This window comes from Dendropsophus ebraccatus, chromosome 12 (genome assembly GCF_027789765.1).
Source record: "Dendropsophus ebraccatus isolate aDenEbr1 chromosome 12, aDenEbr1.pat, whole genome shotgun sequence".
NCBI classification, from domain to species: domain Eukaryota; kingdom Metazoa; phylum Chordata; class Amphibia; order Anura; family Hylidae; genus Dendropsophus; species Dendropsophus ebraccatus.
In genome coordinates this window covers 53,251,463-53,323,551 of record NC_091465.1, presented here as the reverse complement: position 1 = coordinate 53,323,551, position 72,089 = coordinate 53,251,463, and the positions used below count along the sequence as shown (strand labels likewise).

At 42.7% G+C, this 72,089-nt stretch overlaps 1 protein-coding gene across 6 annotated transcripts; it reads right to left on the bottom strand.

Annotated features, from left to right (window-relative positions):
• Positions 1–13,972: 13,972 nt before the first annotated feature.
• HYOU1 (hypoxia up-regulated 1) lies at positions 13,973–70,664 on the bottom strand. 6 transcript variants are annotated; one of them, XM_069947935.1, is made up of 25 exons: positions 70,428–70,664; positions 69,188–69,292; positions 59,560–59,653; positions 59,194–59,272; positions 58,932–59,086; positions 58,736–58,812; positions 47,615–47,796; positions 45,921–46,036; positions 40,930–41,116; positions 40,695–40,829; positions 40,471–40,553; positions 40,194–40,326; positions 39,912–40,096; positions 39,665–39,803; positions 33,432–33,492; positions 29,666–29,748; positions 29,395–29,532; positions 27,212–27,390; positions 24,909–24,996; positions 24,699–24,821; positions 22,970–23,103; positions 17,268–17,352; positions 15,972–16,218; positions 15,477–15,609; positions 13,973–14,208 (listed from the first exon to the last, which is right to left on the bottom strand). In XM_069947935.1, the coding sequence occupies exons 2-24, from the start codon at positions 69,258–69,260 to the stop codon at positions 15,500–15,502; spliced, it is 2,886 nt and encodes a 961-aa protein (XP_069804036.1). In that variant the 5' UTR covers positions 69,261–69,292; positions 70,428–70,664; the 3' UTR covers positions 13,973–14,208; positions 15,477–15,499. The 6 variants fall into 6 exon arrangements, with proteins under 6 accessions (XP_069804036.1, XP_069804031.1, XP_069804037.1 ...); XM_069947930.1 differs by having other exon boundaries at positions 15,529–15,609; positions 70,428–70,662; XM_069947936.1 differs by having other exon boundaries at positions 15,477–15,606; positions 70,428–70,661.
• Between the last annotated feature and the right edge of the window lie 1,425 nt (positions 70,665–72,089).

Here is a 72,089-nt window from a genome sequence, read left to right as displayed (position 1 = left end):
TATCCAGTAATTCTGGCTGTGGAGGAAGACTCCCTTCCTCTGCTTCCTCCCTGGCAGAGGGCCCACCAGTGGCCAGAAAACTGGCACTAGGAGAGCCATCTGCCAGGGTAAGGGACAACCTATCCTTGGACCCTCCCTTTTGAGTCCGGGGTAGTTTTAAAAAATTTCTTCATCCTATTGCCCTCGCTTTTATCCTTTGCTAGTTTAGCTGGCATCTTTTATATCTAAGCAGAACAATTGCTGACAATGGTGAGTAACAGTATGTACATATACAGGCAAAAATAACGGGCACTCCAGAACGGCTCAGAGGGAGTGGTATGGGGAAATCATAAGCAGTAAATCAAATGAGAATAAAACACCGGTTGTCATACAGACCACACTTGTATCAGGAGGCCAGGGGCGGATTAACTTTACCATAGGCCCCGGGCTGTTTACCAAGCCTGGGCCCCCCACCCCACTGAAACTATGGAAGCACTAGCCTGGCGTTCATAGTACAGGATAGATAATGTCATGATTTGTGCAAAATTGCCATAAAAAAAAACTGTGATTTTTTGCAAATCATGGCAGAAGTGTAGCCAGGAGACAGTACACCATTAAAAACGCCCCTATTATAATCCACTACTGCAGGAGGCCCTTAATCAGTTATTTGAATGCGATAAAAGTTCGTATATGTACTTGCAGATTGCTTCCCACTCCGAACCGCCCACTTGAGTCCGTACTCCTCAGGATCGGCCACCTGGTGTCCCAGAATAGTAACCTCTTTGCTAAGAGGAAGTCTGTGTGGCCCGCAGCTGGAAAACAACAGGATATATACTTCTTAGATCAGCTGTGGGACAATGTATTAGAAGGCAGAGAGACTTAAAATCCCTTTAAGTTAAATTAACAGAGTAACACTTCCAACATTCTGAATAGGGTAGAGGATTTATACCCTCGTGAGGCTTCATCCTGCAGCAGAAGAGGTAACATACCCCTCCCTCTGAGCAGGGACCTCCTCCACTGCGTTTGTATTTGGCTTGCTTATTACGGATGATAAAATTTTTCCCACATTCTGAACAAGGTTGGCGCAGTTCTTCCCTTTAGGCTCACCAATCATGTTTTAGTTCCTTATAACAGAGGGTCAAAGAAAAGGGGTTTTCTACTCACAGCTCACGTTAGTGCTTGTGGATTGGAGCCTCCTCTAGACTTCACATCTGAATCGGGGGCTGATACTGGATCTCCCAAGTTGAGCGCCTCCTTGATAAAAATTGGCCTGAACAGCCCCCAGCTGAAAATCAATAAGATATTTCTATCTCAGTGCAGCTACGAACAGTATATTAAAGGGGGAGACAGACTTGCCTTTGTCTCAAAAGTCTATGGCAGAGGTGACATGAGTAACCTTCTGAATTACCCTTGGACCGGAAACCATGTGGCTCATCAGATGCAAATATAACTCCAACAAGAGGTTACCGGGTCCTCCGCTTGGGGTATAGCTGTTATCCAACAATTAATACCCAGCCAATGACCCTCTTAATGTAGCCCATTACCTTATCATACGGCCGCACGTTGACCACAGTCACATGGATTCCATGCCACAGGGAAGTGCGGGCACCTGAGTGAGCAGCTGTCTTATATATGGTGCACAGCCAGCCGCGCAGGCCGAAGAAATCAAACCATGATCGCGGCCCTCCAAGTCCCACAGACGATCCCGGCCTCCATCCACAAAGGTGGGGAGCACTGCGCTCCCCGCAGGGCCGCGTCACCCCCAGCATCCCCTGGGTAGCCTACCTGCTGTGCTGGCCAGGGATCGCTTTTCCTCAAGCGGCCGGAGCTCTGATGTCCACTTGTCAGGTCTTCTCCTCCCATCTGCATTGCAGCCCATCCACGTGACCGTACCACAACCATGGCGACAAGGGGGGGGGGCGGCTCACTCCGCCGCGGACTTCACACTGCACCAAGCTGGCAGCCGCCGACCACCTCGTTGACTCCGCAGCTCCGCCAAGCATTGGGCCCTCGGCTTGGGCTCAGGACAGGCCAGACTACCTAAATCCCTATTGCCACCGTAAGACGGGGGGGAGGGAGGGAGGAGGGACAGCAGCGGCGCTACGTCATGCCGCACATGCTCCCCACCCTCTCCGCCATGTTTCTACCACCTTTGTGTTAACTATTACAGATATCGGCATTGACAGGGATCGCTAACCCCAGTAATATCGATCCCTGTAATACTGCTTCCCTGCTTTCCCAGATGCATTCCAGAGGTGTTTGCATCACTTTCTAAAGATGTCTTGGATTTGGTGACCTCCCATTCGTCGAATCTTGATTTTTCTCCCATAGACTATAATGATATTCGATCGAATCGAATATCGGGAGCTATTCAAATCGAATCTTTCACTATTCGCTTATCTCTAGTAGTCATATAAACCAGGAGTATTAATAAAGTGTATTAAAAGGGTACTCTTACAACACCACATACTCCCCCAGTGTCCTCCTGTAGCATCTATGCGTCCCACAGAATGATATCGTTGCCACATCTGAGACAAGACTTATCTCATCAGCGACAGCATTGCCAGCGAATCACTAGCCATGGTGTTGTCCCATCTGTCAGTGATTGGCTAAGCAGCCTGTCACTGCAGAGATGCCACAACTGTAACGACTCGTGTTATTAAATTATACCATTATTTAAATAAAACAGTTACACTGTAAAAGAACATTTTTAAAGACAGTGACAAAATTGCTGTACTTGTCAAATTGCTGAAAAAAGACAAAAAAATGCTATTAGACTTACCGGTAAGACGGTTTCTCCGAACCTTCATGACGGCACCACAGGAGTTAACTCAGCCCTGAGGGACAGGAAAAGCACAAACACGAGAGGTTAAAAGCCCTTCCCCTTCCCACTTACACCAGTGATTTTATAACAATACTAGCACCACGTGAGTACTTTAATATTTAGGGAGGGATAGTGGTGCCGTCATGAAGGTTTGGAGAAACAGTCTTACCGGTAAGACTAAGACAATTTTCTCTCCTCACCTTCATGACGGCACCACAGGAGAATACCAACAATTTTACCTTAGGGTGGGACCACAGCTTGCAGAACTTTTCTGCCGAAGGCAAGATCTTCGTTTCGCTGTAGCTGAAGTCTGTAGTGTCTGGTGAACGTGTGAGGCGTTGACCAAGTAGCAGCCCTGCAGATCTGTTCAATTGACGCGCAGGCTCTCTCCGCCCAAGAAGTGGACACTGCTCTGGTGGAATGGGCTTTGATTGGTAAAGGAGAAGGCAAGTTCATTATTTTGTAGACCTCTAGAATAGCGTTTTTTATCCAGCGAGATATTACGCTTTTGGAAGCCTTTTTGCCCTTATTTTTCCCCTGGAATAGAAGAAAAAGAGCTTGATCTTGTCTCCAAGAACTGCAGGATTCTAGATATTGGAGGACTGCTCTCTTAACATCCAATAGATGAAATTTTTCTTCCTGGATATTCCTAGGTGTTTCACAAAAGGATGGTAGGTATATATCTTGGGAAGGCTGAAAATTAGAGACCACTTTGGGAAGGAAATTTGGATCAGTTTTGAGAACTATGCAGTCTGATTGAAGAATAAAATAAGGTTCCCTGATAGTGAAGGCTTGAATTTCTAAAACCCTACGGGCCGAGACAATAGCCACCAGAAAGGCTGTTTTTCAGGACAAAATTTTTATACTGGCCTCTGATAATGGTTCAAATGGAGGACGAGTTAGACCTTCTAGGATGGTGTTGAGGTCCCAAGGTGGAACAAGATTTTTTAAAGTAGGATTAGATCTGGAAGCACTCCTCATAAATTTTTTCACCCACCTATGGTCAGCTATATTAGTATCATATATAGCCGACAAGGCTGATACCTGTACTTTTAAGGTGGCGGGTTTTAGCCCCTTCTTCAATCCAGCCTGTAGGAATTCCAGAATTAATGGTATGTCAGGATCAGCTGGAAACGGTGGAGGAGATGGACACCAGGATGAGAAGACCTTCCATACTTTTAGATATATTTTTTGCTGTTACCGGTTTCCTGCTTTTTTGTAGGGTGGTAATTACATCATCTGAAAGTCCCCTACTTTTTAACATGGACCTTTCAGGATCCATGCAGTCAACCGTAGATCTTCCAGGTTGGGGTGATGTAATGGACCTTGATGGAGAAGATCTGGGAGGAGAGGAAGCTGTATCGGTGGTTCCAGACTCATGGTTTGTAGTAGGGCGAACCATGCCCTCTTTGGCCAGAATGGGGTCAGAAGAATCACTGTTATTTGTTCTGTCCTGATTTTCTGGAGTGTCTTGGGGATCAGAGGGATAGGCGGAAAGGCATAAGCCATTTTGAAAGTCCATGGTTGTGCTAGCGCATCCACTCCCAGAGGTCTGTCCTTGGGATTCAGAGAAAAAAACTTCTCCAGCTTCCTGTTTTGTGGAGTGGCAAAGAGATCCACTTCTGGTGTACCCCATTTCTTTATTAGCATCTGAAAGATGTCTTGGTTCAGACACCATTCCCCTGGGTGAATGATATGGCGGCTCAGGAAGTCCGCTTGAACATTGTCTATTCCCTTGAGGTGGGTTGCTGAAAGGGAAAGAAGGTGTTTTTCTGCCCAGGAGAATATCTGATCTGAGATAGATTGAAGAGAATTCTGTTTTGGACTCCCTTGATGCCGTAGATGAGCCACAGTTGTCACATTGTCTGATAGAATGTGAACATGCGAGTCTTTTAGTATAGGACTTGCCTGCTTCAAGGACATCAGAACGGCCATGAGTTCTCGAAAATTTGAAGATTTTTGAGATATTTCTGGAGGCCAAGTACCTTGTAGAGGTAGAGAATTCACCTGGGCTCCCCATCCTGACAGACTTGCGTCGGTGGAGATGACTATCCTGGGTGTTAGGTTCCAATGAACTCCTTTTTTCAGATGGGAGGGGATGATCCACCACCGGAGGGATTCTTTGACCTGTTTGGAGAGAGACATGACTTTGTCCAAACCCGAATCTTTCTTGTTCCAAGATCTGAGCATTGCGGCTTGAAGTGTTCTTGAGTGGGCTTGGCTCCATGGTACAGCTGGTATGCAGGCAGTCATCGACCCCAGGATTGACATGATCTCTCTGATCCTGCAACAGTTCTTTACTCTGAATTGGTTGATACGCTGAATAAGAGAAGATCTTTTTCCTCGAGGTAGGAAAGACATTTGTTTGTTTGAGTCTAGGACAATCCCCAGAAAGGTCTTTCGGGTATCTGGGTTTAAGTCTGATTTTTCCTGGTTTATAATCCAACCTAAGGAAGTCAGAATGTCTGAAGTTACCTGAAGGTCCTGACGAAGTTTCTGTTCTGATTCCGCTATCAGTAGGAGGTCGTCCAGGTAGGATACCATGTTGATCTTTTGCAGGTGGAGGTAGGAAATCACTTCCCCCATGACACTGGAGAAAATCCTTGGTGCGGACGAAATTCCAAAGGGTAGAGCTCGGAATTGAAAGTGGCGGACCTGATCCTCCATCTTGATGGCAAATCTGAGGAACTTCTGAGATGCTGCCTGAATGGGTATATGGTAATAGGCATCCTTCAGATCGATGGATGCCAATACCGCACTGTTTGTTATCAGTGGCGTAGTGGACTTGATTGATTCCATCTTGAACCTCAAGTATTTGATGTACTTGTTCAAAGGCTTGAGATTTATAATCAATCTGTGGGATCCATTTGGTTTAGGAAGATATGAGCTTGTTTACATTTTTCACGAGCTCTTTTTGTAGATGCCTCTCTACTTGATGGGAGATCAGAAAATTCCTTGGGGGGGGGGGGCTCCAGGAATTCTATTTTGTATCCTAAGGAGATGATCTTGAGGATCCACTGGTTTTTTGAGATGTTGTACCAAGCCTCCCGAAACTTGGTCAGCCTCCCCCCTACTGGAATGTCGTCATTGCTTGTCTTTTGAGGCCTTGGGGTTGAAAAAAATATTCTTCCCCTTTCCTCCATTATTATAGCTCCAACGGCCAGTTTTCCCTTTGCCCTTATAGTCTTCTTGGAATCTGGGCCGTTTGTATTGTTCCTTCTTTTTGGGGGTCTTCCCTTCGGGTAGAGCCTTCTTTTTGTCCGCCGTTTTCTCTACAATTTTATCTAGAGCTGAACCAAAAACATAGTTCCCTTCAAAGGGAATGCCACAGAGTTTTGACTTGGAGATATCTCCAGTCCAACTTTTAAGCCATAGGGCTCGTCGAGCCGCAGTGGTCAGTGCCCCATCTTTGACCGATATTCTGATTGCTTCGGCTGTTGAGTCTGCCAGATAAGCTGCCGCATCCTTCAAAAGAGGGAGTGATCCAATTATTTGTTCCCTCGATTTCTTATTCCTTAGGTGATCTTCTAATTGTCCTATCCAGACATGTAAGGCACGAGCTACACATGTAGCCGCAATGTTATTCTTCAGGGATATTGATACTGTATCCCAGGATTTTTTCAGAAGACTTTCTGCCTTCCTATCCAATAGGTCTTTCATCTGAGAGGAGTCTTCAAATGAGAGTGTAGTTTTCTTAGTAGTTTTAGCTACTTGGGCGTCAATCCTAGGAGCTTCACCCCATTTTTCAATATCCTCCTCACTAAAGGGGAGACGTCTTTTTATCTGGGACGGAACCATGAGTCGTTTCTCTGGGTCTTCCCATTCATCCTGTATTAGTTGATGTAAAGACTCATGAATAGGAAACACTGTTTTCTTTTTTGTTTTTAACCCTGCGAAGAGATTATCTTTGACTGATAATTCTTCTTGTACATCTTCCATTCCAAGAGCACTCCTAACGGCTTTAAGGAGAGCTCCAGTATGGTCTGTAGGAAAGATATATCTTCTGGCACCCTCCTGAGTATCCGAGTCCTCAGAGTATATTACAGGGGAGTCAGATAATTGACCAGATTCTGATTCAGAGTCAGATGATATAGACACAGTCTTACGCTTTTTTGGTCTCACTACTAGTTCTCCAAAAGAGCTAGGACCCGCAACAGCCACTGGCTTACAGTCAGGGGGGAGTAATGGAGTAACTGTAGCTGGAGTGTCAGACGGACCTGGTGTTATAGGTAGCACATTAGTAGGGGATATATTTACAGGTTCTACAGGATCCATTTGCACTGGTAATGGTGCTGGAGATACAGTAGGAGGAGGTGGTTTGACTGTTGCTATTTCAGCCTTCATGTCTTTTTTCTCAGACAGAAAAGAGGCTCTATCCTCTTTTACAATATCGCCTATACAGGCTGCACAAATGTTTTTCCTATAAGACGAAGAGAGCCTGGCGCCACAAAGGTTACATTTCCTTGCAGGGCCTTTCTCCTTCTCCTAGGGAAACATGCATATGGATTTTTGTAGTATAATATAACCAGCAATCCACCCAGTGCTATAGAATACATAGTCAGTGACCCAGGTGAGACATATTTTAATAATAAATAACTCACCCCCGGCTGCTGTTGTGGGGCTTTGTCTGTGGGCATAGCTTTTTCCGCCGTAGCGGACCTCTTTGATCCGGCACCCTCCATGAGAAATGCAGACCTCAGATCAGCTAACCCTCTCCTGCACTCACCTTTTAAAACAACCGCGCCGGTCCCGGAAGCACGCTCCCGGCGTGTGACGTCATGGCGCGACGTACGCGTCACTTCCGGATCCGCCGCGTGACCCGCAGTACCCGGAAGTAGGCCACAATCCGCGCGCGGCCCGAGTAGAGACGCGAGGGGGGGGGGGGGGGGGCGGCGCAGAGGCCATCGGCGTGCAGGATCCCCGCCTCCTCATAGTATGGAGCAGACGCGCCACGCGGGCCTGCTCCCCTCCGGACCGAAGTCCCCAGATGCCCCTGGGAAGGAAGGAGACCTAGGCCCCGATCGATCCCCTGGAAGGAGGTATTTTTCTTACTTCTGTTTTCAGGAATCCTCATCTTCATGACGGACCCCCGTACTCTCGTGCCTGCCCTTACAGGGACAGGAAAAACACTGGTGTAAGTGGGAAGGGGAGGGGCTTTTAACCTCTCGTGTTTGTGCTTTTCCTGTCCCTCAGGGCTGAGTTAACTCCTGTGGTGCCGTCATGAAGGTGAGGAGAGAAAACAAAATTAATAAATCAAAAAAGTCGTATACTGTACAAGTAAAAATGTATAATTAGAAACTCCATTTGCAAAATGAAAGGCAAGAATGCTTTCTATCTTGGAAAAAAGTCATTTATTTTTCTCTTTTTACCAGCTTCCATTATCTCCCTAAATGGAGGGTTTAAAGTTGTTCAATAAGTTAAATGAATCCCTCTTGGGGAAGTGTGTGTGTGGGGGGGGGGGGGGTTAAGAAATTTGCTTGGTCACTGAGGTCCAAAATAAGCCAGTCATTAAGGGGTTAATTAAATGATCAGAAAGATTCTTAAACACACACACTTTTCCAGAAATATAAAGAACTTTATTTTTTTTCTCTTTTTTCTAGATTTTCAAAATGGTAAAACAGTAGTTATGAAAAACCAAACTGGACGCAATTTATGAGGATGATCTGACCTATTCAATATGTCAGAGAGCTTTCTCCATTACATGTCACTTTCTCACAGCCATACACTGAATTCATTGTTGAACAGCCAGGAGTTATTTATACAGTATCTTGCCTCACAATGCATTCAAAACAAGGGAAACAAAATCATGATCTTAAATATATTTCAGATCATGATCAAGTCCGGAAAGCAGACTTTTATTGCAAGGAGTCACTTCCAACCACAATGCAGCTTTGTTTTGGCAATTAAATGTACATTCATAAATACCCAATGTTGAGCTGCAAAGAAACCATCCACTTTTGAATTGCAAAACCACCGCAAATACTGCATATACATACATGCTCTTTTTTGGTATGCATTTGTCCCCCACCAGTAGCTGCAATTTCATAGAAAAAAAAAAATACAAATTACAGTGAGACTTCAGTTTTCAGAAGAGATAAGCGAACTTACAGTAAGTTCATGTTAGCGCAAACCAGATTGCTTGCCATTTGAATCCCTCAGTCTGAAGAAGATTGATGCACCCATAGGGCTGCCTGGAAAACATGGATACAGACTGCATCCATCTTCTCCAGGCTGTGGGATTTTAATGGAGAGTGATCAGATTCATGCAAACCCAAACTTACCATAAAGTTAGCTCTTTCTACTGAACCCACCATGTGTGAAGTTGTTAATATGGTAGTTTATGAAGGCCCGTATTATTATTATTGAGTATTTGAGATCACAGTGTGCACAACTTTACCTTGTACCCTACAAATTTAGCAAATAAAATGTAATGTCTTAAGTTATCTCAAGGTATTTCTGAAAATATTTTTAACGTAATTTATTGTAAGAGTAAAACTTAACTAAAATAGTTGAAGCATCAAATAAAATACATGCATATGGATGTATTAAAGATCTTATATCAACTATAATTATGGAATACCAACACAGACAAAATTTTCCGACAATGCAGCCTACATCAAGCAGGAAGCAGACGGGAGCACACTGCACAGTCCAGGACACAGGACCGGGGACCGGATCAGTTCCATGGCTCAACATTTGGAAGGCACAGTATCTCTCTATACTTCAAATACCAAAATAAATAAGCCACTGAATGAATACATAAACTACAGCACTATTACCATTCCCAAGTGAATAACTGTTATAAATACCATTACTCCAACTTGCAAACCACAAAAGGCATTATTGAGTTCATTTTGGATATATTAGCTCTTATGGAAATACAAATATACCAACTCTTATCAAGCTTTTGAAGTAATCGTAATTTTACTGTTATATTATTACTGAGGATATCCAATCATTGACTACATACAATATATTTGCATGATTGTTTAAGTGGGCACATTATTTTACACCATTAAAAATGCACTTTTTTTAGCAATGGCCCTGCAGTTTCTGTGTACGTACCTATTCGCCACCTGACAAACTTTAGACATAGTTACGCAAATTTTGACTTTACGGTGGTATTCCATAATTATAGTTTATATGAGATAGATATTTTTTTATACCTAGGTGGTAATGTATAAGCACGTTTTCTTATATGCAGGTTTAAATTTTTTCTCTTCATAAATTCATATTTACATTATTGTATTTTTTAAACTATTTTAATCTAGTTATAATATTACAATAAATTTTAAAAAAAATCGTTTCAGAAATACTTTGAGAGTCAACTTATACATCTGTGAGATTGTGATACTGTGGTCCAAAACTGGTCCATGTCAATAGTTTTTACAGTTTTTTTGGCAGTTTTTATGGTCTTTTTTTTAAAAATTTTATGCACATTAGTACAGACATTTGATTTATTCAATTCCATTGAAGTGAATGAATCAGAATTGCAATGCCACACACGACCTACGTACCTGTTCTGCTCTCCAGCACTGTACTTGCACCTGCCCCCTCTCCTGTCAGAAGTTATTACCAAAGACGGCCAGAGTGAGCATGTTGCGGTCAATAGTTGACCAATGTGTCTTTAAAAAAAATAAATTGGCAAATCATAACTTCATCAGAGATGGCCAGAGCAGCACCGAGAACAACAACAAGTTGGGCTTTGGATCTCCAGATAACCCCTTTAAGTCATAAAACTACTGTACTATATATATAGCCAGCAGGCAGATACATCTCATGCATTTTTGCCTCTCTGTATGACTTAGAGACATCTGCTATAGAAGTTAGTCATAAAAAAAAAAAAAAACTATGTCAAAGCAACATGTCAAAAGTTTTTATTGATGATTATCTGGGTGCTAAAACTGTCAAAGAAAACATGGAGAAGTGCTCAGCTGATCACTTTCTCCCTGCAGCCTCATTGTTGCATGAGAACGGCTCAGACTTTCTACAGAATGGGCCTCATTTATTAACAATTTAAATTTATTATGCTGTCGTTTGTGCCTTTTCTTCATGCCAAATTCATCAGTGTGGGACATGCCGTATGTAAATCTGGAAGGTTTAACACAGGGCAAGACTAAAACCCAACCATCCTGCCACACTAGAATTGGCTGGAATACAGCAGCTGATAAGTATTGGAAGAATTTTTTTTATAGAAGTAATTTACAAATCAATGATAGATAGTAAAAAAAAAAAAAAAAGTACAATAGTTGAAAATAGACAAGACACAGATTCCACATATAAGGCTGAAGAAAATAGGTTGACAGGTGAAGTACATTAGGACATGTTATGAGGGCCAAGAATAAACTGGAATTTGTCACCACAAAAAAAAAAAAAAAAAATCTAACAAATTTACACAAAAGTGAAGTGCTGATATCCATGTGCCAAGTATTTAAATTTCCCTATTCAATTGCACATAAGATCAGAAATAGAATAGCAGGTATTAATATAATATTAGATCGTAGCTATTATGTGGGAATAAAAAGGCGCTTGCTGTATGAGAAGCATTTTGCACCTGCACCAGGATCATCTAGTATACTAGTACACCACCTTCTTAATGAATATATAAAGTATACATGGACTATGGAATATTACCAATATATAGTCTTCGTACGCGTTTCTTTCCCTGAAAGTGGTAGTGATGCAGTAGCATGCCAAACTAAAATATTAAATTCAGTAGCTTACCCCATAAAATGAAAGCTACCAAATATTGCTCTACATCTTTCAGACTGATGCCTGCTTCTGTAAATGTCTGCTTTCAGTGTATGTGTTACATCCACATTACCCAGATATCTTATGGTCCTGCTGAGCCAAACATAAATCACTATAGACCCCTTTTTAATGATAAAGGTTTGGCACAATAGAACTGATAAAATAGAGACCTGTCTATACTTGTGTGAGTTAGTCCCTACCACTTTTAACTGGATTTGTGATACATTTTGCAAGAACTGTGGTGCTGGGCATCATTTTTTTTTACAACTGATAAAATGTAGTCACATTGCCATTTGAACAAAGCCCAAGCCTGACACATCAGCCTGTAGTCTGCTCATGAGCAGCAGAGATGTTTATAAGATCACCTCTTGAGCTACAGGAAAATGTTAAAATGTTGCTGCCCATAGTGTGACTAACAATTCATTCCATACTTATTATCCAGTCATTCTCCCGCTTCCAGTTCTCAGCTGCTGCTTTTTGCTGAAGACACAAAAACCTATGTGTGAGCTTTTCTCTCCATCTCCCCATCCCCCCCTCTTAGAAATCTGATGTAAACAAGTCTGTCTATATCTGCACTATCCTCCCAGCATTACAAAGAAGCTATAATGTTGCAGATAAAGCCAGTCAGGGACTTGTTTACATCAGAGGTAGAGAAAAGTTTACACACAGATTTGTGTGTCTTCAACAGCAGCTGAGAAACTAGAAGAAGAATAAATAGATAATAGAAAGTATGGACTGAATTGTTAGTCTCCCCATGGGTAGCAACATGCCAAAAGTTATGCTTAAGTGCAATCCCCCTTTAGGTTACAAACCCACTTGGCGGGTCTGCAGCGAGTCTCCATGCTGCGTTTTTGCAGCGAGACTCGCTGCAGATCCCGGCCCTATGTTTTTAATGGCAGACAAACACGCAGCAGGGATGTACATCCCTGCTGCGAGTTTGTCTGCAGCCCACCCCATTAACCCCCCGGCCGCCGGAGCTGATACTTCACCTGATCCCGGCTCCGGCAGGTTCCGATGTCTTCAGCAAGCCGGAGCGGGGACCAGGTGAAGTATATGCTCCAGCCAGCCGCCCGCAGCCCTGGCCGCCCGATGGCTGGAGCATATACTTCACCTGATCCCCGCTCCGGCTTGCTGAAGACATCGGGAACCGCCGAAGCCGGGATCAGGTGAAGCATCAGCTCCGGCGGGCGGGGGGTTAATGGGGTGGGCTGCAGACAAACTCGCAGCAGGGATGTACATCCCTGCTGCGTGTTTGTCTGCCATTAAAAGCATAGGGCCGGGATCTGCAGCGAGTCTCGCTGCAAAAACGCAGCATGGAGACTCACTGCAGACCCGCCAAGTGGGTTTGTAACCTTAAAGTATAAAGGTTATAATGAGAAACTGCTGTTTGAAGATGAAACAAGTTGTCAGTATGGAAATACCTAGAATTGACTAATGCCAATAGGCTCAGCAGTTAATATGCATAATCTAGTTAACACATTTCAACTGTGCCATTTTACCACAATTTAATTTCCTGTATAAAAACAGTTTAAGGCCTTACTAAGCACATTTAGCTGTGTTTGCCTAATCATTCACCAGAAACAACCTTCGCTTCAACAGAGGACATAGACATTGGGAAATTAGACAATGCCCAAGCTTATACACCCCTTTATATGGATTATTATAACCACAATGGTTGTGAAACAAAAGAAAAAGAAACCGGTTTCATAGCAATTGTTGCTATATATTGATCCTCCGTGGCATGTACACCTGAATCAAACTTTGATTGCCTGTGTAAAAAGTCAGAGTAGTAGCCAGGGCACTGAATTGCTCCAACTGCAATGCCTCTCACGGTTTGTTATAGCCAACCTCTCCTAGGATTACCAGGCAGGGCTCTCAAAACCCACACAAAAGCCGTAAATCTTGTTGCGGCACAAACTCTGAGCTCTCCCTTGCTGCAGACCTCTTTACCCCACACCAGCATGTGCAGTCACTGACCTTGAAGAGTGGGAAACAACCAAACTTTAGCACTCTGTCAGTGATGGCACAAGCATGGTGGGTCTCTGAAACCTCTGCCCTGTGGGCCAATGGCTACGATTACAAGTGATGAGAGGCTCTGCCTCCACTTTGACTTTCTACATGGGCGATCAATGTTTCTCAAGTGTACAAGCCAAAAAGGACCAATATACGGGTACTATTACAGACTGTGCAACAACTGCATTAGCAGTTTAATAACGATTTTTCTGCTGACAGATTACCTTCCAGGGTAAGACAGGAGGTTGTTGCGTCCGCCAAGCCAGAACAATTTAAATAACCATTTCCTTAAAAGGTACAATGTTAGTTAAATGAGTGAGGCACAAAACATTGTTATATCTTCCAGCAAAAATTCGGTATCTTTTGTACACTCAGAGTTAAATAAAACACGACAAACACACAAGGTAAGAAAAATTCTAACATTGCTCTCATAAGACAGAAATATACAATTGAAAAACAGCTTTCCTTTAGAGAAAAAAAAAAAAAATCAACCAAAAATAAAGTTCAGTTTGTCTGAAACCATTAGGGTCCATTACAAAAAAGTAATGTCAATAAATATGAGTGCCAACATAGATGAAGGATGTCACAGGGTTATAACTCTGTCTTCTGTTTCTCTTCTGGGGTTTTTGGTGTCGCCGTGTCTAATACAGGGAAGAACCAAAAAAATGGAGAGAGAAAGAACAATTAGAATTAAATGAGCACAGATTATTGTAAGATTTGGCATTTATTAATATTTTTTCTGCATGAGCTTCTAAAGTCTCAGAGAAAAACTACACTGAATGTATTTTTTATATACCCATTTAGTAGTGCCTTATTCTTAATTTGGTCTGCAGAACATCCTCATGGCATAGATTCCACTTGGTGCTGCAGGGTTATTGGCCCATGCCTACAGGATCGTTTGCTGCAGTTGGTGCAAAAGAGCTGAAGGGGCTGACATGCTTTGAACAGCCTGTCCTACACTGTCCCAGTAATGCTCTATAGGAAAATTGGCAGTCATGTTCCTGGAATCAATTAATGACCATATGACCCCGATGGATTGCGGCACTTCACACATACTGTATTGCAGCAGATTTGATGGTACGGATCTGCAACAGATTTTATCTAAATAACTGAACACAGCATCAAATCTGCTGCGGATCCTGTACATGTCAACACACCCTAAAAGAGGATTTTGTATTTACTGTGAAATCCTTTTCTTGCCAAGCCTATTACAGACAACCATGGGTATAGGCCAGTGATGCAAAACTACAACTCCCATCATGCCTGGGCAACCAAAGCCATATCTTTGGTTGTTCAGGCATGATGGGAAATGTAGTTTCGCAACAGCTGGACTGTCCAGGTTAGCCATCACTGGTATAGGCTGCTGCCAATAGAAGGCAACACTAATCCTGACTTACACCCTGAAGCTGCAGAAAATCCTCACTTCCTGGTCCACTATGTCTCCACTCCTCTGTCCTCCCCCTCCCTTATGAGACCAAAGTCACATGATTTCTGTCTCTTCTGTTGCCAGACAAGATGAAACGCCTCATATGTAAATCCTGCCCAGCACTGACATCACACCAATCAGTGAGCATTTGGCCAAGGAGTGGGGAAACAAACTAGTGACAGCCTCCTGTGCAGTAAACGGGAAAGCAAACACAGTTGTTTCATTGTTCTTAGTGCTGTTTTCTGCTTGTGCACCGGCCCAGCTAAGAGCTCTGGGGGCATGCCTTGTGCCACCAGTGTGACAATATCCTCCCCTCTTAGTGGTGCGGCTCCATTACAATCTAGCAGGGCCGCATCACCAAAAACCACCACTAAGCAGGGGAACCGGGTGGCGTTTTGACATACATAAAAGAGCCATATGAAGTCAAGATAAATTAGCGTTGATCAACATTAACATGTGGCTGTCGCCTGTCTACATACTCACAATCTTACAATGTGACCAGAGCATTAAAATTCCTCTGCATGCCCCGGATTACCTGCTTCAGAACCTTCTAGCTCTAAAATCTTCTCTTCTGCTGGAGGCTCCTTTGCAGGTTCAGGTTCACTGGGTGGTTCTGCTTAAAATAAAAAATATAAATGTATATATCTGTTAAAAGTCAGAAGTTCACTTTATTTCTTCTGTTGCTCGATCCAGTTTGAAAAACAAAAAACTTTTCACTACTACAGAAACCTGACAGACTCATGGAACTAAAATAAATAGAAGCTCAAAGCAATACTGTCATTTATATTGACAGGTCATAATTTAGGATCGTACCAAATCTCAATCATAAGGCCCGACTCCTAATATCAGTTTGATCAATTGGCCAGCCAGTGAACAACACGTCAACAGTTTATATGTGCAACATTTAACGTAAACAGGGAAAGGAAAACAAAGTCCCAAAGTAAGAATGTAAAAAGCAAAACTATAAGTTCAGTTTACCCTGTGTACTCTCTTCTGTTGTTTTCACAGTAGACTCTGTTGCATTCTTCTCACCGCTGTCCGATTTAGTGGTGTTACTTTTAGGCTTGGGCCTAGGTTTGGGTTTAGAAAACTTGGCCTTGTTTAGCAGGTACTGAATTTCCCTGTCCAAAGCTGCTAGTTTTTGCTCAATGTCTTTAGACAACAAAACTGGTCTTTCGGTAGCCGAGAGCTTGGCTTGCTCTGCCAGAGTTTCATTTTTCCATACCTAATTACAAATTGTAGAAAAGTTAAGTACATTATTATTTTAGTTAAATTATGTCAACTACGTCATGTCTTCTCAACAACTCAAGTCAGATTGTGGGCGCAAGTCAGATTGTGGTAATACCAAACTTATACAGTTTATGTCAGGTTTTGCTACTTAAAGAAGTCAGGCAAAATTTTTTATTAAAAAGTATTGTATTGCCCCCAAGGTTATGCAAATCACCTGACTCCCAGAGCTGTGCGGGCTGCGGCTGCTGGAGAGGAGACACTGAGGAACAGTGCAGGGGGACACTGAGGAACACTGGAGGGACACTGAGCATCCCCCTGCCATCATCCTCTCCAGCAGCCACAGCCCGCACAGCTCCGGGAGTTGTGCGGGCTCATTTTGACACCCAGAACAATTTTTCTGTCAAGCTGTAGTTTTTATTGCTACCTCTATGGAGTACATTCAATTATTTGATTTTACTTATTTAGTGAGGCAAAGTGGCCAAAAACAGCAATTCTGGTGGGTTAAATAACATGCTTCTTTATGATAAGATTATACTAATTGAGTTTTTATATTATAAACAGAAAACATTTCCCCCAATTATTATTATTAATCTTTCGTAACCATTTTTAACCAAAAAAGTTACATTATCTGGTACAATACTTCAGTAGGCTCCAATCTGCCATATTAACTTCCTGGAATCCTAGCAATCATGCTGCAGGGGTGGAGAATGAGGCTAACTGAAGACTGAGGGACAGACCCTCTGTCCAAACATTATAATCAACATCAACTGTAGTAGCATCTAGGGCGAATATGAGTGGGAAGAGGAGTTCTCTTTTTAGCTGAAGATGGTGGTTGTCAGCTGTAGTTAACAGCTGACACCTGCTATAGAATGAGGTTTGGGTGCCCGTTCCATACTCCACTTTCTAACATCTTGGCCCGTGTCAAAATGATGGGATGGGGTTAAAGTAAACAGCACAGCATACCAAACCAGCACAAAGCAAGGATCATTAAAATGTGCCACAATGGAATGTAAGTTAAAAAGTAACACTAGTTCTCACACTTACCCAGGTATCATTAATAAGCTTTTCCAGTGTATTTAACTCAACGTCTGTGAATATGGGATCATCATCAGGGATCATTCTAGCACTTCTAAAGACAAAGCAATTTGTAAAATTCGATAACTAAAGTACAGAGCATTAACAAATATTATGGGTTATTAAATTTTTGCAACACACTGCGATTCTGGCAATCCACTCAAAATTTCACTAATAGTTGTCTGTGTTATGTGCTGCACATAAATGTTATAATATATATGAATATATGAATTCGTACATTACAATTTTAACCTCTTCATGCACAGATGTCCAGGTCACATTACCGCCGTGTTTCTCCTTACCTTCTAAAAGCCATAACGCTTTTATTTTTCCACCTACAAGGCTGGTTGGGGGCTCGTTTTTTGTGCCATTAGCTATAGTTTGTATTGGTATCATATTGGTTTAAAAAAAAATTTAAATTACTTTTAATTTTACCGACATGTAATAAACAGGAAAAAAAAAAAAAACACAGCAATCTTGGTGCATTAATTCCATTCCTCTTTAGGTTTACACCGTTCATTGTGAGAGAATATTGTAATATTTTATTTTAATACATCAGACAATTCTGAAAAACTATGATACCAAATAGGTTTTGCTTTTTTACATATTTGTATAAATATGGCACACTCTAGGAGAAGATCAGTGACCTGACAGGACGGAGGCAAGTATTACAACCTTCATCTGTCATTGTAAGTAATCTGGACCCCCAAGGTCGCTGCAGGGGTCCCAATCATCAGTAAAAGATAAATAGGCTAAAACATAAAAAGTGCCATACGGTGCTACCTTAATAGGATATTGTAATTAAGAGGGTGAAACATGCTCACCTTTAGGTGTTGCACTGACCGCACAACACCTATGTACGCCATCACTGGAGATAACTGATAACTGCCACAGCAGACGGACCGTCTGTGTCCGGGATCCCAAGGCAAGGGAGAGCAGAGATTAACATTGAGAAGTGTCAGATTTTCAGAGGGCGCTGAACGGCACAGATCAAGCAGGATTTATTGGTCTCATAGAAACATAGCGTTTCGGGGGTTTATACCCTTTTGTCAAGTTATAAAAGACACATTAAGGGTGCCTTCACACGTACCATATCGCTGCGTTTTTAACGCTGCATTTTTTACATGCGTGTTTTGATTTTCACATGATTTTCATGTGAAAATCAAAACTCGCATGTAAAAAAAAAATCGCACCAAAAACGCAGCGATACGGTACATGTGAAGCTACCCTAAGGGAAGTGCTGATGCATAATAATAAAAGGATTGTTTGGTGGGAGGACAGAGAACCGCAACGGCCCTATCATGTCTTCCAATAAAATTGCAAAAAAACAACTAAATAAAACATGAAATAGTAAATGTATATAGACAATAAGTAACCGCTTAAAGCTAAAGTACCGCTTGCCGCAGTTTGGGTGACCGTGACAGTGCAGTATGTATTATTATTATCAGCGCTGGGCCTCCCCGCTCTTCAAATTTACTTCTGCCTAAGACAGTGATGTCTTTCACACAAAATAAGCAGATCTAAAAAGCTACAGAGATTGCAGTTTCTTCAAACAAGTTAGTTTCTATACATTCATTTAATTGTATACATCCTTTTATAATTTATTATATATTTTTACTATAGTTTAATTCATTTCAACTAACGCTCTTTGTACACTTATTAAAGGTATCTCGCATATACAGAAAGAAAAAAACAAAAGCTCTGTGAGGTCACTGAAATCAAAGATCTTTTCTATGTAAAGTTTAACTTAAACTGTTACACTTACAGTTTATATACATTTACCATTGCATGTTTTTTTAAATTAGCAGTTTTCTTTACAATTTTATTGTAAGACATGATACGGGCGTGCAATGCTCCATCCTCCCACCAAAAATTTCTTGGTGCCTTTATAACCATCCATCAGTATGACTCCTAACATGTCATTTTTAACTTTACAAAAGGGGTGTAAACCCCAAAATGCTTTGCTTCTGAGACCAAAAAATCCAGCGTCATCTTACCTTGGAACTACTGCTTGATCTGTGCCATTCAGCACCCTCGGAAGGATCCTCCTCTCATCTTCCGGTAATTCAGACGATCTGACACTTTCTAATCAATCAATGATCAGTGACAGGTACTTCTCTTGTCACCGTCTACCTTAAACCCTGCAATCTCTATAGATTATGGCATTTAAGGGGTAAATACAGGCAGATGTGTGATCACGTCTGCCTGTCATTATCCCCAGCCCTGGGACACTAATGTGTGGGGGGCAAATCACACTGAGGCCACCCCTCATACATTAAAACCCCTTTCCTACTGCACGAAGCATCAGCAGTAGAAACATATATAGATGCATGGCTGACAAGGGGTTAAAACTAGCACCGTGATTCTAAAGTGAGTGGAAGTCTTAAATTAAAATGAACATTCATCAGCAAATAACCGCCTCTAACCACCTTAACAGTTTGAAGGGAATGTACCACTGGGTATATTGCTTTGGGTTTTTTACATGACCAGTGTGGTCGTTTTTTTGAACCGCCGCCTGGTTCCTGCACACGTCACTGGTCTATTTCTGAGCACTGGCCCGCCCCAGAGCACAGGGGGCAGGTCCCCCGACACCCAGTGTCACGATCTCCCCACCATGACGTGGCTACATTGAGTCTAATGATCTCTTATGGTATACGGCATACACATAAAAAATACCAAATACCAGAATCATGCTTTTTTAAGTCACATCATATCTCAGAAAAATAAATGCATTAAACAAACGACATGTCATAGGACAAAAATGACCACCATACAGCTACCTAGATAAAAAAAATTAAGTCAGGTCAATTTTAAGAAAAAGATATACACTAGTTTAAAAAGATATATATTTACCTGTAATTTTGACCACACAGACGTAAAAAAGGACACCCCCAAATATCGGTCTGGAGTACAGGAGCACTGCCCCGCCCCCAGGCAGTGCTTGAAACGGCACTTCACAAACATTACACTGCTAACAGCACAGAGGAGGAAGGAAAGAGACATACCTTCCTCCTTTGCGCCTCATGCGCAACGCTGATAGTTCCCCGTTAAATTAACTTTTGATACGTTGCACGAACAAGCGTTGCAATACCACACCAGTACTTGATGACGTGGGCAGCACTGTAGCCTTGCAGTGCTGGGGTCCTGGGTTCAAATGTCATTAAAGGCAACATCTGCAAAGAGTTTGTATGTTCTCTCCCTCTTTGCGTGGGTTTCCTCCCACACCCAAAACATACAGATTTAGATTGTGAGCCCTAATAGGCACAGGGACCAAAACTGACAAACCATGTAAAGTGCTGCAGAATCAGTTGGCGCTATATAAGTAAAAGCATTACTATTATTGTTATTGATGAAAGGGGTGGTGCTGTTTCTGCAAGTAAATAACTGCTTTTTCTAATCCAGGGTAACCCCTATAAGATAATTTGGGGTCATTGTGCTGGGAGACACCTCCAATTGTCAAGTATTGCCGTGCGAAGCATGCTGGCTTGGTGTGACGCCGACTGATTAGTTTATCAAGCCTCTTTACTATAGAGTTAGCAGTCAGGACCGCGATGGAGGGAGACTAAAGGGAATCTGAACTGCAATTTATGCTAGAAAATGTTAGGATGAGGACACAAATGATACCTTTCATATAGCGATCTGTGCTTCTAGAACATATAAAAATGCTTTTATTCTATTAGTAAGACTCTTTGCTTCCAAAATGTAGAAAACTGCTTTTACTGTCTGGTACACACAGATATATGAAAGGTGTCCCCTTAACCTAACAGTTACTTAACAATGCAGTATCAGTAGTTTGGACTGAATGACTGAAATGAACCAAATGTTAATAGCGTTCATATAGGTTGCTTCCCTCAACTGATAACTAAAGTTTTGCACACAACTGAATGAAGTGAGCAGATATGGGATACTATGGGATACTACAGATCCAACATATTTTTTGCATTCAATGTCTGCAATAGATCAGAGCAAGGACAAGGAAACCCTTCAACTTTTTGTAGGAACGCAAAATGGATAGTTAAAATCAATCTACAACTGCAGTCAAAAATCCACACTGAGGCCTTATTGACGCTGTCAGCATTTGTCCAAGTTATGACATTTAAGTTCGATTTTTTTCCCCGACACACATCTAAAAGCGGCTATTCTGAAAAAACTCATAGAATTCAATAGCCTCTAAAATGGTCTGGGTTGCGGTTCCACGATCATGGAATGTGTGACTCCAGCCTTAGCTCTACGCAATCTTGGAAACTACAGCTGTCACTCAATAATTAAAGTTAATCTTGTAGCCTTAGCCAGTCTCAATTTTCAACAGGAAGCCAGCTTCAGTATAAAGCCCCCACTATAGTATATTGACGGCTATTGGAGCTTAACCCCTTAGCGACCCATGACGTATCTGATACGTCATGGTGCCGCAGGGGGTGTTCAGAGCGGGGTCCCGCCGGGACCCCGCTCTGAACGGCACCGATCCCGGCTGCAATCTGCAGCCGGGCAGTGCCTCTATTAGCCGGCGCGGGTCCCGTTGCCGCGCCGGCTAATTAAGCCCTTCAATGCAGCTGTCAAACCTGACAGCTGCATTGAAGTGCTTTCCTCCGTGCATCCTTGGTGTCTAGTGGCACGGATCTCCCCCCCCGCGATGCGATCGCGGGGGGGAGATCCGTTCTTCTGCCCGTGCCGGGCCTCAGCGTCGGAATTACGCTGATCCCGACTCGGCAATAGATTGCTATGGCCTGCAGCAGGCCATAGCAATCTATGACCGATCTAATCGATCTTTGCTGTGTATACACACAGCATTGATCTCTATGAGAGATCAGTGCTATGTATATACAAGCCCCCCAGGGGGGCTTCTAGTGTATGTAAAAAAAAAAGTAAAAAAGTGTTTTTATTAATAAAAAATCCCCTCCCCTAATAAAAGTCCAAATCACCCCCCTTTTCCCATTTTATAAATATAAATTAATAAATAAATTAATAAACATATTTAGTATCACCGCACACGTAATCGCCCGAACTATTAATTAATCACATTCCTGATCTCGCACGGTAAACGGCGTAAGCGCAAAAAAATCCCAAAGTGCAAAATTGCGCATTTTTGGTCGCATCAAATCCAGAAAAAATGTAATAAAAAGCGATCAAAAAGTCGTATATGCGCAATCAAGGTACCGATAGAAAGAACACATCATGGCGCAAAGAATGACACCTCATACAGCCCCATAGACCAAAGGATAAAAGCGCTATAAGCCTTGGAATGGAGCGATTTTAAGGAACGTATATTTGTTAACAATGGTTTGAATTTTTTACAGGCCATCAGATACAATATAAGTTATACATGTTATATATCATAGTAATCGTAACGACTTGAGGAACATGCATAACAAGTCAGTTTTACCATAGGGCGAACGGCGTAAATGCAAAACTCCCCGAAATCAAAACAAATTCGTTTTTTTTTTTCAATTTGACAGCGCAAATGATTTTTTTCCGGTTTCACAACATATTTTATGGAAAAATTATGCCTGTAATTGCAAAGTACAATTGGTTTCGCAAAAAATAAGCGCTCATATACGTCTCTAGGTGAAAAAATGCAAGCGCTATGGACTTTTAAACATAAAATGGAAAAAGCAAAAGCGCAAAAACGAAAATTGGCTTGGACCTTAAGGGGTTAAAGAATACAGTTCACTTACTTCAGAAAGATGGAAGAGTGATTAAGCAAACTGTCCAAAGCTGCCAGTTTGTCTGGCCACTTTCTCCTCTCTTCAACCTTGAAAAACAAAGACTTGCAGGCCTTCTTCAGTTCACTTAGCTTGTCTTTAAGCTCCTAAAATAAAAAGATTTAAAGGGGTTATCCAGAGCTACAAAAACGTGGCCACTTTCCCCCTATCATTGTTTCCAGTTTGGGTGGGGTTTTAAAAACTCAGTTCCATTGAAGTAAATGGAGCTTGATTGCAAACCGCACCTGAACTGGAGACAACAGTAGAGGGGAAAGCGGCCATGTTTTTGTAGAGCTGGATAACCCCTTTAATTGACAAAAGGAGAATAATTTTCAAGGAGAAACTGCAGGTACTGGTATGTCATCGTGGCCCAAGGGGTTCAAGTGCTAATTTACTTTTTTTTAAATTAAAAGTTATCAAAAGCAGTAGGACAGACAAAAGAAAGAAGACTGGCACCGGAAAGATGCGGGGCTGAAGGGATCTGTGAGCAGGTACGTTGACATGAACCTGCAGTCACACTGAAGTTAATGACTTTGAAGTGTGTGACTTGTGACTCAAAAAACCATCAAGGATGTATGTGTGTAAATGCATGTATGAGTAAATGTGTAGGTGTGTGAGCCTGTGTAGGTGTGTCCTCTGGGGTGTAAAATTTGTGATAAAGAGGGTGCAACTGTGACTGGGCCTGTAGGGGGCACTTGTGTAGAACTGGAATCCACCAATATATGGGTATGTGGCGATTTTGGTCTTTATGGTGGATATTATTCAGGGGCAGTATGGTGATATTTTCCACCTCTTAGGGCCCTATTCCACCGGATGATTATCGTTCGGTTGAAATGCAGTTAACGATTAACGACCGAACGAGAAATCGTTGATCGCTTTATAAGACCTGGACCTATTTTTATCGTTGCTCGTTCACAAAACGTTTGCTAATCGTTCGCATTGAATAAGACATCGTTCGGTCGTTCACTATAGATACGAACGCAATAGCGAATAAATAACGAAGAAGCACGATCGCAATTACGATCATAAGTAACGATTATCGTTTCATGGAAATGAGTGAAGGTTTTCAGGTCTTTCGCAATAGCGGTCGTTTGAGATCGTTAACGATTATGCAAACGATAATCGTCTGGTGGAATAGGGCCCTTATGCCCCTATTCCACGGGTCGTTAGAGGAGCAAACGAGTGCTCTCAGCAGTCGTTTGCTCCTCGTTCCCCGCTCGCTGCCGCCGCTAATCAGCGCGGCTGCAGCGAGCGGGTGAGTGTGGGAGGGGGCTGCCCGGGTGATCGCTGATCGTCAGGGCAGCCCATAGGATATAGCAGCGTCTGCTGCCGACGCTCCTATTCAATGGAGCGACGGCAACAGATCGCTGCTATATCAGTCGCTTGTTTTTCAACATGTTGAAAAACAAGCGACTGCAACGATCAGCCGACATGAACGATGTCGGCAGATCGTTGCACTCTATTCCACGGGACGATTATCGTCCGTAGCGGCCGATATCGGCCGAATACGGACGATAAACGTTTCGTGGAATAGGGCCTTTAGGTGTGACTATATGCATATGTATAGAATACATACAGATATGAGGATCTAACTGTAAGAATATACACTGCCTGAGCAATGTTATCTACCCCTTATCAAGAGAACAATAACGCTATCACTCTGCCATTCTAATTTCCACCTTTAAGTTCTAGTTCTGAGTACCTTAGTGGTTGCTGTGTATCCCTCATCTTCTAGCCAGGTTGAGGCTTGGCTAAGTTTGCTTGAGATCTCCTCTCTCTGCTGTTCTGTAGACACTTTACGAAACTCATCTTGTTCTAGTTTATCCTAAGGAAATATACAAGACAGATTGTAATGGGTACTATGGATGCTAACATTAAAACTCCCCCTCATCATGCTTATTATGCACTGTACCTGTGTCTCGAATATAAATGCTTCTAAGCTATTTGCAGCTTTTTCCCTCTCGTGTTTCTCCAGGTCTCGTTCAGTGAGCTCCTGCAGCCTAAAAGGTAAGAATATTATTATATTTGGCCAGTGTACACAAATTCAAGTAAAAGAGCTTTCCAGTGCATCACAAGTTTTACATTAGAAGCATAGGTAATTATCAGGACTTATTGCCAGTTTAATAATCTTGGACAAACTTTGGGACACAAGTGCTAAGACTTTTCTCCCAAAGTTAAATATATAATGTTTGTAGAAGGTATGTTGTGTGGATTATGTGGCCGCTATGCAAATTTGTTCAAGGGCGGCGGCTGCTGTTATCCCTGTAGTGAAATTGCTGTGGCTCTTGTAGAATGAGTCATCAATCCGGAAGGTGGATTTTTACCCATACTCACAGAAGCTCCACAGATAAACATTTTGATCCACCTGGCAGAGCCTTTAGAGGATTTTATTTGCCTCGGTTAGAACCCTGGAATTGAAGTTTCCTTAATCACCAAGGCCCATTAAGCAAATCTGACCTGTCCTACCCCAATAGTGTGTGTGTGTAAACTGAGCAGGACACACGTGATCTCAATGAATATATCACTCACTATGCAGTATTTGGCACTCGGGTCACAAAAAAATTATTGGAATTAGGTGGTTAAGCTGTGTCTGACATCCAACGTATGATATTTCTCAAAATAATTTCTAGGGTCTTCACAAAATGATGGTAGTATGATGTCTTGAGACCTATCAAAGTTTGTTACTACCTTTGTGAGGAAAAACTGAATTTGTTTTAGGATTAACTATGCGCTAAAATAATGCAGTAGGGCTTCCAAATACACAGTTCAAAAATCTTAAAGATTCTTTAAGCAGATTGCTATAAAATTATTATTTAAGGTTAAGAACCCAAGTTCATAAATGGGCTCTTTAGTCTTAATAATAATGTATTAAGAGCTCAGAAAGGAGTGAAATTTTTCTCATCTTTTGTCTCATTCTTTGAAGAACCTCTTGACCCAACTATAAATAAATATAATGCACCCTAGAGCTACTACTTGTACCTTCAAAGTTTTTCCAGATAAACCCTTGTCTAAATCATCCTGTAAAAAATAAAATAAAGGATTTTGGGATCTTAATATAGTACTATCTGGCCTAATGATCTTGGCACTGTTGGGAACCCTACTACATTATTTTGCAGGAGTCTCATCCTAAAACTAAACCCATCCTTCATCCCAAACATAGTAACAGACTTTAATAGGTCTCAAGACATCACACACCATTTTGTGAAAAATTCTAGAAATTATACGTATCCATATGCTGGATGTCAGCATGGTATCGACACGTCCATATGTATTTCATATAGAAAAAACGGGCAAAAAAATAAATACTGTTTTAGGGTGCATTTACACATAGCGAGTTGCATTAAGTGTGGGATCAAGCGTAAATCCACACAATACACTTGCCATCTTCATAATTTTTTTAGCCACATCTCCTTCCCATCAAAAGTGCAAACATGCGCACAGTATCAGAAGCTTCTCCTCCAGAGACAGACATCATTTGGAAACACTGCCAGCAGGAGATCAGTGCTCGTTTACATTATTGATTGTGCAGTAAATGGGGCCGTGTAATTGGATACTTAGGGCCCTATTCCACCGGACGATTATCGTTCAGATTATCGTTAAATCGTTCGAATCTGAACGATAATCGTTCGGTTGAAATGCAGTTAACGATTAACGACCGAACGAGAAATCGTTGATCGCTTTATAAGACCTGGACCTATTTTTATCGTTGCTCGTTCGCAAATCGTTCGCATTGAATAAGACGTCGTTCGGTCGTTCGCAATAGATACGAACGCAATAGCGAATAAATAGCGAAGAGAAACGATCGCAATTACGATCATAAGTAACGATTATCGTTCCATGGAAATGACCGAACGTTTTCAGGTCTTTCGCATTAGCGGTCGTTTGAGATCGTTAATCGTTAACGATTATGCAAACGATAATCGTCCGGTGGAATAGGGCCCTTAGGCTAGCATTCACAACCCTTTTTGGTGAGACTTGCTGACCATCTTGCGTTTAGGGGGGTTCTCCCAAAAGATTACGTTGGGGAAGACAAGGAACAAACATGTTGGATTTCAACTGTCTGACCACTTTTGTATTCTGGGCAAATACCGCATCTGTCTGGCAACTTATCTCTGTTGTTCCTAGTCAGAAAAACGGAGATAAAATGTATGCATGTGGGGTAAACAGAAGAGATGCAGTCTGTCACATGGGCACTGTAACTTGACCCACACTCACTTTTTCACAGATTTTTTCACTTGCTCTTCTGCAAGATCTGGTACATCATTAATTGTCTGATCTGCTCCTATTTCATCAACAAGTTTCTGCTTCTTGGGAGCAGCAGGCTTTTTAGGCTCTTCTTCCGGTGTCTTTGCAGAATCTGCATCTTTTGCATTTTGTTCTTTTTCCTTAGTGTCCTAAAGAATCCAAAAGATCATAGGACTTAACAGTAATCTTGCAGTTGATCATTTTAGCAACACCTCAGTAAGAATGTAACGGTATGTTCCCCTGTACCATACCACAGTGGATTGCACTACGAGTTTTGCAGTAAAATCTACTGCAATACTGATTACTATTACTATTAAAGTCTATGGCACGCCATTCTCGCAGCGGAATATATAGGTCCATAGCCTTGTAAAAGTTAATTTAGATGCTGTAATGGTAAAAATAAATTGATGCTTACCTGTCTGCGCTCCCCTGACTGCTTCTCAGTGTTCCCCACTCTCTTGGCCAATCTCTTCCACTGCAGCCAATGATTGGCTGAGCAGGTTGTCACTAACCCAGAGAAGCAATTAGGAGGGTGCCAGGGATGTGAGGACAGGTAAGCAAGATAATTTTTAAATAGTTAACTTTTACAAGGCTATGGCACTATATTCTTACAGTAGAATGGAGTTTCATACACTTTAATAGTAATCAGTATCGCAGTGGATTTCATGGTGAGAAACTCGCAGCGGGTGAACAAAATCACAGTATACACCATAAATGTTTAATAGTTGTAGGACCAACCAGTGGCGTAGCTACCGCCCAGAGCTCCCTGGGCCCTGAGCTCTGGGATGCGCGCGCTGCACGGGATAAGACGCGACACCCCCGGCAGCCGGGGACAGACCAGGAGGAGAGAGGATCAACGTGGGAGCGCGTTGTCAGGTGAGTTAAGTTTTGGGTTTTTTTGGTGTTATTTTTTTTTTTTTATCAGCCTGCCCCCGGGGGAGAGGGAATACACAGAGGGGGGCATATATTATTAGGGGGTCACATAGAGTCAGGGCTACCCACTAAATGAGGGTGTAAAGGGGCCAATACAGATGTGCAGTGTGTATAGAGATGAGGATGGTGCCAGAGTGAGGAGACTAATATGTCTGTCTGGCAGATTCTGTGGATTCATGGCTTGGAGAAGTTCTTATGATGGCCCAGGACAGATTGAGAAGATGAAAAGGAAAGAACTCTGATCAGAAAAGACGTCTCCTGTGAGTCTCACACACACACACCAATAGCATCACTTGTTCGTGAAAGGAGGGGGGGCAAGTTGGCCTCTCGCACCAGGGCCCAGGAGACATTAGCTACACCCCTGGGACCTACCAATGCATTCAGGGAGGATAATGAACAAATTGGACAAACCATTTATGGTATATCTCATGGTTATTACTTAAAGTGTCACTGACATTTCATTTTTTTGCAGAAATCAATAGTACAGGCGATTTTAAGAAACTTTTTAATTGGGTTTATTAGGCAAATATGCCATTATCTACATTCAAAAAGCCTTTCCCCAGGTGCCCCCCCCTTCCCTCTCTCATCCACTGCTCATTATCAGGAAATCTCGACTCAGTCTGTTTTATGAAGGGGGGGGGGGGGGGAGAATGAAGTTTAGTAGGCAGCAGAGAGCAGAAAACAAAAGGATTACACAGGGGGAGCTGCATTCAGAGGTCAGAGCTGATGTCAGAGGAGACAGCCAATGATGTAGCCGTAAATTAACTCTTTGTTAATCTCATCTCCCTCCACCCCTCTCCTCTCCATAGAGAACAATTAAGACAGGGGGGGAGAGTGTCAAACTGCTTTTTCATGATAAAAATGCATTTTTTGGCTAAAAAAAAACAAATTACAATAGTTTCTTAAAATCACCTGTACTATTGATTTCTCAAAAATAATTAAATAAATCGACAGTGACAAGTAGTGACAGTATAAAAAAAAAAAAAAAAAAGGTTTGGCTCCATATACCCTGTAGTCAAGGGGCAGCACGTTGCTGTAGCTTTGTTTCTTAAGGGCAATACAAGCCAAGGCTGCGGAAAACCCAAGGTCTCTTTGTACAAGAAGCCAGGAGTATGCAGATATCTGTTTCTGGCCCCGTTTTACCTGCAGTGTGGGCACAGACAATCTGGACAATCATTCTGGCAGTGTTGGCAATATGTCTGAATACATTTTGTGGTTACCTTGCTCACTTTTTCACCCTCTATTTTCTCATCTGCTTTTTTGTCCTCAGCTTTACCATCCGCATTCTTTTCACTAGCCTGTGTTGTAGACTCTTGGTCATCCTCCTTTGTGGGCTCAGTGGGCACATCCTCTTCTTCCTGTTAAAATTATTAAATCAATCCAAATGATTAAACTCAATCCATCATATAGCTTAGGGATAAAATGGAATGCAATACAGAATGTTTATTTAGGAAGCTGACAAGGAATATATAAATGTAATGATTGTCTCACCTGGACACTGTCTGTGGCATTTTCCTTACTCTCTGTGGCAGAACTTCCACCTCCAAACAAACTCGATATAGTATTTCCCAGCTCTGTAGAAGACAAAACCATAGTTACATAATCATACAGCAATAATATAATACCATATACACACACACACTCTCACGGGTATTTGATAGACTGCCCAGTTTGCATGTTTGCAGGTACACTTGATTCCATTTTTTATAGAGATTGTCTCAAAGGTGATTTCCAAATAATTAGCTTACTTTTTATTGCATGAAATAAGTATTTGATCACCTACCAACCAGCAAGTTACTGTAGATTCAACAATTACATCTGATGGTAGTTTACTCTTTCGGTAAAAGAATCATTTACTTATGTTGCCTCCAACTAACCTCAGATTGTGTCCCCTTTATTTTTGTGTTCAGTTTCTTATAAAAAAAAAAACTTTAAAAAATAAAAATCCCAAACCCCACGACAGTTGGGAAAAAAAAAAAAAAAAAAACTCTTAACCCAAGAAAAAGTCTGCCACAAAATAATATGTTTGCAATTTAAATATTAAATATCAACCAAAGAAAAAATTGCAGAACTAATAAGTGAATAAAACATTTCTTTATTTAAATCAATAATAAATTATATAATTATCACCATGAGATACACAGAAGTACAAAACTGGAGAGGGGAATAGATGTCAGTGGGGTATATGTGACTAAAGACAAATAATAAGTAAACAGTATAAAGGGGAACACCCCGTGTAAGGCACAGCTATATAATGTGTGTATATATATATATATATATTATACACACACACACACACACACACACACACACACATACATACATACACACTCACCGGCCACTTTATTAGTTACACCTGTCCAACTGCACGTTACTACTTAATTTCTAATCAGCCAATCACACGACTCAGTGCATTTAGGCATGTAGACATGGTCAAGACAATCTCCTGCAGTTCAAACCGAGCATCAGTATGGGGAAGAAAGGTGATTTGAGTGCCTTTGAACGTGGCATGGTTGTTGGTGCCAGAAAGGCTGGTCTGAGTATTTCAGAAACTGCTGATCTACTGGGATTTTCACGCACAACCATCTCTAGGGTTTACAGATAATGGTCCGAAAAAGAAAAAACATCCAGTGAGCGGCAGTTCTGTGGGCGGAAATGCCTTGTTGATGCCAGAGGTCAGAGGATAATCGGCAGACTGGTTCGAGCTGATAGAAAGGCAACAGTGACTCAAATAGCCAACCGTTACAACCAAGGTAGGCAGAAGAGCATCTCTGAACGCACAGTACGTTGAATTTTGAGGCAGATGGGCTACAGCAGCGGAAGACCACACTGGGTGCCACTCCTTTCAGCTAAGAACAGGAAACTGAGGCTACAATTTGCACAAGCTCATCGAAATTGGACAGTAGAAGATTGGAAAAACGTTGCCTGGTCTGACGAGTCTCGATTTCTGCTGCGACATTCGGATGGTAGGGTCAGAATTTGGCGTCAACAACATGAAAGCATGGATCCATCCTGCCTTGTATCAACGGTTCAGGCTGGTGGTGGTGGTGTCATGGTGTGGGGAATATTTTCTTGGCACTCTTTGGGCCCCTTGGTACCAATTGAGCATCATTGCAATGCCACAGCCTACCTGAGTATTGTTGCTGACCATGTCCATCCCTTTATGACCACGATGTACCCAACATCTGATGGCTACTTTCAGCAGGATAATGCGCCATGTCATAAAGCTAGAATCATCTCAGACTGGTTTCTTGAACATGACAATGAGTTCACTGTACTCAAATGGCCTCCACACTCACCAGATCTCAATCCAATAGAGCATCTTTGGGATGTGGTGGAACGGGAGATTCGCATCATGGATGTGCAGCCGACAAATCTGCGGCAACTGTGTGATGCCATCATATCAATATGGACCAAAATCTCTGAGGAATGCTTCCAGCACCTTGTTGAATCTATGCCATGAAGAATTGAGGCAGTTCTGAAGGCAAAAGGGGGTCCAACCCGTTACTAGCATGGTGTACCTAATAAAGTGGCCGGTGAGTGAGTGAGTGTATTATATATATATATATATATATATATATATATATATATATATATATATATATATATATATATATATATATATATATATATATATATCATACAGTGGGTTTAACAGCTCCCTGTACTGGGTGGGAGCGCAAGTGGGGGAGGTGTGCATGGTCTGCATAGGGGGGTCTACAGCACTGTGCTCTGACGCAGGAAGTCTCCCTCACCTTCCAAATCAGAGCAGATCCAATGCTGGGGCTTGCATCAGGGGACAGGACTGTGGAGGTAATCTCTTCATAGCTGTAACCCCTCTCTCCCCGAACAGAGAGTGCTGCATGTATGTGCCCACATCTGTCCTGCTCATTCCTTCATGCTCCCTGCAGTCTGTCAGTCCTCGTGTTTCCCATACTCTCCATTACTGTACAGTATCTTATAATATCACATATTCTGCTGTTTCTGAATGTTTGTTTAATTTGTTTTACATGTAATTCAGAATAATAAATCATTATTTTTGGGGTGTCGAACCGATTGTTTGCATTTCTATGATTTCTTATGGGAAAATTTGCTTTGGTTTAAGAGTGGATTTGGATTACAAGCACGGACCTGGAACGAATTATGCTCGTATATATATTTATATTAGATGACCTTCTGTATGTGCCAGGCCAAGACACAGGGCAGCAACAAGTGTATATAGTGGAAAAAAATAAACCCACTAACCTGCCCAGCAAACAATAAGTACAAGCCCAAATTATAGACCGAAGGAATGAGAAATAAAATAGCCAAACACAGAAAGAAAGGGGGTGAGCACCATCTGCTGATGAAGTGAGCGAAACATACATCGGGCTGTCTGTGCTGGAGAGTGGTAAGATGTCAGTGTGGTACCTGGTGCTCACCCCCTTCCTTTGTGTGTTTGGCTATTTTATTGGACCCCTGAGGAAGTCCGAGTGTACGGACGGAACGCGTGGGGCTCTTCAGACGGCACCCCCACTTACCCCTACCACCTAAATCCGGTAATATACAGCTTTGGTCATCTTCTCTTACAGTTTCTTTTTCTTCCTTTTCCTCTATTTTTGCTTTATTGTCTTATCATTTATTTATATCCACTATATGTTTGGTTTCTCATATATGTGTGTAATATTCTGATTCGGTGACCTGCCAGGCGCATGGATAATATAGATCCATGTGTATGTATTGTTTCATATGATAGGGGTAGTACATATCAGTTATGGGGCTGCTTGTCTTGGATTGCATTAGACCATATGCTTTCCCTGGAGTTTGGGATTTTTAAATGGTTTTAAGTGGGACTTTGTCATTTTTGTATTGTGTACCTGATCAATAAAGTACTTTTATACCTCTATTATCTGGTGTGCCGACTTTGCCATTATAGCACATATCTTTGCTTTTTTATTTCATACAGTAGCTTTACCCTCACCCAGTCATTTTCAGGTACCCACAGGTGCCCATTGCAGGGGTACTTCCCAGCAACTTTAAGCTTTAACTTCAGCAGGCTTCATTGAATACCCCTAGTAAACCTAGTCAAAAGGTAGAGAACCCAATGCCAAGAGTTTATCCATTTCTTCCTCTTTATAACCTCAAAGTAATTACTGTGAAACCCCACAATGGTCTGTTTTCCGCATTCCCATTTGAGCCTATGGTGAGTGGCTGGACAATAGTGGAGACTGAGGACACACCAATAACTTAATGACATGAACATGAAAGCCTCACTTACTTGTCAGCGTTGACTCTTGCTCAGGCTTCTCTTCTACTACAGTCTCAAAAACTGCTTCTACCTAAAATAAAATAAAGAAAAAAAAAATTATATATAATTATAATAAATCATTATAATATATATATATACACATATATACACACACACACACACACACACACACATATACACACACACAATAACATATTAAAGAAAATAAATAATTTTTTTATAATTTGGCTATTAGGCGCCTTGGAAACATTGGCAAAAATTCGCCCCGTGTATCTAAACTTTTGAGCACCACTGTAATTATATATACGTACATAGGTAATAGTCTGGTACGGAATGAGTACCAACAATTTGGACTCCCTAATCTAAACTTGTCAATTGAAAATAACAAATGCATCTTTTCAGACAGCAACTGAGGAATCGTAGATTGCGCCTCGAATGAGTATGGTAAGAAACTTTTGTTGAACTGAACTCTTGTCTATCTGTGGTTGATGTCTATATGTCAGAGAGAAGTCGGAGTCGGGGTAAGGGTATGTTCACAATGAGCAAATGGGGAAAGTTTCACTGCGGAATTCAGCCCCATTTGCTCAGTGTTTTTTTTTTGTTTTTTTTTTAATTAATACTTTTTTTCTTTTTGTTATTAAAATACACTAATTATATATATATATATATATATATATATATATATATATATATATATATATATATATATATATATATATATAACGGCCACATAATCAGCACCGCCAAAAAATACAAAAAAAGCAGCATAAGAGCAATATCATATCAATCTGCTACATGACAAATTTACAACGAACACAGTCTTATGTCCCTTATTACCATCCTGCAAAATTACAATTCTAGAAACCCTATTCCCATAAACCCATATCCACCAAAACCAGCGTCTACCCCAGCCATTACATCTTCAAAACCCCACTTAGCATAATCCATAATAAATCTTAGAATTGGAAAACTCCACCCCCTATGTAAATCCTGTGCCCCAATTGCCAAATAATAAATAAAAAAGTCAGGCAGTCCCAAACCTCCATCCTCTAACCTGCCGGTCCAGTTTTTATACTTGAGTCTGGGCTTACCATTCCAAATAAAGGAGCTCAGCATTCTGGTCAGCTTATCAAACCATGATCTAGGTATCCAAATAATTAAAATGGTTATTCTGCCACAAGTAATTTAAGGCCATCCTATCAACCGTAGAGATGGCTAAATGCGACTAAAAGCTCAACTTACTCTGAATTTTATTCTGAATTTTATTCCGCAGAGGCAATAAATTAAGTCCGAGGAAATCCTCAGCCTTACCTGAAACCTGAACTCCCAAATATTCGAATGAGCCCCCCGGGGAAACCACTGAAATTTTCAGTGCCTTCAACAAGGCATCTGGTTCGAGAGGGAGCAAGGCAGATTTACTCCAATTGACTTCCAGGCCTGATACAGAGCCGAACCTATCCACCAACCCCATAGCCTTCTGGATTTCATCACTTCCACCCCTGACAAATAATACAATATCATCCGCATATAATAAAGTTTTTCCTTCTTTGCCTCTAAGGCCAAACCCCGAAAGTTGCTGAGAAGACCTTATAAGAGAGGTCAGAGGTTCAATATAAAAAACAAAAAGGGGGGAAAGGGGACAGCCCTGTCTAGTGCCCTTGGAGGGAGAAAACCATTCAGAGGCATAATTATTAACCATCACTCTAACGATTGGGAGGAAGTACAGCAATTTAACCCAAAAAATAAAATTTTCCAAATTTCCCAAATCTCTCCAAAACCTTCCAGAGAAATCCCCACTCCACCCTGTCAAAGGCCTTAGTGGCATCAAGCGACAGGATGGAGCGGGGGACACCAACATCCAATTGTAAGTTAGCAAAGACTCTAGATATATTGTCCTGTATGAGTCTGCCTGGGACAAAACCCGTTTGTTCTGCCCCCATCTTCTCAGGCGCTACCTCCGCAAGTCTCTGTGCCAGAACTTTCGCTAGGATTTTACAGTCAGTATTTAATAAAGATATGGGGCGATAGGAGTCGATCTTTGTTAGATCCTTATTTTTTTTCCCTATTAGTACAATGCTTGCCTCACGCATAGAGCGAGAGAGAAGTCCTAACCTACAGGAGTCCTTAAAAGTCTCTAAAAGCTTAGGGAGAAGGATATCATGAAAATCTCTATATAGCTCAAAGGGTAGTCCATCTGTTCCGGGGGAAGAGTGCCCTCTAAAGCTTTTCAATGAGCGAGTAAGATCTTCCACCGTTATAGGTCTATTCAGACGTATTTTTTTGTTCAGGATTCATAGTAGGGATATCTAGACCTTCTAACAATGCGTTAATCTCAACCTCATTTATCTGTATTTCGGACCTGTAAACCTCCTGGAAATGCTGCAAGACGATGCCCCGAATCTCTGCTGGATCATGAGATTGCCTTCCCTGCTTGTCAGACAGTAACATTATATATTTCTTAGGATCTTGATTCTAAACTATTCTGGCAAGATGTCTCCCAGGCTTACCCCCCTCAAGAAAACCGGTCTGCCCCTGGAAGAAGGACCTTTGCTGAGCCTTTGCTAACAACAACTCCGCAAATTCATCCTGGAGCTTTTTTAACATACTTTCATTTTCTTGCGAGTGGGAACCTGCAAACCTCACCTCTGCATTATTAAGGCTAGTTTTAATCCTATTTTCCTTATCGGAAAACTTTTTTTTCGGTTCACTTCCCTATATAAGACACCCCTCAAAAATGCCTTAAGGGCATCCCACACAAATTGCAGCTGAGTAGAGCCTCAGCTCAGCCTCAGCTCAGATTCCAGAAGAGTTCTATTTCCTCCCTTATAACCTGCTTTCGATCCAACAAAGAGCCAGTGAGGGTTAAAACAAAACTCTCTCCTGAGACCCACACCCATTCCAGGCAATTTAACCCCCAGCAGCAACAGTGAATGGTCTGATATTGACCTAGGCTCATACCTCAGTGAATTCTCCCAGATTATAGAAACTGAGTTACAAAACACAAGGTCTATGCGAGAGGCAGCATTTTGTACCAAACTAAAACACGAGAATACCGGAGAGTCTCCGTATAAACACCTCCATACATCATACCAGTTCATTTCCTCTATCATCCTTGCGAGAGACGTAGGGCGGGGGACCTCTTCCCCCATCCTACCTCTCCTGTCCATGGTGCAATTGAAATCTCCGCAGACAGAGCGGAACCTCCCCCTTGTCATGCACAAATTCAATAAGTTTGACTAATACAGTACGAGAGAACGGCGGGGGAACATAAATTGCAGCAATAACAACCGCAATATCATGAAGGATACAATGCAAAAAAACATATCTACCCAGAGCATCTATCCTGCACTCCAGTTCCCGGAAGGGGATCCCCCTATGAATATAGATGGAAACCCCTGCAGAAAAACTGGAGTACATTGTATGGTACTGCTGCGAGGCCCATCTTCTCTTCTTGTTAACATTATCTTGTGAGCAGTGGGTCTCCGCCAAGCATACTACAGCAGGAAGAAATTTATTTATCCGATCAAAAACTGCACACCTCTTAATCCGATCTCCCAGACCTCTTACATTCCAAAAGAGTATTTTTAAATTAACAAAACTCATATCTACCCCTAATCAAAAGAAAGAGATTCCACCTCCATCCTCCTGCTCCGCCAGGACCCCCACCCACCCCCCTCAATATCCTCCTCCCTCCCCCCAGTAACCAACCCCCCCCTTCTACTCCCCTAACTGGCTCCCCGAACAACTCCTGTCAGAGACCCTCTACAAAAACCGGCATCCACTGCCGGCTGCTACCCCCCTCCCCCAAACAAAAAATTCAGCAGCCTCAACAGGAGAAGAGAAAAAAATACACTGAATCATTATAAACCACCCGCAACCTAGCCGGGAAAAGTAAAGAAAAAGACATCTCAGCCTGATGTAGCCTCCTTTTTATATCTTTAAACGTAAGTCTTTTAGCCTGTGTAGCCTTAGAAAAATCTGGAAAGAAAGCAGCCAACATTCAAGGTTAGGTCAGAGAGGGATTTGCTGCATCCCTTCAGACCCTTAGGGCCCTTTTACACAGAAAGATTATCTGACAGATTATCTGCCAAAGATTTGAAGCCAAAGGGAGGAGAGGAGAAATCTCAGGCTTTCCTTTATGACCTGATCTCTGCTTATAGTCTGTTCCTGGCTTTGGCTTCCAATCTTTGGCAGATAATCTGTCAGATTATCTTTCTGTGTAAATGGACCCTTACATCACATCACCTACCACGCCCAGATATCCTGTAATCAACCCTCATGGGACAGAGCAGGGACTACAGAGCCCCTGTGTGCTTTGTGATGGGGCAATTTGCCAAGTTTACTGATAAAAGCAGCTTCTTCTGTAACTTCCATAACAGTACACTGGGAAAAGTTGAGTGAATCTGCCTGTAACAAGTATACGTGCGATCCAACAGCTGCCTGTCATTAACCCCTTTAAGTCAGTGAGAGGTTAGGCACCTGTCACTAACTCATCGGGAACCCCACATCCCGATCACTTGTACCGACGGGCGGGGGTAAGGCTGGGTTCACACTGCGTTTTTTGCAATCCGTTTTTTTCATCCTTTTTTGCAAAAAACGCATGCATTTGTGTGCATCCGTTTTGATCCATTTTTCCATCGATTTCCATTGTAAAAATAAAAATAAAAATAAGGATCAAAACTGATGCATTTTTTTTTTTTGACGGACACAAAAACGTAGCCGACACCATTTGTGTCCATAAAAAAAAAAAAAAAAAAAAAAAAAAAGGATCAGTTTTTCTTTACAATGGAAGTCAATGGAAAAACGGATGCCCACAAATGCATTGTTTTTTTTGCAAAAACGGATTGCAAAAACGCAGTGTGAACCTAGCCTAACACACTTGCCTCCGTCCTGTCGGATCATCCATCTTTGCATAAAGTCTGCTCTATGCAGGCAGGCTCTACGCACAAATCGCCAATAACACTGATCTATGCTAGGCTATGGCATAGCATGGATCAGTATATGCAATCTAATGATTGCATGCTTTACAGTGAAATAAAAGTGAAAAACAGTTATTAAAAAAATGTTTTTAAAGTACTTAAAAAAAAAATAAAAATACTTATAATACCCCCCAAGAGAAGTTTGAAATACCTCCTTGCCAATCAAAAATATGTAAAAAAAAATATAATAATAATAAACAAACATATTACATATCGCAGCGTGCGGAATTCTGCAATCTATTTACATAATTTATCCTGCACGGTGAACAGAGTTAATGAAAAAAAAAAAAATTTGTGTCCCCACAACAGTGAAGCCCCCACAAATTAACACTTTCCTGTAAATTTCTGTTTACCCAGCATGGCATGACAGAGACATGTTAAAAGTTTTGTTCAGTCAGGTTCTGCGTGACAAGACCCCAGGAAACTGCTAGAATGAGCAAAGGGAAGCGTTGATCTAAACAATTCCCTCCCCATCTCTCTCCTTGTTGTAGGAGATATATTGTATACAAAGTCTATGGAGCACTATTCCTGCAGCAAGGAGTGAGACTAGGAGAGAAGCACTAAGCTGAGCACTTCTCCCAGCTTGTTTCAGCTTTAAGTGGGACAGGGCCAATTTTAAGTTTTCTGCTGCCTGAGGTGAAACCTGAAATGCACGCACACACACACACACACACATCCAAAATCCAGACCCACCAGTGAGCACAAGAGGGAAACTTTCAAAGTTTCCAATTCCTCCAGTGGGTAAACAATTAAGTTTTTATTGCTCCTCCAAGAATAAAAGCATCTGACAAGAGTCAAGGCACTGTGACTACTCCTGGTGATCTTATTCATGGTCATACTACTATTACACCCGTGCTCCATTTAAAGGGGTAGTGATCACTTGTAGGGTAGTGATGTCTGAAGCATAGCAATACCTGCAAAGTGTTTGCAGTCTTGACTTCCTTGCATTCTACCTCTTTGTCCAGCTATCATTTGCAGTCATGGGGTAATCGAAGTCAATGGTGTGCAATAGCAGATAGTATCACTTATGGCCATACAAATCTGCCACCTGAGCAATAAACTAACTTCGCCTCATGGCAGAATCGGCCCTGCAGTGGGGGTTTCAACACTCAGGCCCTGACTGATCATAATGTGACATAATCTGACACTAATCTATAAAATGTGATCTTTCTCTTTCTTTCCTTTAAAATGACTATCCTTATTAAAAAAAAAAAAAAAAAAAAGGAGGATTGTGACCGAGCTAATGTGGACAAGACATCTTACCCTGTCAAGGCTGAGTATTCCACTTTCATCCATGTTAAAGTGTGCCTTGATACCTTTAGACTCATAGTCAGCCTTCTTCTGAAAACTCTCCCCAACGCCACCGAGTTTAACAGTAGTGAGATTCTGTGATCCAAAAATTCTGAAGTGACAAATGTTACATGTTTAGTAACAAAAACATTCTTACAATACTACAGCAAATAAAAGTATTGCTTAGGTGTACAAAATAGACCTCAAGGATATGACTTACTTTAGATCCTCAGTGTCAAGGAAGCTCAGGTCACCATAGTTAATGTTGAACTCAAAGTCATCGGTATATCGATTAAAAGTGATAACTTTGCGCTGTGGGTATGGTGCCAGCCTATGGAAGAGAATTCTCTTGTTGTGCTTTAAGGTTTTTATATTTTCTTCCTCCACTTCTCGAGTAAACTCTACCTAAAAGATATAAGAGTTCAAGTGACCTAAGGATTTTGTCTTTTACTGAGGAAATTCAGATTGTACCTGACCACTTCTAACATTAGATTAAATTTACCTGTATTGGAAAAACTGCAGCGTCTCGCACAACAAATGGCTTTACTTTAAATGCTTTACTCAAAGCGGCTGCCTGATAAACAGCTCCCATTGCAGCAGCTTCATCCGCATTTATATTCTTTCCCAGCTCCTCCCTGAAACAAAATTATGAATTGGATGGACAAACGTTAAACAGAATCTTTTCCTTGCTTAAAAGGATTCACTGTACACGTTGTGCATACTGACAGGAGTCCAGTAATAATGTCAAGGAAACAAAGATTTTGTTGCCTTGTACTTACTTGCCCACAGCCTTAAGCAGCAGCTCTTGAACTTTAGGGATACGAGTGCTGCCTCCGACTATAATGACCTGATCAATTTCATCCTATAAAAAAAAAAAAAACAACAAAAAAAACAAGCTTTAAAAAACATAATACAGCAACGATAAAGAGCTTGACGATCAGAAGGAAAGAAGCCCTTAAGCAGGAAAGAGAAAACTTTAAGCATGTCCATGTGTTACTCTCACCATGTTCATCTCAGCACTCATTAAAGCTTTCTTCACAGGAGCAGAAACCCTCTGGAAGAGATCTTCACACAGCTCTTCCAGATCCTGTCGAGTTACTTTGGCTTTAAAGTCAATATCATCCATAAGTCCCTCAATCTGTATACAAGTGAAACATTGGGTATGTAAGCAGAATATATGAAGGAGTCTTTCATTTCAGTCACTTACAAACTTTTTACATATGTTTGGAACATTGTACCTGTGCCATGTGATCATTGTTGGCGCTCAAGATGGTCTTTAATCGATTTGCCTCTTTTAAAAGCTTAGCCATTGCCCTGGGATTCTCTCGAACATCCTTCTTGGATTTCTTTTGCTCATTAAAAAGCTTGGCTAAGTGGTCGCGAAGCCTCAGGTCTATCTCAAAGCCACCAAGAGAACGGTCAAACCTGGTATGCATACAGTTGAGGACAGGGGTAACATGGAAAAAAAATTGATGCATCTTCACGTTTAGTCAGAAATGGAAACCTACATTGCTTAAATCAGAAGCAAATGTGCAAGTACTCAGAAAGTGATTTAAAATACAATTTGGAGTAGAGCATGTAACTACAACTTTGGACCCATCCTGCTTTTGAAACTGATCATACAGAAAGGATCCTAAGACGGGTCACAAAAATGGTAGAATGAAGTGTCAAAAGCACAGATCATCAGTACAGAAATAATGAAAAAATAATTAATGTACTCATAAAAGGCTACAATAACAAACTGTAAATAACTATGGAAGAGAATAAAGAGCCTTGTACATAGTCAGTGAGATCGGAACTCTATTGTAGTGCCTTTATATGGCATGATCAATCAAGTGGCCAGGCTGCACTAGCGCAGTAACCATCGTTCATGCGGTCCATGAATACATTGTTATCTGTCATGCAACTCCTATTTGGACAGGGACATGTGCGGCTCATAACGATAACATTACCATTAATTCTACCCCTTTAAAGTGACACTGTCACCCACTTTGTGCATTCTAACATCTCTACACAGGTGTGCAGGGTAAATTTAGCGGTTTTCATACCTTATTTCATATCATACGTCATGGTGTTTGTTCAAGTAAAAAGTGTCCTTTTATCAACTGCAAAATGTATAAAGTGGGTATTGGCCCCGCCCCCTTGACGCCCATTGGTTGGCCACCGTAAAGGGGGTGGGGTCTAGACCTTTCGGCCAGCCTGTTCCGATGGCAAGGGGGAGGGGCCAAGTGGCGGTAATGCCGCGAGGCCCCGCCCACTAATCACAATCTGCAGTTGATAAAAGATGACTTTAATTGAACAAGCACCATGATGTATGATATAAAATAGGGTATGAGAACCGCTAAATTTACCCTTTACACCTAAGTAGAGATGTCAGAATGCAAAAAGGAGGTGACAGTGTCACTTTAAGAATAGAATTAATGTTTTTTTTCAAACATAACTTTGATATGATGCTACCTGTGGTGAGACTAACAATTAATTCCATATTTGTTATTATCTATTTAATCTCATTCTCCCAGTTCTGAGCTGCTTTCTGCTGAAGACACAAAAATCAAAAGACAGAATGTTGCAGATAAAGCCAGTTGGGAAGTTGTTTACATCAGCAGTCTCAGAAGGGAGGAGGGGGAAGACAGAGAGAAGAGCTCACACACAGATTTTTATGTTTTCAGCAGAAAGCAGCAGCATATCAAATGTTATGTTTGAAATGGTTCCCTTTAAGTGGAACAGCGCTGTAGTTTCTGGTAAAAGGTAGCTGTGTTCTTCCAATACTGGATAACCAATTGTCATGATTTAGTGTTTAGCTGCAGTGTTTCCTACTACATATATGCTACTTGTTTCCCGTTGTCTCAGTCTCCCCAAAAACATAGTTTAATTACTTGCCGCGCTATATGCAAATCAGCACCAACAAGGTATGTGGGCAGCATCTATCCCCTAACACAGTGATAGGCAACCTTTTAAGCTTTATGTGAAAACGTTAGCCAAAAAAAACAAGTATAACTCGTGTGTCACTGCGAGGAAAAAAAACAAACAATTTTTTTGGATATTTATAGTTTAAATAACAAAAAGATGTAATTGTAATATATAACTAAATTCAATAACCCAAAAAAATAATTATTTGAAATAAACTACAAAAAAAAAAAAAAAAAAAAAAAAGTTGTAAAAATTAAAGGACAACTCCGGCAAAAAAAATTTTGGGCTTATTTAACACACATTACAAAGTTATATAACTTTGTAATGTGGTTAAATACCCGGTCTGGCCCCCTTCCCCCACTTTCCGACCCCCCACCCCGGAAGTTAAAGAATGTATACATTACCTATTACGGTCGACACGGTCCTCTTCTCCCGGGCGGCATCTGGTAACAGGTGACATCAGAGCTGGGGAGCGGTTCGGGTCTTCTTCCTCTTCGGCGTCTTCATTGAGAGTGAATGGAAGAGAAAAGGCTGCTGGTGCACATGCGCACCAGCAGCCTTTTCATTGGCTGGAGCGCATCACATGGCTTCCAGCTTGCTCAGCCCTGATTGGCTGAGCTTGCTGGAAGCCATGTGATGCGCTCCAGCCAATGAAAAGGCTGCCGGTGCGCAAGCGCACTGGCAGCCTTTTCTCTCTCATGGAGCCGGAAGCAAGAGACATCGCTGGACGGCGGACGTAGGTGACGGTGAGGGGGACGGCGGGCGAATGGAGTGGCGATCGTCACCGGAGGGATGGTGAGTATGGTGTCTGTGTTTTTTTTTGGGGGGGGGGTCCCGCCGGAGTTGTCCTTTAAGTCACCGAGTAGCAACCAGTAGTCTGCTGTCACTATTAGGGACAGTAGACACTACCCCACCTGACCCCCAATCCACACACACACACAGTACCCCACCTGACCCATCCCCCAGACCCCTATCCCTCCTGGCATGTGGCCGCATACTCTTCTGTAAGCAGCAGTGTGTCAGCGACGCGTGTCAGTGCTGGGTTTGCCATCACGACCCTTAGTAGTCACAGCTCCTGGGCTATAATGATTCCCCTCTGCGCTGTAATCCTGCCTCTCTGGGTGCGATTCCCAGGCCAGGAGCCTGCTACATAATTTAGAAGATTATACCACTAATTCCACCTGCATAATAAAGAAGTCACAAAATTACCCCCGTCTCAACACAGGTTATATCCAGTCTACCTTTTAACATCAACACCTCTATAATTTATTTTATACAAAAAAGAACCATATTGAGGCTAGTTTACATTTTAAAACCAAATACTTTATTATAAAATAACAACACACAAAAAAGATTTGCAATAATAGAATAGACCAGCAGATGGCAGTGTACATGCAAACAGGTAAAATTATAGAGATTTCTATTTTTTTTAACATCTAGGGTGGTGCTATATATTCTGCAAATTCCCTATACATAGGTTAGTATAAATACGATCGCCGTCATCCACGCTGGGACTATTAGTACCGGCTAACTAACCCCTAAAGCAAATTAAGATAATATAGTCCTGAACACTCACCCATGTCTGTTGCAATGTCTCTGCCACCCTCCTGAGGAAGCAAACCAACGCAAAACATCGTTGAGGAGTATTCGGTGGCAGAGACATTGCAACAGACATGGGTGAGTGTTCAGGACTATATTATCTTAATTTGCTTTAGGGGTTAGTTAGCCGGTACTAATCGTCCCAGCGTGGACGACGGCGATAGTATTTATACTAACCTATGTATAGGGAATTTGCAGAATATATAGCACCACCCTAGATGTTAAAAAAACAGAAATCTCTATAATTTTACCTGTTTGCATGTACACTGCCATCTGCTGGTCTATTCTATTATTGCAAATCTTTTTTGTGTGTTGTTATTTTATAATAAAGTATTTGGTTTTAAAATGTAAACTAGCCTCAATATGGTTCTTTTTTGTATAAAATAATTTAGAAGATGAGGAAAGGCGCAATTACAGCCCAGGAGCAGTGACTAGTTAGGGAATAACCGCCGCCCACATGCTCAGCTATGGTAGAAAACCCTGCAGCATGCTTTATAACATTATTTTACCTAACACTAAATCGTAATGATTGGTTCCCGTTAAAGTTTAAAATTTTGATTTGCTTTTACGCAGTGCAGAATGTTATTTAAAATTTTTCACACTAAAGTCCCCCTAGGGGACTATTATAAGCAGACACCAAATTGCTTATGCTAATTATTGCTATTGTATAGCATTAATTAGTTATACCAGTGCTCTTGCTGACTGAGTCTGAGGTGGACTTTAGCAGCAAAGTACTATAGCTCCTAGGCCTAGTACGGGCCTCCAGCAGCCAATTGGCACACCCAAACTGCACTGCAGAGGTGCCAATCTGGCACCAGACCCCAGTATGATGGCAAGTATGCCATTTAAATGATGTGATCACAGCATTAAATGGTTAAATGACTGACATTTAACAGCAACCACCTTTGCAGTCATTAATGTTGAGTGCCAGCTGCTGACAGCAGCAGTTACTGACTGGCTATGACACAAGCTTGGCTCCTTAGCTTGTGTCATATCGCTCCACCACCATGTACAAAAGAGTGAGAATTATGTGAGACCAAAAAGTATGTAAAATGTGTCGGCAATATGAGGCCTGGAGGAATCCCATACAAAAAGGCAATGAGGCCAGAGCGCCACTGTGGCTTTTTGTAGTACTACAAGATTGATGGTAAATAGAGATGAGCGAACCTTGAGCATGCTCGAGTCCACCAAAACTTTCGGCATTTGATTAGCGGTGGCTGCTGAAGTTGGATAAAGCCCTAAGGCTATGTGGAAAACATGGATATAGTCATTGGCTGTATCCAAGTTTTCCAGACAACCTTAGAGCTTTATCCAAGTTCTGCAGCCCCAGCTAATCAAATGCCGAAAGTTCGGGTTCGGATGGACTCGAACCCGAACCTGGTTCGCTAATCTCGAATGGTAAACTATTGACTAACAACGAGTTCCAGTAAATTGCCTTATTTTTTATACCTTCCAGTACTGATATGCGCTTGTATGTTTTTCTTGTGACTGCCATGTACAGTAGTCATTTTCTTTGGCTCTACTATAGGTCCTGGAGTATCCAAGTACTAGGAGTTGCCATTACAACCCGGGAAACAGCTGGTATAGGTGAAAATCCAGTCCTGCCATCTAGTGACCAGCTGGCATTATTACACTCCACAATAACATCACAATTTACAACAGTAGTCAAGCACATTTTGTATTCTATCTTCCAAATTCCATGAAGGACAACTCTTCTTACCCAACACCTCGAATTTGAAGCTGTGGTTGAATACCCGATTCTTTAGTCTTCGTAGTCTGGTAAGTCACAATACTGCATGTTGTACTCCTCGATCCCATATCATAAAACATAACGCTCTGTAACACAAGAAAAATAAACACACAATTGAAACCAATTCAAACAAAATGTATAAAGTCCATTCACAAATACAGTATAAATACAGTATAAAGCGTACCCTTTAAGGCTATGTTCCCACTCAGTATTTTTACTCAGTATTTTGCAACCAAAACCAGGAGTGGATTGAAAACACAGAAAGGCTATGTTCACAAAATTTAAATTGAGTGGATGGCCGTCATTTGGCAAATAACGGCCATTGTTAAAAGAACTTCAGTTATTTGTCATTAAATGGCCGCCATTCACTCAATTCCAACAGTGTGTGAACATAGACTGTGTTTTTAATCCACTCCTGGTTTTGGTTGCAAAATACAGAGCAAAAATACTGTGTGGGAACACAATCCTTAAGTAGAAGTCCTGTGAAAATTTTTATTAAAGGGGTTATCCAGTGCTACAAAAACATAGCCACCCCCCCAAGCTGGAGACAAGAGTGGGGCTGTCTCTGGAAGAAAGTGGCCATGTTTTTGTAGCGCTGGATAACCCCTTTAAAGTATTGTATTTCCCCCCAAAAGTTATACACAAAGTGCTTTTTCCCCCCTTCACTTACTACTGCATTAAGGCTTCACTTCCTGGATAAAATGGTGATGTCACGACCCAACTCCCAGAGCTGTGCGGGCTGTGGCTGCTGGAGAGGATGATAGCAGGGGGGCACTGAGTGACACAGGGCACTGGAAGGACACTGAGCATTCCTCGGCCATCATCCTCTTCCGCAGCCACAGCCCGTACAGCTCTGGGAGTCGGGTCGTGACATCACCATTTTATCCAGGAAGTAAAAACTTGATGCAGTAGTAAGTGCAGGGAAAAAAAAACAATTTATAAGCATTTCCGGTAATAAGTGTATATTGGTAATTTTTATAACTTTTAGAGGGGCTATACAATACTTTAAATATAAGTTTTTGCTGGGCTTCTCCTTTAAAGAGGACCTTCCTGGGGTCTCTCTTGACCTATGTCAGCAAATACATGTATTTTAGGACTTGGCGATTAATAGAGAAAAAAACAAAAAAAAAACTAAAATGGCCTCGATTAACAGACCTGATCTCCTGCAGTTTTTTAGGTCTGTTTTTCGCATGCCTCACTTCAGACACCTTTTTGAGTTTGCTGCTGGCCACTGACGAGTCAATGGCCAGCAACCAGTGCTGAGGACCAATCAGCAGCAGCTAGGAAAAGAGCCTGAAGGTCGTGGGCAGGGGATGTGCAGGCATGCTTGAGGTGGGTGTCTCCAAGCCCGAAAAAAAAAAAAAAAAAAAAAAAAAAAAAAGGGGGACCTGGTATAACAATTTTTTATTAATCATAATCAAGGTGATGTAGGCCATAATGGCCCAGCCCTAATGTATTCTCCATGAAATAACAAAACAGGCAGTGTGAGACAGGGACAAAAAGATATTAAACACAAATCACATATAGGGTGCCTTCACACCTACCGGATCCGCAGCAGATTTGTCTAAATGAACAAACACAGCATTAAATCCGCAATGTAAATCTGCTGCGGATCCGGTGTGTGTGAAAGTACCCATACAGAAGTTTTATATATGCAAACAAACCTGTGCAGTTGCATTAATGTCTTTTCTTCGAAAAACTCCATAATTCAGAGCCACTGCGGTGTTATCATTTATAAGCTGGAGCACCTTAAGACCAGCTAGCTTGGCAGCTTGGAGAACAGCTCTGCGTTCTGCCTGATTGAAGAAGGCAGGGACAGTGATCACTATATCCTTAATGGGTTGTTCTAAAAGTTGAAAGAGAAGATAAATGATTGAGCTTATAAACTGCATATACTATATAAAAGCTATGCATCTCTGAGATCTGAGAATGAGGTTCATCATTCCTTGCATCAACAGTTTACCGTACACTAAGCAACAAATGGCGTAGTGTACAGTAAACTGTTGATTAAAGTGTTGATGAAAAATACTGCAAATAATAACAGAAACTTAGCAGTAATACTTTTTTTTGCTCAGATTAAAAAGCCCCTTCTTGGGAACACATGAGCCAAAACAGGCAGAAATGCTTTGCTACCTCCACATCACAATCCAGCACCAGGTTCCTTGGCTGGATTAGATATAGATCTATTTTCACGCAGCCAATGAACTTGGTGTTGGATTGTGATATAGAAGTTGCAAATCCAGCAAAGCCTGGATGAGATGGTAAATTCCAGAAAAGCTATGAGGTTCAGCAGAGCTATGCTGCTGAATTTTTTAGTGTTTCTGGGTCTGGATTTTATTGGAATGGCAGGTAAGTTTTGGTATTGGGACCTGCCATTCCCCCCCTACTTCAGTCCACACCTTGTGCTCAGGTCTAATCCTGAGGTAATTTCTACCGCACTGCTTCATTTCACACTACCCCTACTAAAGATCCCCACAACAGCTACAGCATTTGTTCCTTATGTAGGTGATATCTGATGCACATATCTTGCTTTAATACATGTTATAGTCGATAGTTACACTTTAACAGTTTAGAATCATTTATGAAAACTTCTGACATGTCATAGCGTCATGTCAGAAGTTTGCATCTGTTGGGGTCCGGGTACTGAGACCCCCTCCGATCACTAGAACGATGAGGCAGACGTGCTGAGCAGTGCCTGCTCTGCCCCTTCATGGCAATTGCATCTACAGGAATTTCCATGGGCTCATATTACAAGTTTATAGCTGCTGAGCGCATCTGCCCCTTTGTTCTAGCGATCGGCGGGGGTCTCAGCACCTGGACCCCTCCTGATGCAAACTTCTGACATGTTGCTATGACTTGTCAGAAGTTTTTATAAATGACAGTTAAACTTTAAGAGCCAGCACATAAGAGGCTGTACAAGTCATTTATTGTGAAGTTTTAGGCAAAACAAATCTACCCCTTTAAGAAAAAAAATAAAAAATCTATATATGCGTGCCCGCACACACACTCTTCTTCTGTCATGCTAACTGCTGGTTTTTCTATAAAATATATTTGGTGAGCAGTCACCTTAAAGGAAATCTGTTTAATGGAGTCTCGTAACAAAGGGGATTGGAGATCGCCACACTGAGCCTGCGGGCCCACCACCAGTGCTTAGTACATTTGCTTTAAAGCGGAACCTGCTGATATGCCGCAGTAGCCGTGTATCTTAGTAGTACATAGCCATTACTTTAAGCCCTGTCCTCCCCCGCATTGTTTGTACAATCACTAAATGCTCTTATGCAAATCACTAGCATAAGAGCATTTAGGGCGCTGCTCGGGGCCGGAGAGCCCCCTCCTGTCCTGCAGACTATGCATATTCATAACTGCATAGTGGGCTGCATACACTGCTGCTGCGCAGGGAAGCAGTCCCGCCGGAGACAGGCTGCTTCCCGCGCATTCGTGAATCCCCGGGGCACCGCCGATCTCACGGAGGTTCATCAAGACATAAGTATAAAGTCTATCGAATACTAAGTCCTAAGGGACCTCCGGGAGAATCGGCGGCGGCCCGGGGGGGTTCACGAATGCGCAGGAAGCAGCCCGTTTCCGGCGGGGCTGCTTTCCTGCGCAGCCACAGTGTATACAGCTAACTATGCAGTTATGAGTATGCATAGTGGAGGGGGTGGGCTGGGCAGGGCGCGGCGATGCTCTCCGGGCCAAAGCAACGCCCTAAATGCTCTTATGCTAGTAATTTGCATAAAAACATTTAGCGATTTTACAAACAATGCGGGGGAGGACAGGGCTTAAAGTAATGGCTATCTACTACTAAAGAATAACATGTTTAGCTTATTTTCCACTTAAATTCATTTATTTTCAGTGACAGAAAAATTTTACTCCATATATATTTCTCTGATGCTGCAGCTTTTAGAAATATCTTGTGTGTATTGTTGGGGGGGGCTTACACCTCTTAAGGAATTTTGCTGTAAAAATTAAAGATTTTATTTTTTTATTTTCTCCACTTCAAAAGAAAGAGAGCAATATGTACCTGAAAATGTGTTGCCCAACTTCAGTGCGCCATATGTGATAACATCAGTCTGGGCTCACAGCAGGGCTCAGCAGTATTTTGCATATTTAGCATACACATTTTTTGAACACCCACGCATCTGCAGTGCCCCTGTGGTACTAGCACAGTGGAAATCGAAGTCACCCTATTTTGGAAACTACAACCCTCAAAGAATTCATCTAGGGGTATAATAAGTATTTAGACTAATACATGCAATATGTGCATACAACTAAAAAGAACTCCTTTTCCCAAGAAACAAAAGGGGTATATGCAAAATGCTTTATGCGATTTCTCCCGAGTACAGAGGTAAGCCATTTGCGACCATATGCTGCTGTCAGGGAAAACAGCAAGGCTCAGAAGAGGAGTGCCATTTTGCATATTTAGCAGGAATCATTTTTGGCACCATGCACAGCAGCAGGGAAGACTATGCCGCCCCTTCCGGGACCAAAAAAGCTGCCGCCGGAGGCGGAATACTCAATCCGCCTCATGGCAGAAGCAGCCCTGCATATACTGCTGTTTGGGCACATGGCAGGGCTCAGAGGAGAACGTGATTTTGGGTGCAAATTTTACTGCACTGGTTTTAGGGTGCCATGTCACATATGCACAACTCTTGAGATACCAGTAAAGTTGAGGACCCCCGGCAAGTGACTCCATTTTGTAAACTAAACCCCTCAGGGAATTTATTTAGGGGTATAGTGAGCATTGAATCCCTACATCCACAGATTTTTTAGATTGCCCCAATATTTCTGCAGATACATGGCAATTCAGTGCATTGCATGCTGTGCACTACTTGGGCCACCAGATAAGCACACCCCATAAAATTAGGCCTCTTCTGAAAATTGTTATTTTCTATATTTTTGCTACGTATTTTGATTTTACTACTTTGGCACAATAAATACACCTAAAAGGGGTTATCTAAAGCAATGCTTCTCAAACTGAGGCGGGCCTCACCAGTGAGGCGCCCCCTAGTTGTTGGTGAGGCCCAGCTGGGGAGGCAGTTTTTAAAAAAGTAACTATGATCTGCACAATCCTCCAAAATCTCCATTTTAGCAACATTATTCATTTATTTTGTACTTGCTTTATTAGTATATAGAGCTTGGGAGATGGGTGAAAGGTAGCCCTAGCATTATTTTCAGCTTTTAAATGGACTTTCACCACAGATAGTGAGGCTCAGACACCCTCTTGGTCAGTCTGGTGAGGCCCAGGCATTGCCTTGGTCTGTTGGGTGAGGCTCCAGTAGAAATAGTTTGAGAAGCACTGATCTAAAGATTACAATTTATTAACCATCCACAGGACTGGTAATAAGTGACCAAAGGAGGTCCAAGTACGGGGGGCCTTCGTGCCCTTGTAAGAGTGAAGTGCCAGTTGTGTATTCACACTGTCAATCCATTTAAGTTCTAGGGGTCTGACTGGATGATAGAGGATAACATAGTGGAATCCTCTCTATCTTGAGCACTGCCACAGCATGTGAAGGGTCCAGTGTAGATACTAAGGGCCATTAAGGATAATGACCCCCATCGATGGCTTAAAATAAATGCTCTGGATTTGACAAATTGGAATCTTAAGAACCCCATAAAAAAAAATATATATATTCTGTTTTTGCATCGCCATATTCTGCAATTGATAACTTAATTTTTGCTCTGATTATGAAACCCTTTGCGCAGATTATACACCTCTCACAATTTGGCATCAAAGAACAATATCACATAGTTACAATGAGTAATGAACATTATTCCCTTTCAGTAAAGCCAGTTACAATAAGTTTTTTTTAATGAAATCTGTTATGCTAGGCATTCATGTCCCTTAAAAGGAATGTGTCGCAAGGTAAAAAAAAAAATTTGAAAGTGTTAAAACTGAATTTGTTATTTTTTTTTTGTTAATTTATATGTGTTTTTCATTTTTTTACATGTAAGGAAATATGAAAAATTTACGATCTAATTTTTCATATTTCCCAGTGATGGCCACCAGGGGGAGCTCCAGCAGGAAAATGCTTGTAAAAGCAGCCTGAAAGCCGGCTGCTGAAAAAAAAGAGGCAGTCTCTGCTCAACTGCAGTGACATCATCACCTCCCTCCTCTTTTCACAGGGAAACAAAGAGGGGAAAGGTGCTATTATGTGTACTACTGGGCAGCACCATTTTGTTGTTGTCTGCAGAGCAGGAAAGATACAAGTATGTCCCTAGCCTTTCATAATACACCTCATCTGGTGCAGAACCTCCTAATACACCTCAACCTGCTGCAGAACCACATACAGGTAACTTGCCCACACTCTCCTCCCGCACTTCTCACCGCCCACCCCCCACATGCACATAGTATTGTTGTTACACTCATACAGACAGCTCATGCCTGTACACTTGGGATAAGCAAATGTACAGTAGTAGCAAAACACTTTGCTATGCTCGGCCATCAGCCGGCTGCATTTGAGCTCCGCTCCAAGTGTCTGGAAAATCTGGTTACAGCTCTGGGGAACTTCTCCCAGGACTGTATACAGCTTTTCCAAACACCTGGAGCGGAGCTCAAATGCAGCCGGCTGACAGCCGAGCATAGCAAAGCATTTTGCTACTACTGTACATTTGCTCATCGTTAATGCACTCTCATACAGGCAGCCCGTACACGCACACTCATACAGGCAGCCCGTACACGCACACTCATACAGGCAGCCCGTACACGCACACTCATACAGGCAGCCCGTACACGCACACTCATACAGGCAGCCCGTACACGCACACTCATACAGGCAGCTGGGCTGGAGGGAGAAGCTGGGGTGACGGGGGCAGAGAGGCTGGGGTGACGGGGGCAGAGCTGATGTGGCAGAAGGAGCAACTGGGGGGGGGGCCCGGGGAACAGCGCGGGGCACAGGGAGATGGCACGGTAGAGGCAGGCTGGTCGTCCCCCCCCCAGAACAGTTACAGAAGGTGGTGGGGGTGAGAGGAGGTGAAGGGGAGAGAGGAGGAGGGGGGTGATAGAAGGAGATGGGGGTGAGAGGAGAAGATGATGGGGGTGAGAGGAGAAGATGATGGGGGTGAAAGGAGATGATGGGGGTGAAAGGAGAAGATGATGGGGGTGAGAGAGGGGGTGAGGGGATGATGGGGGTGATAGAGGAGGTGAGGTGATGATGGGGGTGACAGGAGATGAGGGGATGATGGGGGTGACAGGAGATGAGGGGATGATGGGGGTGATAGAGGAGGTGAGGGAAAATGGGGGTGACAGGAGGTGAGGGATGATGGGGGTGACAGAGGAGGTGAGGGGATGATGGGGGTGACAGAGGAGGTGAGGGGATGATGGGGGTGACAGAGGAGGTGAGGGGATGATGGGGGTGACAGAGGAGGTGAGGGGATGATGGGGGTGACAGAAGAGGTGATAGGGATGGATTTAGCATCGGGGGTCTAATGGGGCAGAATAATCCTATGCAGACCTGAGAGGGATCCGGGCAGCTGTCAGTGAATCGGGCCGGCGAGGACTTGTGGTGCGCGGAGCTCCCCCATCTCCCAGTCCGCATTCCACTCCTGTCACAGCCCGGAGCGGGGGAGCCCCGCGCACCACCAGTCTTTGCCGGCCCGATTCACTGACAGCTGCCCGGATCCCTCTCAGGTCTGCATAGGATTATTCTGCCCCATTAGACCCCCGATGCTAAATCCATCCCTATCACCTCTTCTGTCACCCCCATCACCATCGTGATGCCGGCGCTCCTGGGTCCGGCAGCCGCAGGGGGGACAGCATGCAGAAGACGCTGCTGTGCCCTGCTCCCCCTGCGATCAGCCTTACTCTCTCCATCTTCCCCCCGCAGCATCTCCAAGCCAGTTGCCCCACAGAACGTTGCTGAGCTGCGGTGACTGGTGCCGGGACATTGCTGGGTGATAGCAATGTCCCGGCACCCAAAGCAAAAGTTTATTTAATTTCTCCCCCTCCGGCTTGGGGCGGAGGGCGGGGGGGGAGAGAGAGCTGCACACAGTTCTCCTGTCCACTCACTGTGCGGTCTCTCTCTCCTCCCCGGTTCTCGTGCTTTGACTTCAAGAAAATGGCGCCGCCACCCGCCCCATGTACTGCAGCTGTGTACTGCGCATGTCTATGCACATGCGCAGCACACAGTGACGGAGCCTCCAGTGAAGTGAACCAGACGGACTCCGTCGGTTCACTTCAATGATGTGGAGGTGCCGTATAGTGTGTGTGTGTGTGTGTCGTGAAATGACGTCACACACAGACACTATAAACATGGCAGCCCCCTGTGCAGCAATACATTTAAAAAAAAAATAATACTGAAACACTACATTAAAAAAAAAAACATCCAACAAACTTATTTATACTTATTACTTTTCATTAAAAAATTATCAAAAATGTGACACTGTCCCTTTAAGCACTTGAAACTTTCCCAACAATTTCACTTGCAATGGCCCTTAAAGGGAACCTGTCACCCCCCGTGCCGGGGTGACAGGCTCCCGACCCCCCGTTAGAGACCCCTATACTTACCTCATCCCGCCGGGTCCCGCTTCTGGATTCGGTCGGGTCCCGGAGATCTCAGCCGCTGCAGCCCGGCGCGCGCGCTGACAGATGAGTCCAACGCTCATAGAGAATGACGGAGCGCTGGACTCTCCTGTCATTCTCTATGGGTGTTGGACTCATCTCTCAGCGCGCGCGCCGGGCTGCAGCGGCTGAGATCTCCGGGACCCGACCGAATCCAGAAGCGGGACCCGGCGGGATGAGGTAAGTATAGGGGTCTCTAACGGGGGGTCGGGAGCCTGTCACCCCGGTACGGGGGGTGACAGGTTCCCTTTAACACTGAAATTCTCTCATATTCCTCCCTTTCAATTTCTTGGCTGGGACGAACAGGAGCTACAAAATCTGCTACCCAAAATCCTTTGTCACAATTCTTATAAAGTTTATATGGTGGAACCAGAAACCAAGGGTAGCAGCTGATGTGTTCTACCTTTTGGGCATGATGTTCTCTACATTTGGGCATTCATAAGATTGAGAACCATACACTATACAGCCACCGCACTTGTGAAATCCCCCCCCCACGATGCCCCCCTAGTATTGTAATTAACCCCACAAGATTCCCCTTACTATTGTAGTTAAACCTAGTAATGCCCCTGGCCATGCAGTTAACCCCCAATGGTGCCCCTGGTATTGCAAATAATGGTGCCCCTGGCCGTGCAGTTAAGCCCCCCCATGGTGATCCAATTATGTTTCCGCCCTTGTGGAGAACATAAACAGCCTATTCTTACCTTTCTGCACTCCCCCAGTGTCATCCTACGTCAACTTAGAGTCCATCTCAACAATCCTGCCTCTACTAGGGAGTCGGACTAGTCTTGTCAGTGACAGCCCCCTCAGCAAATCACCGACTGAGACGGGACAGTGTTACGGCATTGATTGGCTGAGCAAGCCGTCATTGTAGAGACAAGTGCGTCTCTGAAGTGTAGGTGGGATGGTTCAGCCAGGTCCCGAAGATGACATTTGAGGACACCGGGGGAGCGTGGAAAGGTAACAGGCTGTTTGTCTGGAATGTTTTTCCCCCTTCCACAAAATTGTTCCCTCCCTCTTTTCTTTTTCCTTCTCTACTGTATGCTTAACCCCTTCAAGACCAAGCCTATTTGCACCTAAAAGACCAGGCTCATTTTTCAAAATCTGACCTGTCTCACTTTATGATCTTATAGCTCAGTGATGCTTTAACGTATGCTAGCGATTCTGAGATTGTTTTTTCTTCACACATGGCACTTTATATTAGTGGCAAAATTTGGTCACTACTTTGTGTGTTTTTTGTGAAAAACATCAAAATATCATGAAAAATTTAAAAAAAAATAGCATTTTATGAACTTTGAAATGCTCTGCTTCTAAAAAAAAAGTCGTCGTATCACATAAATTAGTTACTAAGTCACATTACCGATATCTCCTCTTTATTCTGGCTTCATTTCATAAACATATTTTACTTTTTTAGGGTGTTACGGGGCTTAGAAATTTATCAGCAAATTACCACATTTTCGTGAAAGTTTCCAAAACTGATTTTTTTAGGGACCAGTTCTTTTTTTTAAGTTGATTTAGGAGGTTTGTATACTGGAAACCCCCATAAGTGACCCCATTTTGGAAACTAGACACCTTAAAGAATTAATCTAGGGGTATAATGAGCATTTTAACCCTACAGGGGTTGGAGGAAAGTATTCACCATTAGGCCGTAAAAAAATGAAAAATTTTAATTTTCCAATAATATATATATTTAGATTAAAGTTTCTCATTTTCAAAAGGAACATGAGAGAAAAAGCACCCCAAAATTTGTAACGCAGGTATTAGAGGAAAGTATTCAAAAGTAGACAGTAAAAATGAAAAACTCGAATTTTTCCAATATGTTCCTTTAGTTTGAAATTTCTCAATTTCATGAGGAACAAGAGAAAAAACAAGTACCCCAAAATTTGTAAAGCAGGTTCTCCTGAGTAAAAAGGTACCTCATATGTCAGTATAAACCACTGTATGGGCACACTGCAGGGCTCAGAAGGGAAGGAGCGCCAATTAGCTTTTTCAATGCAGATTTTGCTGAAGAAGTTTCTGAGCGCCAGGTGCGTTTGCAGTGCCCCTGTAATGTCTACAGAATAGAACCCCCCCAAAAGTCACCCCATTTCGGAAAGTACACCCCTCAAAGAATTCATCTTGGGGTAGGATGAGCATTTTTGCCCCACAGGTATTAGAGGAAAGTATTCAAAATTGGCCAGTAAAAATGAAAAACTCGAATTTTTCCAATAATATGTTGGTTTAGTTTGAAATTTCTAAATTTCACAAGGAACAGGAGAAAAAAAATGTAACCCAAAATCTGTAACGCAGGTTCTCCTGAGTACAACGGTACCCCATATGTGGGCATAAACCACTGTATGGGCACACCGCAGGGCTCAGAAGGGAAGGAGCGCCAATTTGCTAGAGCAAAACCGCAGCTAGTAATAGTGATTAGAATAGTGCAGTTACTAAAATAAAATTAAAAAAAATAGATTACAGGTAATGTGGGGTGGTTACGGGCAGTCTGGGGTGGTTACAGACAACCTGCTGTGGTTACAGATAAACTGAAGTGCTAATAGGTAATCTGAAGTGTGTACCTGTAATCTGGAGGGGGTCACGGGCAATTTGGGGTAGTCAGAGGCGACATGCGGTGGTTGTGTGCAATCTGGGGGTTACATGTAATCTGGCATGATTACGGGCAACCTGGGGGGGGGGGGGTTACAGACAATCTAGAATTGTTACGGATAGACTGAAGTGCTTACAGGCAATTTTGGGGTGGGTACAGGTAATTTGGGGTGGTTACAGGCAATCTGGGGTGATTACGGACAAACTGGGGTGATTACTGACAATCTGGAGGGGGTCACTGGCAACGTGCGGTGGTTACGGGCAACCTGCGGGGGTTACGGGTAATTTGGGAGTAAACTGCAATTATTACTATAATGAAAAGTGTGTGTTTTATTTTTTTGTGTGTTTGTCACTTTTTGTACTTTATACATTCATTTTCACTGTATTACTATGATTACTGTGATATTTTCTATCACAGTAATCATAGTTCAGTAAAAGAGACCGAATTGGTCTCTGTCACTTTAAATTTTCATAGTGATCGGGGCACTAGGGGGGCTGGTCTAGGGTCTGATTTTACTTATTTCATCTCCCCCCACCGTGGATTCACGGTGGGGGGGAGGGAGATGAAATACAGCGGCGGCACCGGACCATTAGTGACCGCCGTTTCGGCGGTCACTAAGGGGTTAATGCGGGTCAGCTGCAGGATCGCAGCTGACTCATTACCCCCGGGGCTGTACACAGATGAGAGCAAGATCGCTAGCTCTACAGCAATCCCACTCTCATCATAAAGCCCCTTTCAGTCAGGAACGTATATGTACATTCCTATTGCACGGGGCATGTGCAATAGGAACATATATATACAGATTGCTGACGTGAAGGGGTTAAAAAGTCACTGTCATTAAAAATGTTGACATTTCATCAGGCGTAAAATGGAAAAGTGCAACAGCACACTGCAAATGAACACATGTGGGCTACTATAGATATTAGATATTACTTCTACATTTCTAATTATCTATAGTAAGCACGTCTTAGCCCTTGCAGCACGCTGTTGTACTTTCTATTTTTTAGTCTGTATTTCAGACATGGCAGAGTGCACCTGCATAGTGTTAATAGGCGTATTGGAAGTGCTGACTGTTTTTATTGTATGCCATCACGATCAGGAGAAATAGCCAGGGAGAGATAATGGCTATAGCGTAATCCATTCCCTGGCTGCTCGCCAATTCTGACAATGTAGCCTTATAATTACAGCTGGAATTAGCTGATCAAGAGATACAGTCAGTGAGTGGATCATGCTACTGCCACGCTCTCTCTCTCTCCGGCTATAGCTCATGATCACAGCGGGACCCAGCAGTGAGACCCACTGCGATTAATAACACTTGATATGCCTGATGACATGTCAAAAGTTATTTTGAATAACAAACTTTTTAACCAATTACCTTGGTTACACTTGATCTGTATGATTTTATTTTTGTATCATTTTTCTAACATGAAAAATAGAGTTATAAAAAAATTACTAGATCTACTGAATCTTTTCTCACATCTGTTTAGTTTATTTTACTTTAACACGACATCTGCAGATTTAATGGAATTTCCAAAAAAAAAAAAGACAATGAAAACACCGTAATAAATCTAATTCTAACTACAACATACATGAGTTACAAAGACACACTCAAGAGTTCAAGGCAATAATAATTTATTTACGATTTACCTGCAAATTCCTCAGCTAGTGTTCTGGAGTAATTCAGCGTCATGGCTAACAGCTCTTCTGGTGAATAGGTTAGGTCTCTGGAAGCAAACAATCATGGCTATTTAAATACTACGGAATGCATTTTTTGTTGTCTCAGTCAAAAATATACCCCCTGTAAAAGAGTGCACTGAGAATTTAAAGGATCTGTAAAACTTACTCAGAAATCTTGAAAAAAACTGTGCCCCGCTCTTCATCTTTCACGACATTGTACTCAGGAAACTGATTTCTAAAAGCCTTAACTTGTGGGTTCTCTGCCCGCTTTCCTAACAAATCCTGGAAGTACCGAAATGTCACCTTGGGATTTTTAGCTGCCTATGAGAAGAAAAAAAAACAATAAGACAAATAAGTTATTTAGCACAGACAAAACTTAAAAGATTGGTAAAAGGAACATAAGTACACAATGCCTACAGGTAACTTACCATCCCTACAGCACTATCCCCAAAGAGACGCTCATTCTCTTTTAAAGCTACGGCACAAGGTGTTTTTCTCCTTGACTCTCTGGAAAACAAGTAGAGCAGCATTAGACCACACTTTCTGCATTGTCTGTGCAGGACTTGCTATGGCCATGAATTTAACCATGCTGGTTGCATTTAGCTATGAAGTCTGCAGAAGAACAAATGCAGCTCCTGACTATATTATTTGCTGTAATAGAGTAATGCAATGTTTCTTTCACACTACAACACAAGTGCAAGGAGGGCTATTATGGGTCCTTTAAAATCAATGTTACGGAAACATAAAAGGATGATCTCCTCAAGAGGCGGCACCTTTAGACCAACAAGACTTACTTGTTTAAAACTATTTCCATTGGCACTCCGGGTTTTACAATCGCAATTTTCATCCATTCAAAGCCCATATCCACAGACATGACAGCCACAGACTCTGAGGAGAAGAATATCATGTTGACAAAAGTCTGCACGTGCATTTGTTTATACCAATATGAAACATGATTTAAAAAAAAGATTTGCCTATTCATACAGTATTTCAGCTGTAAGTGTATGCTTAAACTCCTCAAAAAACGCCTCTATACAGCCTCTGCATTTGCTAAGAGGGGTCGTCTCCGCATAACAACCCCAACCCCTAAAGGGTGCCTTCACACGTACAGTATTGGTGCGTTTTTGGTGCGATTTTTACATGCGCGTTTTGATTTTCATGTGAAATACAGTATGTGTGAAGGCACCCATAGTCTGTATATGACATTGCTCATCTAGAGATGAGCATATTTTTTAAAAGTCTGATTTGTCAGGTCTGCAAATTTTTGGATGAAGATTTGGTTTGACCCAAATCTGTTCTATCCAGGTTTAAAACAAAAAAATGGCTGGGTTCACACACTTAGCAATCCGTTTTTTTCATCCTTCATCCATATCTACAGTCTCCACTAGTGATGTCACGATACCAAAATTTTGAGTTCGATACCCATACTAACTTTTTTATTTCGATACTCAATACCGGTTCGATACTTAGTAAAGTATAAAAAAAAAAACAAAAAAAAAAACAAAAAAAAAACACAGGGGTAGAAATATAGTCACTAGTCATTATCATTAATACAATTCTGCTCTTCCAAATAGCCTGATCGCTAAGACAGCTCTGCTGCACCACCCATCGCTAAGACAGCTCTGCTGCACCACCCATCGCTAAGACAGCTCTGCTGCACCACCCATCGCTAAGACAGCTCTGCTGCACCACCCATCGCTAAGACAGCTCTGCTGCACCACCCATCGCTAAGACAGCTCTGCTGCACCACCCATCGCTAAGACAGCTCTGCTGCACCACCCATCGCTAAGACAGCTCTGCTGCACCACCCATCGCTAAGACAGCTCTGCTGCACCACCCATCGCTAAGACAGCTCTGCTGCACCACCCATCGCTAAGACAGCTCTGCTGCACCACCCATCGCTAAGACAGCTCTGCTGCACCACCCATCGCTAAGACAGCTCTGCTGCACCACCCATCGCTAAGACAGCTCTGCTGCACCACCCATCGCTAAGACAGCTCTGCTGCACCACCCATCGCTAAGACAGCTCTGCTGCACCACCCATCGCTAAGACAGCTCTGCTGCACCACCCATCGCTAAGACAGCTCTGCTGCACCACCCATCGCTAAGACAGCTCTGCTGCACCACCCATCGCTAAGACAGCTCTGCTGCACCACCCATCGCTAAGACAGCTCTGCTGCACCACCCATCACTAAGACAGCTCTGCTGCACCACCCATCACTAAGACAGCTCTGCTGCACCACCCATCACTAAGACAGCTCTGCTGCACCACCCATCACTAAGACAGCTCTGCTGCACCACCCATCACTAAGACAGCTCTGCTGCACCACCCATCACTAAGACAGCTCTGCTGCACCACCCATCACTAAGACAGCTCTGCTGCACCACCCATCACTAAGACAGCTCTGCTGCACCAGTTACCAAGATTGCGGAGGAAGAGAAGAGGAGGTTACACAGGATCCCACACACTACAGCCGATCTTATCTGCTCATCTCAGCCCCGGCCACCTCCCCCACCTGCCAGCCGGCTGGATCCTCACATGTGCTGCACTTCCCCCGGCCTCCTCTCCCGGATCTTACAGACCCCCGCTCTCCCTCTTCATCCTCCCCACCTCCAGCCTTCTCCGTCCTCCTCTCTCCGTGACCTCCCGCTCTCCCTCTCCAGCCGCTCTCCTCTGTGCAGCTCCGCCTCCTCTCCCGGACCTCCCGCTCTCCCTCCAGCCTTCTCCTCCGTCCTCCTCTCCCGATCTCCCTCTCCAGCCGCTCTCATCCGTGCAGCTCCGGCTCCTGCATAAATCATCTCTCTGATAACAGAGTCTGACGGAGCCGGACTCTGTTATCAGAGAGACACCAGCAGCGGGGGTCTGTTACACACAGTAGCCGACCCCCGCTGTATATGGAGCGGGCTCAGGAGGGGTCAGATGTCGCTGTCAGTGTGACAGCGGCATCTATATACTTAAATAGCTGGCACTAGCAATAGCTAAGTGCCGGCTATTTGAAATTGGCGCCAATGGGAGCGGAGGGAGGGAGAGCAGAGGAGGAGACTGCAGGGGGAGGCACATAGAGAACACGGCCGGCGCTCAGCTAGCCGCCGACCGTGTTCTCAGCTTAACTGAAAGTTTCGATACCAGGAAATCCTGGTATCGAACCGTTTTTTTGGCCGAAATATCGATAGTAGTATCGATATTTCGGTGCATCGTGCATCCCTAGTCTCCACACCATGTACAAGAGGAAATGGCACTGAATTTTACAAATAATTTAAAAAATAAAATGTGATTAAAATAAAAAAAAAAAAAAAAAAAAAAATTTACATTTTGTTTAAAAAAATATAAGTGTATGCATACAGGTGCCACCTACAATCTTCACACCCCATACAAAAGAGAATAAATGGGATATCCCATTGGTTTGAATTTTTCCAAAAGTCTTATCGAGGGAGAGGAACCTAGACATTAAACTATGATCAGACAAAAAGAAACGCAATTATGTTTTAGGTTTATTGAAATAAATGTAATAAATTTTAGAAATAAAAATGATGAGATGATGTAAGAGATGATACTAAGCTGCCTACTGGTATAGTCACTTAGAGCAGTCGAGCAGCACAGCAAACTTACTGCATCAAAAATCCTTCTCTCTCCCTGGCTGTTCAATTCTGTCCCTTGCTGCATGACGCTGCTGAATCTGATGAACTGGTGATTAAACAATGCAATGAGAATCAGCTGCCTTATAGGCTGTGTTCACACATGCAATAACAATGCATTACTGCATCATTTAAAGTAATTGTATATGCAGTGCTGCATCATTTCATAGTGTTACTGCATAACTTCATTGCTGTACAGCCAACCTCCGTTGTATGAACGCAATGAAATTTCAGCACACCTATAAAATAATCTCTCTCTCTATGCCTGTGCAGTTCTGTCCCTTGCTGTATGCACATACCGTTTTACACTACTGTATGCCACCTGCTGGTCACTTGTACTGCACTCTCTGATGATGCAGACACTGTAATCTTCCATGCTGAAAACGGCTGCTGCCAAGATGGTCACCAGCTTATATTCAGTCTCTGACATCACACCCTATGTGTCCACTCATAGGCCATTAGGCATTTCTACCAGCGCCAGCCAACTGGCCGGGAAATGCCCTGACAGGAAAAAAGCCACAACCAGTCACAGACAACTCCCTGTCCAGATAACTAGTTACCGCCCCTCTCCCAGCCTTGCACACCGGAGGAAAATTCTCCCCCCCCCCCCCCATGTAAAACTACCGCTGCAGACACGGCTGGTATGCTCGGAGAGCTGCACAGTAGATCTATGTTATGCAGCTGGGAACCATATCAGCACAATAATGCTGGTATGGTTCCCCTTTGAGCTGTATAAACATTGAATGAAAGTTACACATTGGCAACATAGACATCCTGCCTGAATGCAAAACCAATAGAGGAAGAAAAACGGTGAGAACAGGACACCTGCCCTTTGTGTAACCAATGATCTTACGGCATAGCAGCAGAATGAACCAGGTCAGCTTTTTGTAATCTTAGGAACACAAGAGTAAATAATCCTAGATTTTTTAAAGGAACCTCCCTGACTCCAGAGCCGCTGCCACAATCCTACCGCTGTTCAGGCAGATGTAAATGGAGCTTTATATTTTTGTTAGAGGTAGTTCAGAAAAAAAAATATCTTTAAAGCAACTCTGTACCCACAATCTGACCCCCCCAAACTGCTTGTACCTTCGGATAGCTTCTTTTAATCCAAGATCTCTCCTGGGGTCCGTTCGTCAGGTGATACAGATTTCAGATGTCCTAAAAAACAACTTTTAAACTTGCAGCCCTGTGCCCAATGGAAGTATCTGTGCCCTAACTTTGCACCACCCCTCTTTCTGAACATTACACAGGTGTCTTAGCAATCCAGCCCATGTGCCGTGCTGACACAGGTGGAGAATAGGAGACAATCTGCCTGGAGCATTCCTAATGATGAGGAGGGCGGGATGAGGAACAGAGGTGGTGCCAGCCTAATGCACACACAATCTAGGCCACGCCCGTTGGGCACGGGGCTGCAAGTTTAAAAGTTGTTTTTTAGGACAATAACTGCATCACCTGCCAAACGGACTCCAGGACAGATCTTAGATTAGAAGCAGCTATCCGATGGTACAAGTGGTTTGGGGGGGGTCAGATTGAGGGTACAGAGTAACTTTAAAATCAACTGGTACCAGAGATTTGTAATTTACTTGTAAATCTCAAGTCTGTCAGTACTTATCAGTTGCTGCATGTCCTGCAGGAAGTAATATTCTTTCCCGTCTGGATATCAGGAGAGGTTTTCTATGGGGATTTTCTACTGTTCAGGACAGTTCCTGGCATGGACAGATGTGGAATCAAAGAGCATTGTGTCAGACTGGAAAGAATACACCACTTACTGCAGGACATACAGCAGCTGCTAAGTACCGGAAGACTTGATATTTTTTATAGCAGTAAATTACAAATCTCTGGCACCAGTTGATTTGAAAGAAAATCCTTTTTTTGCTGGAACAAATCCCAGAACAGGGTAGAAGGTCAAAGCTTTATGATACAATTAAACCTATTTATTTTACAGTGACTGCACCTGCTGAAACGTTCAAACCTAGCTTTAGGGTAAGGCTATGTTCACATCTGCATTGGAGACTCAGGTTGGAGTCTGTCAGATTCTGAAGCAAAAAAACAAAACAAAACGATAACACATCAAGCGCTACATTTTGGTCACTTTAAGTGACACTGTCACCTCTTTGCATTCTGACATCTCTACACAGGTGTAAAGGGTAAATTTAGCGTTTTTCATACCTGCAGATTGTGTTAAGTGGGCGGGGCCTCATGACATTAGCGCCACTTAGCCCTGCCTACAACACAACAGTTGTCCCCGCCCCCTCGCCGGCCATTGGAATAGGCTGGCCGAAAGGTCTAGACCCCACCCCCTTTATGTCAGCCAACCAATAGGCGTCAACAGTGCTGCTAATGCAGCGAGGCCACACCCACTTAATACAATCTGCAGTTGATAAAAGGACACTTTTTACTTGAACAAACAACATGACATATGATATGAAATAAGGTATGAAAACCGCTAAATTTACCCTTTACACCTGTGTAGAGATGTCAGAATGCAAAAAGGGGGTGACAGTGTCACTTTAAATCCTGTAAAATTACAACGGACTTCATACTAGAAACCTGAAGGATCCCATTAAAGTCAGTACAGTGTGACAGGCTCCACTGATGTCTGATTCACCAGCTCTTTACACTGTTTTTGAATGCACTAGGGGCACCCAACAGCGTCTCAGAAGCAGATGTGAACCTAGCCTAAGCTTACACAGCATATTTTTCCCCTTGAAAAACCATGTTGCAAAAATGTGAGAAGGCATGTCGTCTCATTAGCCATTTATTTTACTCGCAATTGCTGCAGTTTTGGACGCAGATTTCTCCTGCTTATCCATTTGTAATTCAAATACATAAACAGAATGTGCACAATTCAGTGTGAACTAAGTGGGCATATTCACCAGGCCAGCAGAATGCAATCTGACAAATACTGTCAATGTCACTGCAGTGTCCCAGAGCACAAGTTAATATGGCTGGGCCTGGGATGGTGAGTGCTCACTAACTAACTAACTTTGATGCCCGGGTCAAATTAATGCAATGTTCCTCCCCGCCTTCTAAGAGCCATAGCGCTTTTATTCTTCCACCCACAGGGCTATTTTTTTCTGATCTATATAATTTTATAAAATCATTAATCCTGATGTGTTGTTTTTTTTTATTTTCGTTTACGCCGTTCACCGTGCAGGAACATTAATGTTATATTTTAATATATCGGACAATTCTGCACGCTACGATATGTAATATGTTTATATATTTTTATATTTTTTATATATTTTTATTTTTATAATAGGCAAGGGGGTATTTTTAACTTTTAATGGGAGGGGGTTTATAAGGGGTTTTTAATACTTTAAAAAACTTTTTTATTGCACTTTTTTTTTTTACACTTGGTTTCACTGTAAAAGATGCAATCATTAGATTGCATGTACTGGTTTGATATGCCATAGCATAGCATAGATCAGTGTTATCGGCGATCTATGTATAGAGCCTACCTGAGAGCAGACTCTATACATGGATCGCCGATCCGACAGGACAGAGGTAAGTGACTTACCCCCGCCTGTCTGCACAAGTGATCGGGGGTAAGTCACTCAGTGACAGATGTTTGCTCTAGATTGCGGTGTTTAAGGGGTTAGTGAGACGCCGCTGTGGGATCGCAGCTGCCTCTCATTAACTCCGGCCCCATACACACTGATGTGTGCGGGACCGCTCTCACTGCAGCAGTCCCGCACATATCAGTAACCCCATGAAGTCAGGAGTGTATAATTATAATTTATATATATATATATATATATATATATATATATATATATATATATATATATATATATATATATATATATAAATATACACACACACACACATTGCTACTGCACGGGGTATGTGCAGTAGGAACGTATATATGCAGATTGTTGACGGGAAGGAGTTAGTGTAAGGACGTAGGATTTATGCAAGTAGCTCAGCATATTCTCTGTCAGTTTTTTTCTGGCAGCCAGAGAATGGGTTACAAATGGGGGTCACCCACATTCTGAGTGTACTATTCAGTTAGTGTTTGGACCTCCCAGCAGGTGGGCGGGGCTAGGCTAATGAGCTCCATATAAAAATCCCAGCTGTTACAGGAAGTTGCTTATGAATGGAGATTCAGAGGTTAAGATAACAACTGTAGGTGTGCGAACAGGAGAGCAAGTGTGTCAGTTGCCTTTTCCACTCTTAGGGTACGTTCACACTTACCGGATCCGCAGCTTATTTTCTGCAGCAGATTTCATTTAAATAACTGAACACAGCATCAAATCTGCACCATCAAATCTACTGCGGATCCTGTAGGTGTGAACGCACCCTTAGGCTATGTTCACACTACGTATATTTGAGGCTGTATGTTTGAGGCTGTATAGCAACCAAAACAAGGAGTGGATTGAAAACACAGAAAGGCTCTGTTCACATAATGTTGTAATTGAGTGGATGGCCACCATTTAATGGCAAATATGTGCTGTTATTTTGAAACAACGGCTGTTGTATTGAAATAATGGAAGTTATTTACCGTTATATGGCGGCCATCCACTCAATTACAACATTATGTGAACAGAGCCTTTCTGTGTTTTCAATCCACTCCTGGTTTTGGTTGCTATGAGGACCTGATATGAGGACCAAATACAGCCTCAAATATACATAGTGTGAACCCAGCCTTAAAGTGTAACTATAAAATATTTTGTTGGTTTTAGTTAGCTTAGGCCATGGTAAGAATTTTTGCAACATAAATTAAGCTAAACTGATTTTTCTTTCTTTTTAATACATGTAGCTGAATTTCCCTTTAAACCTGTGTCTGCCTCTGTATTACTTGTCAATTCTTGTCCCACCCTGCAGAAAATCCATACTGTGGGCAAGGAATGGGTAAGGCCAAGGTGGCAGGGGCAGAGCCTCACAGGCGGGGGTTATCTACTAGGCCCTGAATGGTATCTGGCTGTAGGGGGTCTTTATTATACAGTACCCCCAGCAGCACTCATGTACTGCCCATACATCCAGTGGAGGGTGTTCTCTATGGTCGCCCAGCTTTCAAGCATTTTATACTACGTATAATGGGGGTCACCAGCATTCCAACATCTTTTACTCAGTATGACGGGGGTCCCCCAGCTTTCCCAGGGTCTTGTTTTCATTATTATTTGTGGGGGGGGTAACTAAGTAAATAAGGCAAAGATATAAAGCAGATTCTCCTGTGTGTGCAGTGGATGCAGCTAGTCTCCAGCCACCACTGAAGAACTCAAAACTAGACTAGATGGTCTAGTTTGCCTGACAATCGTCTATGTTTCTAACTAAATATACACACACACACAAAAAAAAATTTGCACAATGCCAGATACCTGTGATATAGAGGTCACACATAGGCCCATATTTATCAGCTGTCAGTGCCCCCACTCCAGAATCATCACGGCCCTACAGGGACTACCCACTCGGCCAGTCGGTGACTGCAGCTGTGTCCCATTTCAGTCACTGATTGGGTGAGTAGGCATTTCTGAGTGGGGCCATGACATCACAGGATCGGGAGCCCCGCGGGGTAACATAAGCAGTGATGCTGTGCTGCAGGGGCATGGGAATGGGTAAATAGGACTTCATTATTATTATTATTCCAACGCCCCTGTCCCCACTGTTGCCTAGAATACCCATTTAATTTCTGACTCTCTCTCTCTTTCTAAGGGTGCGTCCACATTGAGGAACCCGTGCGAATAAGATTCTGCCACTTGTCCCCAATCTTCACCCGTGCCATAGACATGTCCATTCTTTGAGCAGATGTCAGAAACCGCCTGATCAGATTTGTCTAACATGCTGATAGTTTCCTTTTAATAAATAAGGGCCTTAGATTGATAAAACTAAAAATATATTAAATGAAGAACATTTATAAAAGATTCATATAAAAATTCAATTATAAAATTTTGAAATTTTTTTTTTAAAGCTAGAGCCTGTAATTTTTTTCAGACTCCAGCCAAAGTTAGCTCCGACTCCACAGCCCTGGTTACAGTGCATCAAAAAAAATAAATAAAAAATAAGCGTCTAGAAGGGTATTTTCTGTGGTGAAATTTGTTTGGCCTTTATGTTAGTGTATTTGCTTTATGAAGTTCTACTTATCTGTGGTAGTTTTAACTAATATAAATACATTTTTATTGTTAGTGACACTGTATTGCTTTTGAATCCTACCACTATATAAAAGGGTACTCCAGCTAAAAGCTTTTTCCCAGTAATTGAAACACATTACAAAGTTATATAACTTTGTAATATGCTTCAATCACCTATCTGCCCCCTATTCCTATATTTCCCCCCCTCAACCCCCCACCAGGAAGTGAAGTAAACTGATTCTCACCTGTTGACACCAGGCAGCTATGTGGCAGCCATTTTGTGACAATGACATCATCAAGAGGGAGGTGGGTCTAAGCCCTGTTAGGCCAGCTTCCCTTTGTCAGATGACAGGGGAAGGGGGGGGTAAATGTAAAAACCATGTTTATGATTGATTTTTTTTTTTTATCAGCACCGGAGTACCCCTTTAATTGGCTCTCTGTATGCATCTGCTTTGGGGGTGGTGTATGCCCATCTTTTTGTTCTTAAGTGTTTTTATGCAAGTTATTTGGGGTAACTAACAAAGATTAACATTTTCATTATATAGACTTTGATCTGTGCTACATTTTGGTGTTCAAACCTTACTGGCCAGGTCCTCAAGCACAACAATCTAACTAATAGACCTTCTAAGAGAATATTTTGCTTGCCATGTTTCTTGAACACAAACTTACACCATGTGAAATACAAGCTGCTGCAGTGTGAATAACATTGTCTTACCTGTCTGAGAGGGCAGCAGGATTACAAGGAAAACTGACAGGATTGCACACAGTGACCACGTCCAAAGCCCCATTTTGCAGGGGTCACGTAACAGATTATATACACCTGTATAATTAAAAAAAAAAAGGATATGTATGAACAATAAAGCCAGAAGTTTATTTCCGTAATCCATGATGAACTCCCCCCAAGCAGTTAATCACATTTCCCTGTTGTAGACAGTCCCAACCATCCACGTGTCCTCACTTTCCTTCTGATTCTCTATATTTACTTTTGCAACTACAAGGAAATCACGATAACATAACATTGGTCACAGCAGCATAGGTAAAAGGTAAAGGCAAGAAGCCCCTTTAAAGTGGGAATGAACCATTGAAGTGGTTGTTTGGCATAAACTACTCATCAATGCTGCTGCTGGGGACAGACAGTGCTGCATACTTACCTATCCAACTCCACCACAACTGCCAGTTCCTGGGCCGCCCACTGTCAGGCCGCTCAGAAGAGAAAGCACACGTGTCCCCCACAGCAGCATAGATTAGTTCAGGCCCTGCAAGGTAAACGCACACTAGACTCATTTGCTGCAGATTCTCCAGAAGGAAATTTGCAGCAGATTATATGCAATTTTCATCTAATATTCCCAATAAACATTGAACTCCAGTGTGGATTTTGAAATCTGAAGCATGCACATCATCTGTGGAATATTTTAGCCAAGAACAGGGGCCACAGTGATCTATCATGGGTTATCCAGCCTCTGCTTCCATTGTGAAATAAGAGGCGGCGGTATATAGGTCTGGAGGAGTAATGGAGCACAGACTGTACAATACTTATAGAGATGACAGCCATCACACCTGCTCCGAAAAATAACCATGGAGGCTGCCCATGCTTTCTCCCAGAGGTGTGCCACCCATAAAGGAACAAAATGGAGAATCCTAAATAATCTAAATATTTCACCAAAGTGGTGAGCCTATAAATGAATGAGGCACATAGAGAGCTACGCCTGGTGTGCACACCTCATCTGCTGGCAGGACACATGACACCACTGCCGGGTGGTGTGTGCACAGTGTGGCAGCACTGCTGTATACCTAGCACTAAGTTACCGCAGCAATGCAATCCCTGTATGCAGGACAAGCTCTCACATTACCGCGAGTGTATATAGCCCGCTGCAGATACAGCAGCCCAATCTCACCTCGGCCCCCGCTCGGCGCTCTCCACACTCCGCTCGCCACACACTCCGCAGCTCACTCACCTTTTTTACCTACGGAGCAGAAATGTCTCGTACAGGCCTGAACGCGGCGCGCACTGATTGGTGAATTTACCGGCAGCTCTAGCGTCAACCAAGCGTGGACCTCCAGCCAATCAGTCGGCGAAGAATTTTCCGGCTTCCTCCTCTCATTGGTCCACGTTGTTTCGAAGCGCTGATTTGGCCACGATTCAGTGACGTCATGCAGCTAAAACCGCGTCGGTGCTGAGTGTCTGACATGTCGCTGGGTGCCTACAGAATCAGTATTTCTGGGGGGGAGTAGTTGTGTAGTTATCGGCAGGGGATGACAGTAAGCTGGATCCAGTCTGATGCAATGGAGGCGTGACGTGGCACTGTCACTATAAACAACTTTCCTCATGTCAAAAGTTCTGATGGATGGAGGTCTGAGTGTCCAGACCTGTAGTGATAGACGAGGCTGAAGTTGGTTTCTTATTCGGCAGTTTCTTATTTAGAGGATTTTTTCTTTTTCCTGTTTTAGCTATTATTTTTACAGACAATGTATAATATTCATAACATAATGTAAGTGAGAAGCCCTGAGGAGATTGGTGATAAAAATGACCAAACGGACCCCACAGTTGGCATAAAATTGGGCATCAAAGAGAAAACACAAAATTATGATTTAAAAATCAAATTGACTTCGGCCCACTGATCTCACTCTGGTAATACACAAAGAGGGATGCCCGGCATCACATCCAAGAGAGTCCAGCCTGGCCCAAAGTGCTTCTGGGTATAAAAACTGGCATCAAAGTGCGCAGAAAGTCATTTTTCATGATTTGAATAAGTAACAGGTGTTTTCAAAGGGTTAAATGAGTTCGAGCCACTGATCTCACACTGATAATACACAGAGAGGGGCTCCAGTGCTCCTAATAGTCTTTATGTACAGTGGAGCAAATACCAAACTGCAGCACAACGGCATTGAGGATGAAGACAAGAGACATCCCGTCATCCATGGTGTCTCCGCTGCAATAGGGACATATCAGTTGGTTAGATTACTCTCACCTCCAAATAGTTTCCCTTTAAGGCCAGTTCACACAGTAAAATCGGTGGAATTCTGTGTCGGAACTCTCCGCTGCTGAATCCCGCCTGCTTCAGTGACATACAGTCTGTCTATGGGAGGGATCACGCGCCTCCGTTTACCACGTCTTCATCCTCGATGCCGTTGTGCTGCAGTTTGGTATTTGCTCTACTGTACATAAAGACCCTTAGGAGCACTGGAGCTACTCTGTGTATTATCAGTGTGAGATCAGTGGCCCAAACTCATTTAACCCTTTGAAAACACCTGTTGCTTATTCAAATCATGAAAAATGCCTATCTGCCCACTTTGATGCCAGTTTTTATACCCAGAAACACTTTGGGCCAGGCTGGACTCTCTTGGATGTGATGCGGGGCACCCCTCTCTGTGTATTATCAGAGTGAGATCAGTGGCCCGAACTCATTTAACCCTTTGAAAACAGCTGTTACTTATTCAAATAATTAAAAAAAATGCCCGTCTGCCCACTTTGATGCCAGTTTTTATACCCAGAACAACTTTGGGCTAGGCTGGACTCTCCTGGGTGTGATGTGGGGCATCCCTCTCTGTGTGTACGCAGTGAGAGATCAGTGGCCCAGAACTCATTTAACCCTTTGAAAACACCTGTTACTTATTCA

Bases quoted from the DNA above. Each gene is read 5' to 3' on its own strand.
- HYOU1 (XM_069947930.1), bottom strand. From the start codon at position 69,260: ATGGGGCTTTGGACGTGGTCACTGTGTGCAATCCTGTCAGTTTTCCTT. The intron at 40,554-40,694 runs GTGAGAGTAACA...TTTTTTTTATAG, and splicing joins TGAGTGCTGAGATGAACATG to GATGAAATTGATCAGGTCAT. The intron at 29,533-29,665 runs GTGAGACAATCA...TAATTTTAACAG, and splicing joins ATGCCACAGACAGTGTCCAG to GAAGAAGAGGATGTGCCCAC.